This window comes from Cyprinus carpio, chromosome A9 (genome assembly GCF_018340385.1).
Source record: "Cyprinus carpio isolate SPL01 chromosome A9, ASM1834038v1, whole genome shotgun sequence".
Taxonomy (NCBI): Eukaryota; Metazoa; Chordata; class Actinopteri; order Cypriniformes; family Cyprinidae; genus Cyprinus; species Cyprinus carpio.
This window is the reverse complement of record NC_056580.1, coordinates 6,585,962-6,658,050: the sequence shown is the minus strand read 5'-3', so window position 1 is coordinate 6,658,050 and position 72,089 is coordinate 6,585,962. Positions and strand designations below refer to the sequence as shown.

Genomic DNA, 72,089 nt, shown 5'->3' with positions numbered 1-72,089 from the left:
TCAGTAACCCATTTCTCACAAGCATCCATTAAAAATGTAGTATCAACTTGGCACACCCAAGGCTAGACTGAGGTTTCCCAGAGGTAACAGCTCCTTCACAGCTGCACTGCAAAAAAGGTCTCGAATAAGTGAGTATTTATGTTTGTTTGTATTTTTAACAGCTGTTGAACGCCATGGAATCAGTAGATTTGACAAACCACAACTCTGAAGGCCATGAAAAGGTAAGTCAGACTGATTCTGCATTACGCCCAGCATTCATCATGTCACTGGCATTCACCAGTGAGATTAGTCTGCAGTACCAGCACATATCACAAGAGGAGTGTGAACCGCTAACATATCATCATTCCTTCATCTCTCTTCACACCATGAGCTCTCTGGCAGAAGTTAATTTTAGACTACTGATCTGTATGTTCTGTGAGAATATGGTCTCCCTCTGCATAGAATAAAGACTCCCAAATTGAACAGTGCTGTAGAGAATGTCAGAAAACATTTTATTAAGGTGCAATATTTGCAGGGAATTGAATTTACTGTCTGCCTCGGCTTGTAACGTAATTAATGATTAATAGTTTTTATTAATATTGTGAATCAGTCTTTAGCTTTATATTTACTGTTTTAATTGTATTTTTTAAAATATGTCTTTTTATTGTGAATCAGTCTTTAGCTTTATATTTACTGTTTTAATTGTATGTTTTTTATTATTTTTTTTTACTTTTTTATTTTATTTTTTTACTTCATGTAGTTAATATAATTGATGTACTGATGACTGTTGTTTTTTTTTTTTTTTTTTTTTTTTTTATTTAAGTTTTTTTTATTTATCTAGTTAAAGTTTAGAAACAAATAAAACTTAGCAACTGGACAACCTTAATTTTTATTTAAATTTATTATTTTGCTGTAAATTTTTTTGTTTTTTTTTAGATCTTTATTTAATATTTAAATTTAATTTTTATGTTTTAATATTATGTTTTATGATTATATTTTATAATTATAAGTAGAAACATTTACTGTCACTACCACGTACTCCAGAAACCTAATTCACGTATTACGTGAAAAAAAAAAATATAAGGACTATAATCCCGCAAAATCAATTCAGTCTTTCAAAAACATGTTATGTGTGAAGCTTATAGAACCACTCGGATTTGTTGTGGTGTGACTTTTCAAAACATTAGCATGGATTCACCATAAGGCTAAGCTCGCAAAGGCAAAGGGAAATAGGGGAGGAGTCAAGAGTGAATCAGAGGCTGTTCATTTTTTTGTCAGAATGGCAAAACATTCCCCGTAATTTTGCACAAAGGGCTAGAAGAAACATGTTGTATCCAAAGTTTTCTTGCGCGTTAAAATTCCTAAAAACCATATGTCTCGGTTGAGTTCTTTTGTCGAATGGCAAAAGTAATTTTCACAAAGGGCTAAAAATGTTGTAAAATTTTTTATTGATTCTTAATTTTTGATTTTTGTATATTTTGTTGTTTTGGAATCTTTGTCATGGATCTTAATTGTGATTTTTTGTATAAATTGAAAGTTTCAAAAAACCACACCCAAAATCGGTTTTGAATGGGCATTTGGCATTCAGACATATATCAAATATGTGCACAGTTGAGGTATATCTACGAATTGTGTTTTGCATTTGTAATATTTATGAATATTATTCTTATATGAATTGCTTTTGTGAATATATATTTTTTCACACACACGTGAATTTTTTTGTTGTGTACGTGAATTAGTTTTCATAGTGAAATTGTCTACGCATGTGTGAATCTGTGTTTTTGCGTGAATTATAATTTGAGACTATCTGCTTCCATAAAGTAGGCAGATTTCCCCTCGTTTTTTAGTGGGCATGGAACAGGAAACTTTTCCACAGGAATTTTTCATATTTGGCTAAAGACACATACGCACTGCTGCATCCATTTAGATATTTTTTTCACTGAGGGTTTCTGAAAATGCACTGTGCAAGGACTTATAATTTTCATTTAACCTCTATGTGACTTACGGCCTGCCATTTTGAGCAGCATCTTGGAAGAAGAGCCTCTTAAATGTCAATAGGCATTGATTTCTCTGAACACAGTAGAATGCGGTGCATTTTCTGTAAAGATTAGTGGGCATACTCTGCCAGCTCAACAGTTTGCATGATCCATCTCTCTCTTATCTGCTTTGTGAAGGCTATTCTACATCCTGATACCTGTTTTTCCTTTGTATGCATGTGTACAGGGAGTCAATGGCACCGCCGCACTCTACCACCATCGAGAGAAAAAGAACGATGCTGTCATCTGGGGTCCTTTGAGATCAGAGAAAGAGGCTCTCTTGCTCGGTAATTATTCCAACTCCGCTTCATGCCGTTTTGATCTATAAAATATCTTGAGTCGTGTGCTGAGGGGCTTGTACCAGATGGGCTTGGAGGATTGAGTCCTAGCTTAAAAGCGCAGGAGGGCAAGCAGGTGTTTGAACCACTGTGATAACAATGACTTGGAAAGGCGAGGAAAGACAGGCTGCAACACCTCAGCCTTTCTGTCATGTTTTTGAATGATGATCCTTAGGAGGAGCTCAGGGGAGCTGTTCTTCTTTTTGCTAGGCACTTCATTGGCTCTTGCCCATAGAAGACCACACAGCCTTCGCTCTATCTAATGTCTGCACAACACTGCCGCTCACAAAGAGGACACATATACTGCACTGATGGAGTAGGGAGCCTCAGCCAGGCTCGGAGTACCTCAGCCAGAAAGGCAGAAAAGCCAAACTCATTTGAGCAGAACAAAGTGAAGGGACGGACTGAAGAACACAAATCGTTTAAGTCTCCAGGCGCTCCCGTACTAGACTGTTAGCTCTGAAGAGGACTTCTTACGCAGTTATTGGATTAGCTTTCTGTGAAAACATCATTTTGTATAAGCTTCCTCCGTTAGGCCATTCAAATGAGTTTGTTTGGTTAGATTTCTCGTACGAGTATACAAAAACAGATGTTTATCTCAGTAAGCACGATGCGCTGTAGCAGAACAGAGACGTATGGTGTTGGCTCAGCTATTCTGCATTGAATTTTAAAATCAGAACAGACATCTTGGGACTCCCCTTCCCTCCCCAAGTGCGGCTCTGTGATAGTAGGACTTGCTGAGGGAATTGAATGAGGTTCCTTGGTAATTGGCGACGTTACTGCATATAAATCAAGGAAATAAATATTGGCTCAGGCCCTCCAGGCAAGGCACTATATCCCGTGCCTCTGCATCAGTGCTTTACCTTTACAGGACCGCTCCAAAGTAATCAGCTTAAGTGGGGGAAGGATGGTGCTTCTGCTCCAGGCGGCATATTTATGACTGTGCCACTGCATCTCTACTAGTCAGAGGCAACATATGTTCATTAACAAGCCTGCTCTGTTGTCTGTCTCCCACACAGGAATCATATCAACCTTCCTCCACGTCCACCCATTCGGAGCCAACATTGAATATCTGTGGTCTTACATCCAGAGACTTGATACAAAGGTGATTATTTGTTTTAATTAAAATGTTAGTTCACCCAAAAATCAAAATTCTGTCATCATTTACTCACCTTCATGTCCAAACCTTTAAGACTTTGGTTAAACTTCAGACACAAATTAAGATGTATATTTAAACCTGAGAAATTTGTCTCTCCATTGAAAGTCCATCCAACTAAGCCTTTGAAGATCCAAAAAGATCATAAAGGCATCACAAAACTAATCCATATGAATTGGGCAGATTCGTCCAAGGCTTGTGAAGAGACTTCATGTGATGAAAATATTTCAAACTTATTTAGGCTTTAATATACATATAAACACTCATACATAGAGTGCATCACATATGGTAAACAGAAGCATGTTAGAACAAACCTCATTAGTTCTTGTGCATCCGAAAGGAAATGAAGGGTGAGAAAGTGAGTAAATCATTTTCATTTTCAGGTGAACTATCCCTTTAATGGCATTGAGTGCATGCAGGATTAATAAAAGATTAGAAATAATCTCATTTCAGTCAATATGTTATATGTGCCATATGTTTGTTATCACTTTAAAACCCTAAATACTGCATGAAATATCAGAGGGACTGTTTGCGTCCCGGTGTGTGATCCGCAATGGCACAGCACAGCTATTTGTGTCCCAGTAGCCTGGTGGAGCTTGTCCAGTCTACAACAAAATGCAAATTTCATGTGTCAGATGTGGCCTGGAGGGCACCGAACATGCTTTGACATTTTGCATGGTGGCGCTTGTGTGCAGGCGAACATTATTTGATCCAACTACCCTTCCCATTGTTTCCTGTCTACAATCTCACTGTCTTTATATATATATATATATATATATAATAAGAATAACTTCCCATTGATAATAAAAAGACAGAAAGCCCTAAAATATTAAGTTACTGTTATATAAGTATTGTATGTATTATTCTATTGTATAATCTAGTAGCATATACTTAATTTAATAACATATGCATGCAACTAGACAGAGAGCAGTAATATATATATTTTTTTTTTCCATTATGGTTCAATCAGCATCTACCAAAATAAATCATGTTCCACTATAACAGTAATGTCCATTTTCTAAATTTTAAAAACCAGCTGCCTCTGATTACCAATAACAATTAGCAAATCATTGATTCATCATCTTCAATTTTACAAAGTCTCTTTATTTCCTTTTGTAGTCATAAACTGGGGGCAAAGGAAGTGGCTGGAATTCGTTTCTGAAAATGTATTTATTGCTTTTGTTCATGGACGTTTTACCAGCCTGTGAAGTAAATTATATTGTCCATTTAAAAAAATAAAAATAAAAAATAGTCCTAACTTCTTTCAAGAAATGCAGCAAGATTATCTTATTCGACTCTAAATTGTAATTTTCTTAAACTGAGAGTAGAGAAAACAAGCCGTATTATAAACTGAAAAAAAGTTGATATATTTCCTGTCTAAAAAAAAAAAAAAAAAAGAACAACAGCACTACACAGTAACTGTTTGCAGGAAGCAAATGATGAACATACTGACAAACACATTAGTGCCTTTGATTGATTTCTAAGCAAACAGAGGCGAGGATGCAATGGGCAATTTTGTGTCTGTTTATGCACAAAATGTTCAACATAGAGCAACAATACCAATCTAAGTGTCACACTGCTTCGCTCATGTCTCATTCTTCAGATCTCAGCTGGTGAACTTGAAAGACTAATGGTCCGGCTGCCCAACATGTTCCAGCAGGAGTTTAGCGGTGTTGGAGCGACACTGGAGAAACGCTGGAAGTTCTGTGGATTTGAGACTCTTAAGTCGGTGTGACTTGCAGAGCAACATGCACTGACACTGAGGCTGCTGGACCTCTGGAGGACTGATCCAGAGTCAGCGAGAAGAGCCAAAGCCTCATAGACACAAACAACAGGCTCTACGCCCCGTACCGCCTCAGATCCGATGGCTGCTGCTCTCCAGAGGAAGTGAGACTCTACATGCGGCGCCGCATCAGATGTATTTTCTTGAAAAAGCTCTTTCCAGACTTCTGTGCTGATTGCATAAGGTATCTGTCAGTGGCATCGTCCCTGAAGACTGGGAGATATCCAGGAATATCGTGCCTCTCGGTTAAAAATACGGAATGCTGAATATGGGACACTGATGTTTGATAGCGGCCCTCTGCGCCCATCAAAGCCAGAGTGTATGTGAAGACGATTTCTGCTTTGAAAAATTGTTTAATTCATGGCCAAAGTGTTGGAGCTGATAGACAACAGACAGTTTGCTGTGTTTCAGGCCTTCCATGTTGTGTAGATGATGTAACTATGTAACATGTTCTTTGTGTCTTGATGCACTGTTGTTAATGGTCTGCTTATGTAAATTATGATTTTTTAAAAATCAATTAAAAACTTTTTATCCAAAATTTGAAGCATTTAATTGGAGAAATCAATGCATTTACTACAATCTTAAAAATGAAGGTGAGTTTTTTGTAGCTGTGCCATAGAAGAACCGTTTTGGGTTCAAGAACCTTTCAGTAAACAATTCTTAAAAGACCCATTTTATTCTTAGTGTGAAGAAACGTATTCCATTATAAAGAACCTTTTGTGGAATGGAGTGTTAAAGCTTCTTCATTAAAGCAAAGATGCCAAATAAAGAACCTTTATTTTTAAGAGTGCAAACAGCTTTGGGCATAATTTAGCATTGAATGCAGAATTGAAAACAGAACATTCAAGAATTTTGTTGTTGTGTTGGACTACTAAAATTCCATAAATGTCATTCCAGTTCAACAGCCTGTGGGAGTGGCCAATTTGATTCAAATTCACCATTATGAATTAAAAGGCAGCCATTTTTTGCCCAACACTGTTCCCAGCTGCGTCTCTGAATGTGTCAAAGCTGCCTCGTAGTGTTGTGTCTGACATGTTTTTTGATTTATGTCTGGGATAAACAACTGAACTGATCTGCCATGAATGTGGAGCTGAACTTCCTTAATCACCCAGAATATAACAAGCTGTGAATAATGAATGAGATGGGAGGAGAATGCTGCTCTGTGTGTGTTTAATGTGATCTATTTGCTTTTTACATCAGCCACTGAGATGCTGTTAGCAACATGGTAGTGCATTTGAGACCATCTAAGCCATTTTCATTGTTGCTTGTACCAGCACTGGCATTATTTGAGGTTGTTACAGTAAGGATTAAAGATTATAGTGCTGCAAGACCCAGGGCACCTGCACTTTTAAAGTCCCCACTTTTTTTTTTTTTTTTTTTTTTTTTTGCAAATGCAATGTTAAAGGAATGAAGAAATCAATTATGAGTTTATTAAATAAAAACAGAATTGGCACCCCTCTACCAGAGCTAAAATCTCCAACGTGTGCCTTTGCTGGCAGCCATCATGCATCAAATTCTGGGCTATACCCATATGTAAACTTTCCAATAGCATTTTTTGCATGACTGACAAACTGTTAAAGAAAAGCTTTGGCAAAATAAAAGCAGTTGTCAGATGGATTTTGAAAATCAACTGGCCAATGCTTGTTTTTTAAAATGCAATTACAAATGTACAACGTCAAAGTAGCAATGTAAGTAATAAAAAGCCCTCAGCCAGTAAGGACCTACTATTACTATTCTGAACGTAATGATGAAAGCTCAGTGAGCAGAACATCTGCATTTCCTGAACCTTTCTCAGTTTAGAGAATGAAACAGACTAGAAGCTAAAGAAGCGGAGGTCAATTTTCAATTTCTAAGCTGAGGGCTTCTTAATCCCACTCTCAGTGATGACGGCTGGATACCTTACACACAGAACCATACAGACAACAAATAAACAAGAAGAGACAGTAATACCTCCTGGAGTATATTTAGACTTCCTGTATCAGATCAAACTGACATCTCCTTGGAAAATGAATTATGCGTTGTTGAGCTCTCGAGTGGTTTCTCTTATTTTAATCTTATTATCTTATTGTAGTACGTGACTGGTAGTTTGCTGATGGTTTGTTTTTGAGTAGTGTTTGGGATATAATATATATGAGAGAACATTCTGTACTGAAGGTACATTTTATCTCTATCTGTCTATCTATGATCCGTCCATCTGTCCGCTATCTGTCTATCTATCTATCTATCTATCTATCTATCTATCTATCTATCTGTCTGTCTGTCTGTCTGTCTGTCCATTTATCCATCCAAGACACTACATTAAAATATTTTTATATGTAAATATTTAGATTTCAAGTTTTATTAAATGTAATATATTTCAATGTAAAAGTTAGGGTCTGAGTGTGGCTCCAGCTTCTAAAAATATAAAGATTTCAAAAGCATGCATTTATTTCAGCACAATTACAGTGGTCACGGTGGTAATACAGTGGATAATTTAGAATAAATGAATCATAGAGTGTTTAAAGAAATATGTTAAATTAAATCCTTATTATAATCTTAACTGAATTTGATAATTCTCCCGGTTTCACAGACATAGCTTAAGCCTAGTACTAGACTAAAATGCAAATCAAAGCTGTTTCAACTGAAATAAACTTGCACTGACTGATCTTAAAACACGCCAGTGCCTTTTATGTTAAGATGAACACCAGTAGTGCTTTTTCCTCAGGCATTTTTATAAAAATTACTTAAAAGTCCGGATTGAACTATGGCTTAATCCTGGGTTTAGGCTAAGCCCTGTCTATGAAACTGGTCCATAGTCTCTAAACAGCAAAACATAACCAAACACAGAAGGCTTCATTAATGTCCAAAAGTGAATATGTGACCATTTTTGCATTCTGAATAGCCAACCGGTGGACTGCTTACAAAACCCATTCTCCAGAGATTATGTATTTTGTGCTTGTTCAAATATAATAAAAGCAATTGTTGTTGATGTCGACAGCTGCACTGGACAGACATGTATTGTCTGGCCAAGCTATTTTTATTGACTGAGGCAACGAGCAAAAATAGTGCTGCTGCAGTAATGCCGGCCAATGTAATGAGGCCTGCCAAACAGCACATATTACAAACACACTTCCCTATCTGATGGATTGCTTTGTTTTCATTGCTCCGCCATCTAATGAAAATGAACGAGACCCTCTATTTGCGGTTTCACATGACGGTTGCATTAATCGCATGCATATTTTTCCATCTTTCCTTCCCGGGCCATTTTGTTTCTCATCCATGATGTCTGTACAGTGATGAGCATCCTTTAAGTGATGGATGACCAGCGAGACACCAACACACACAGCGGCCTGTTTACACGCTCAGATTGAACGCTTGTCTTTCCCTCCTATTTTGGATTCCTCCCCAAACCATTAGCCAGAGCTTGTTCTATTGTTCCCATCTGTCTGCTACTCACATCGCCGCTGAAGAGACGGAGATGTCGTATTTGTCCTCTGGGTGCCATCAGCATGTCTATTGTCTCCGTATTAATGAAAACCAGGTGATGTGACATAGGCAGCTCTTCACTCTGATTGGTCAAGCCTGAGGCACAGAGATATTGCACTGCATTGCAGGAGCCCAAAACCAGAGTAAATGGCCTGCACAGCTGGTCATTTTCTCGAAAGAGTTTTCCTCGTTTCATAAAAATACTTGCAAAAAAGAAACACGTTCCTATCACCAATGAGCTGCATATTTTTGCATTAAGATAAGCGATTTAGCAGGGAAATGTTTTTAGCCTGAGCAAAGGAAGCACTGAGACTCTGCAAGGGAGCCTGGGAGACAAAGCTGTTTTTGTAGTTGTTTTTTGATTTTTTTTTTTATAGATAAACCTAGTAGGAGGGGTAATACGGCAACATTAGATGTGTGCATTTCTGCTAATGAAGCTGCTCGACAGCTCTAATTAGCATCAGCCTGTATGTGCTTTGTTTATAACGATTAGAAATTCAACATTAAAGTCCTTTACATCTCTCCAAATTTCATGCATTTCACTGCATTGGCGGCAGTGTGAATATAATTTGAGAGCCTGTGATATTATTCATTCGGTATGAAAATCATTTTCATGCTCTAAAACGATCAAATGAAAACATTTGCGCTGGTGGTGGTGCATGGCATCCATCATCATTGTGAAGGTGATTTTATTAAAGCTCCCACTGGAGAACATTGCAGCTTCTCTGGATGATGCTAATGAGGCTCGTCTAGAACTGAGAGCATTGCACACTATATACTGTCCTGCTGTTTATAACAGTACATTGCAGTAAGGTAGAGAAGCAGACAGCAGTTCCCACTCCACTCTAGTTCTCCACAGATCTTTCTTCTAGATGTCAGTCACATCTACATCACTTCTTTCCTGAAATTCAAACAATCTGTGCAAAGCGTCCCACCGAGAAAACCTGGAAGTACAAGTCTGTTTGGCACAGCTTATCTCTCATCCTCCGCAGTGTGATGGAACATGCCATGCTAAACTTTACAGGTGTAGAATGAAAACTAGCACAGAAAAGTGTATATATATATATATACTGCCTGAAAGTTTTGAAGTTTGATGGTTATATGGATCTGGTGAAGAACGAACACATAGACAGACAGATCATTGCTAAGCATATTCTGGATGGTTGCTAAGGTGCTTCCAAGTGGTTTCCAAGGTGTTCTGAGTGGCTGCCAGCCAGTTGCTAGGATGTTATGGGTGGTTTCTATAGGGCGTTGCAATGCATGTAATTAAGCTGACATTAAAAGTGCATTTATTATTTTTTTAGCTAGCGTTAGCATCGCTGTTCTTCGTGTGTAAGTACCCATATCACATTGATGTTAGATGCTGCATTGCAATCTATCGACGTGCTTTCATTCAACTTTTTATTAAACTAATACTGGCTAGTTTCAGGGAGTGATCTACACAATAAGCACAATCTGCCCAAGATTCATCCTGTGAAAACCATTTTGAAATCGGACATTGCGTTACCATGGAAATGGTACTTTAAAATCTTATGGCGGTCTCCTCCCCCTTAGTGGGCAGTGTCAAGTGTCATATTACAAAATGCATTACGGTCTTTTAGAATCAAAACTTTTTATAATTTTGACAACAAACATATCATTGGAAAGGTCTGAGTCTCATAATTCCAGATTTGGTGGTTATTTTGAGTATTGAAGAAACATTGACAGAGAAATCTAAGGAAAAATGCGTAAAAAAAAAAATTCAAAGGAGTTTTGATGGCCCCAGTGGCTGTTTGTGGTATGACGCCCTAAATAAAATCTCACAGGAAACTCAATTTTTTTCATATCAACTTCAAATTTGGAACATATCTTATTTAGACACAAGGCTTTAATTTTATACCAATTTTAGAGTAAAACCTGTTATGTAAAATATTTAATTAATATATTGCATTTTATTTACAGTAAATTTAAACTTCTATAACTTTTTGATACTTTAATTTTTTGAAAAAAAAAAAATCCACTTTTGCTAAAATCTGCTAATTTTCTTCTTTAAAAAGAGACCAACCTTAGGTCTACATTCCAAAGTGTTCATAAAATACAATAATTTAAGTTTGGATAGTGCACTTTAATGCCTATTTTAAAAAATGGGGGGTGACAGTTAAGGGGTTAAAAGCTCTTAGAGCTGCTAATATATATATAAAAAAAGTTTGGGTCTCAAAAGTATGAAAATATGTTTAAATGTGACCCAACATAATTAAGTCATGGTACAGTATGCTTAAAACTTAAAAAAAAAAAAAAAAAAAAAAAAATGTTATCGTATACATCAATTCTGGGCAAGTTATGGAGTGATATATGAAACTATTTTACAAAAGATTTAACTTAAGTGATTTCCAACTTCTTGAATCAAGTAACTTAAAACAAAACAGCTGAAATTATATCCTTTTCTGCAGATGAATGAAAAAAATTCTGATAACAGGAACAGAACCAAAGCATCAAAGAGCCTTTAAAGAATGTGAATGGCAGCTGGTTGGTTGTCATAAAATTTATATGAAACATCACGTGAAGTCTCATTCAAGCAGGCCAATAATGCCTGGAAATAACACTTTTGACATCTTACAACCCTTGAACAATACTGAGAAGAGATTTTTATTTTTTTTTAATGTTGCTGAGTGTGAAAGTTGACACATGGAAATGATAGGCCTTCACGTTTCAAATGTACAAGCTGTTAATATGAGTTTTATGAGGAATTTCGTTTTCGCTTACATCATCGGCTCCTCTGGACAGTGCATTACAAATGGCTGTAAAGACGCCCTCTGTGGATTAGTTGCGTTTTTTTTTTTTTTTTTTTCACTGTTTAATGGAAATCCACCCTGACAGAGGGAAACGTGCGGAGAACAGGCGTGCTCAGGAACTCCATGCTGCTTTCACAGTAAACAGAGGATGAAAATAGCAGCAGTCACATGGGGGTCAGAGCAACACCATCTTACAACAGAGTGGACTGACCGCAATGCAACTTCAGCCGGAATAAGGGCTTTTACTACTGTTATACGTGAAGTCAGGACAATGACAGGTTTAGTGTCACACAGTGTGGGACAGCATTCCCAGTTGTCTGTCCCGGCAAGCAGCACACTAGCTTTTGATCAATTATAACAGGGTCAGGCAAAAAGAAACAGGCTGTGGCAGTAAATAAAGCCAGCTACAGGAGCAAGGCCAGAGCAGGGCAACACTCAAAGTGGCAAGTATTTCATAAGTGTGCCAAACACCTCACTGGGTTTTATTTGTAGGCTCAAGCTTTCACCTACAGAGATCTCATTGCTGCAATAATCAAACAGAACATTTGGAAACTGAACTGAGCCAATCCAGTCTTTCCATGACATACGACTCGCATTCATTCTGCAACGGTCTGGCTTAATATTCATGTTAGTCCATCTGGAACAACCACGATCCAAGATAACGTCCTGTTTTGCAGCGGAAAATCAGTGGCTGGGTCTTGCAAGAAGCAAGTGGAAAACTTCCATATTATACAGACTATCTTTGTGAAGAAAAATAACATTTATTCTTAAATAGAGTATTTATTGTGGAAATAATATAGCTTAAAAGAATATACATAAGTGCGAACTCAATGTAATGTTTTCAAAAACTTAATTGCATGTTGACTGCAAATAAACTACAATGAATTATAGTTTAAATTTATACTTAATGCAATTAATTGGACTTAAGATAGTTCTTTCCAAAATGTGCACTAAAGCATTTACTGATAAACATTTATGGTAAAATAAAACATTTCTATTGAAATATAGTTGTAATCACACATTTGTAATGATAAAGTTGCAATTTAGCATGTTGAAATATATTAACTTCAAATGCAATAAATTACAATTTTAACTGTAGTGTGTTTTTCTATATTACTTTACATGTGCTTTAGTATCATCAAAATAATTGTAGCAGCAACTAAATTTCTTAAGTAGGTGATTATAATTATTATTACTACAGTACATGTAATTTGTAACAAGGATGTATTAAAACAAAGTGGTAGCTTTTTTTGCATTAAATTTAATTAAACATTCATTACAACCATATCTGTTTTCCATTATAATGACTGGATGCCTCTCACATCTAAAATAATGAGATCATATGACAGTAACAAAGCATAAAACTGTCTGATATGTTTATGATGTAATATACCTTCATTTTACAAGCTATTTTTGAAATAGAGTAGGCAGTAGGCACAAGCTAATACTCTATTCTGAATGTAGCTCAACATTGCTCTCAAGGAAATGAAATCTAAAATGCATCCTAGAAGCAATTTCTTTCACTGCTGCTTGCTTTATATTCCTTTTGCAATAACGTGTTACTGGTTTGTGCAGCTTGAGTTGTGGTATTAATCTCAGGCTGACAAACGGCAAATCAGCTGTCAGTGTCCAGAATGTCCCTCTGTTTAATCCCAGCTGCTCCGTTCCCGCGTGGATCCGTCAGATGTGCAGACCAGACAGGCATCTGTACCACAGGCATCAGTCAGAGCACAGCAGGAGGAAAATGGTAGCGTACAAACATATACAAAAATACTCACAATGAGTCATTCCAGATTTGTAAAACAACAACATCTAGATAGAATTAGGGGACAACTCTGGGCTTTTTAAACCACTGGAAATGATATATCCACCAGATTTTTCAGCAGACGTTAAACATTACAGAAGTCACCTCAATAAATAATAAAGATTACTGTGAGATATTTCACATGGACAGCGTGAAGATCCTTAAACGTGAAGCATCAACCTTTGCCGACAGTGGCGGTGAGGAACAGTGACAGATAGAACGGAGCGCAATATACTGAAAGTCGACTGATTTATGGAAGATAAACATGGAGGAGAACAATGACTTGTGGAGGCTCGTGGGTGAGTTGGCGGCACTGAAGTAGATGTAAGTCTCTGTTGGGGTAGCGCGGGCAGCTGGGTCAGCGGCGAGGGCCAGAGTCAAGCAGATCTTTTGCTTCATTGATCTTAGCTGCCAAATACGGGGATCCTCCTGCAAGAGAAGCAGCGGTTTACATCAGCATGTTCAAGAACTGTCTCCACTTTCTCTTTAAAACTGTAAAAGGTGCATTTCTGTAATAACCCTATCCTTAGTATTTATTTTATTTTATAATAGTACTTTCTTAATGCCTTTTATTGTGTATGATTCAATAGCGTACATCATTCCAAATAATAACATAAAAATTGTAACCATTTCAATGTCTTGGTACACTTCCGTTCAAGCAATTGGGCCTGGTAAGATTTTTTTTTTGTTATGAATGTTTTAGAAAGGAGTCTCTTATGCTCACCAAGGCTGCATTAATTTGTTAAAAATATTGTGAAATATAATTACACTTTTAAAGATCTACTTCCTATTTGAATATATTTTCAAATGTATTTTATTCCTGTGATGCAAAGCTGTGATGCAAAGCTGAATTTTCAGCATCATTGCTCCAGTCTTCAGTGTCACATGATCCTTCAGAAATCATTCTAATATGCTGATATGAATACATTTCTGATTATTATAATCAATGTTGAAAACAGTTGTGCTGCTAAATATTTTAGATGAAGCTATGACACTTCTTCTTCAGGATCTTAGATGAATAGAAAGTTCGACAAAATAGCATTTATTTGAAATGTAGACCTTCTGTAACATTATTAATGGTTTTTTTTTTTACTGTCACTTTGTTACTTTTGATCAATTTAATGCCACCCTGCTGAATAAAAGCATTATTTCTTAATACTGTACTGACACCAAAACGTTTGAACAGTAGTGTTACCCCGACTGTCGCAATCCAATCAATTCAGGATGGATAAAATGAAGACCCACCCTACATTTTCATCCTCATTTAATATCCCAGTTCACTCAGAAATGTCATTACAGAAATCAAATGGGTCGCAAACTGTTTCTCACATTGACTTTAAAGTCACTTTGAAATTAAATGGAGCATCATAATTCATTTGCTTCCCCGAGTCCACAGGCTCAATCTTGATTTGTGCTGCCCGCATTACAGCTCTACATGCACAAGCTTTGTAGCAAAGAAATCTCTTTGCCTCCAATCAGTGACTTCCAGCCCCTGTCCATGCCATAAAATGGAAGCGTGTGGCTAGGAGGGGGTAAAAATGTGCTATAGCTGGCAGCGTGTGATGAGGCACACCTGGTGCCTGCTGCGCCTCATCATGCTGCTATAAATTTCCATCACATCTTTGGTTCGGTGAAGCACATTCCACGAGTACATGTGTGAGAGAAGCGCCCTGGAGGTCCAGAACACAGTCACAAAGCCAGAGCAGACTTCCCTTGATGACAGCTAGACCCTCGCATCTGTATCCATCACTACCCCCTCATCTTCACAAGCCCTTCAGCACATTTATGTACCTCACTCTTACTTTGTAACATTTTGTGAACTAAAAATTGCAACCACTGTTTTTTTTTTTTTACTGCCTACAACAGACACTTGAACCTGACCATGTTTTGCTTAAGTGTTATCTGACATTATTAAGATGAATTTGTTCTGACACAGTTTAACTAGGAGTCCTTGTCATGTTTTATTACCATTTCCTAAACTATAGCAAATAAACTGTGATAATGCATGAAATGTTGAAGGTGTCTGATTACATTTTTGGTTTGACTGTATATATATATATATATATATATATATATATATATATATATATATATATATATATATATATATAATTTTTATTTTATTTATTTGTATATTTTTAAATTATAATTTTATATATTTGTTTATATATGTTTATATATATATTTATATATATATATATATATATATAATTTTTATTTTATTTTATTTATTTGTGTGTGTGTGTGTATATATATATATATATATATATATATATATATATATATATATATATATATATACATACATCGCCATAATTGTAAACAATCCAGATTTGCTGTAGTTTAGCTTATTTGAAAGTTATATAAAATGTCGTTTTATAAGAATACTGATAAATTCTTGACATTTGGTCAATTTTGAAAGCTTAAAGTGCTAATTGACTGTTGTACAGTGGTTTTTGAAGCCAAGGTCACATGATGTCAGCCATGAATCGGAGAGTTAATGCTGAATGACTGATAGCCATTAATAATAACACATAATAAGACACTGGCCTGTCTAAACATGACAGACTGATGTTCTTGAATCTGAAAATATCAGTGACCCCTGATGTACTGGTTTTATCCGTTTTAAAGCTCTCTTGTTAAGCTGTGTGAGGAAAAATGGTGAGTAGAGAAAGAATACGAAAAAGAAATGATGATGTATTTCCCACGAGACCATCAGCCAGAGGAAGGTCAGTGTCATCACAATGCTGTTCTCTGAATTGCACCAAAACATGCCCAGATCACATGAGCCCAGTAAATAAAAAATAAACAAGAAAAAAGGAAAAAAATAAATAAATAAATTCAGAGGGGAAAACACAAATTAATAACTTAAAAATACATAAATTAGACAAAAATTATTATATTACTTTTATACTTTAATGAAATTGTAAAGCATGTCTATGTCATAGTTGTATTTCAAAATATAAAAATATATTTGTCTAAAATGTAAATGTCTAAAAAACATAAATATAAATGTCTAAAATTACAAAGGTAAATATTATAAATGTGTAAAATTCCAAAATAAAATAGGTAAATATTTTAAATTTGTAAATAAAATAACATGAAATAAACAAAAATAATAATAATAAAAATAATTAATATTAATTTATTTATTGTTGACTTTGGGGACACTGGGTCCATGTGACCTGGACATGTTTTTGTGAGATTCAAGAAACAGGACTGTGGCAGTGATGACCTTGCTATGGCTGAAGGACTTACACAAGGATTTACACAAAGCTGCCCCTCTCCAGGATCCTGAAAGCATCCATTGTGCTCTCTCATGCTCTCTCTCTCCCTCTCTCTCTCTCTCACTCTCACACACACACACACACACACACACACACACACACACACACACACACACACACACTCTGCCTTGCCCGCTTGCACAAGACTATCATGATAAGCAACAATAATAAATGGGAAAACACACAGGAGAGTGAACAGGTAGCAGGGAGCAGGGCCTGAGCAGGCTGTTAATCTGTCTGTGTGTCAGAGAGGAAGTGGAGCCTGCAGTGATGCACTTAATTACACATTAGTTTTTCTGCCAATATAATTTTGCCCAGGATATTTCCTATAGACACTGTCAATATACTTATTTCACACGAGAGAAATCATGCAATTCTTCTTAGTGACTTAGCAAAAGTTTGATTGATTTCAATTAATCAAATCAGTGTCTATTTCTAATCAATTAATTGAATCATCAAAACTATGATTCAACAGTTTGTTTGCACCATAACTAAGGGGTTTTTTTGTTAGTTTTTTTTTTTTTTTACAGTGATTTTTCCACAGTTGTCCTGGCATTTATTTTTCCATATTAAAATGTTTTTTTTTGAGTGATTTGTCCACAGTTGTCCTGGCTATATATATTACATATGATTTACTTTTTTACTCAAATTGGTAGTAAATAATTACAAAGGAATTGCAAGTTACACACTGAATTAAACATAATTCTGAAGTAGAAAGACTGAAACAGTGTTATCTTGTGAAACATACTTCAATAATCTTTATTTACAACTTCAAAAAAAATCTGTTTTACAGTGTCCAAATATTTGTAAGTAAACATTGCTGTTTATTACAGTTGTTAAAATGTGAAAAAAAAAAAAATGTTGTATTGGTGCTTTAATTCTTCATTGTTTTTTGTGTGTGTTTTATTTTTTTTTTTTTTTGTTTTTTATTTTTTGGATTGCATTTTTGATTCTTTTTTTTTTGTTTTTTTTTTGTCATTACTTGTTTGTGTATATATGTGTGTGACTTTACAAAGGTTAATTAGTTAACATTAGTTAACTACTTTAGTTAACATGAACTAAGCATGAACAAGACTTCTACAGCATTTATTAATCTAAGCTAATGTTACTATATGTGTGTGTAGATATAGGTAACACTTTACAATAAGGTTTATTTGTTATGATGTAGCATGTTATGCAATTTCATTTTATTTTTAGTTCTGCTTTTATTCAGTTTCTGGTAGATGAGTTAAGGCATGTATGACGGTTCCTCAATGCCCCCATTTGCTCAAAGCGAGCAAACTAATGAAAGACGATTCAACAATCATTCCATACCATTACTCTCACCACTCAAAGTTAATCATCTCATTACGGCCAAAAGAGCAGATACCAGAGCGAATAACGTCGATCTTCATATAAATGTGAAACCTTGCCGTAGGGGCTTAAACTCACAGAGGCCTGCATGCAAGATGAACACAGAAATATAGAAAAACCAATCAATCTCATCTGGGTCACAGAGTCTTTTCTGACTTGAATTGTGTGTGATGTCAAGGTGAGACGTTAGGAGGCATGTGTATGTAAAGGGCCCATATTGATACCTCACCAGTCATTGGCTGCATCCAAAATCACATACTTCCCTACTATATACTGTAGCAGGCAAACAACAGTATGTGAAAAGAGTCACAATATAAGATATGAAGAGACACAGAGGAGACTGTCGACAAAGGAATTGTCAAATAAAGTCGTTATTTTTGTTTTCTTCGCTTACAAAAAGTGTTCCCATCGCTTCATATAACCCAGATTGCATGTCTGATAGCAGATGGAGTATTCTGACGATGACTTTCATACCTTTTGTGGACCTTGACACTGTTATTTACTTGGCAGTCTATGGGACAGTCACAGGGCTCCTGGCTTTCATCCAAAATATCTTAAATTGTGTTGCGAAGACGAACGGAGCTTTTACGGGTTTGGAACGACATGGGGGTAAGTGATTAATGACTAAATTTTCATTTTGGGGTGGAGTATCCCTTTAAGCCTGTTGACCATGTAAAAAAAGGATGAATCTTTCAGTATATCCTATCCCAATCTGTTTCAATAGGAAATACATCAGGGAAGCAAAAGGGAAGCAAACTGCATTCATCAAGCCATTTCATGGGGTCTTTCATACATCAGCCCCTCCACTAGTGTAACAAATGGGATGGGCGCTTGCACACCGTTATTAACGGCACTGTAATAAAGGATTTCTCAGCAGAGCTGGAGGATGGGACAAATCTGGCACACACTCTCTACAGGACGTCCTCCCTGCAGTCACAGCCTTATCGCTCCACTACAGATAGAATCACAGAGACCATCGCTTATTTCACTGAGAGTATTAGTGGTCGAGAGGAGCAAACAAGGCCAGACACACACACACACACACACTCACACAGATATATCTATAAACAGCACCTATGTTTCTCCTCTCTGTGAGAAATGCACCTGAAGGAGGGTAAACCGCAGAAAGGCAAGGTAAGGCCATTAACCTTCAACAGAAAAACAGGACGAATACAGTGACCAAGGAAGAATAAGACTCCTGCTCACAGTGATCACATTAACCTTCAACAGAAAAACAGTGTGTCGTACAGATCAGAGTGAACAAATCCTTATCAGATCTAAATACATTTGTACCTGGTGCATTATCTCCAGCTTGGGAAGATTTTATTTTATTTTTTAAATAAGTCTCTTAGGCTCTGCAGTTATTCAATCAAAAAATGCAGTAAAACAGTAATATTTTGAAATATTCTTGCAATTTCAAATAACTTTTTTTTTATTTGTATATATAATATATTTTAAAATCTAATTTATTCCTGTGATGCAAAGCTGAATTTTTTTTTAATATAAAAAAAACTGTTCTGAACTGTTGCTCAAGAAACATTTATTTTTATTAAAAAAAGATTTGCTGCTTAATATGTTGTTGGAGTTATTTTTTTTGTTGTGTGATTTTTTTTGTTGTTTATGTGTTTTTTTTGGTTTTATTTTTATAATATATATATATATATATATATATATATATAAGACCCCCCACATTGGAACAGTAGTATACAGATATTGCACTGATCACTTCTTGTATTCCTCATTTTAAGTCACTTTGGATAAAAGCAACGGTTAAATAAAAAAAAAAAATTAATAAATAAAAAATATTTTTTATTTATTTAAACGTTAGTTTTACTTTCTCACTTCATGACTTGCATTAAGATGTATTAATAGTGTCTCAAAAATTATATTAGTGTTGTTGATAAGAGTAATTTATTACCATGAATAATTTAAAACTATTAGCTGAACACATTTAAAAATGGTATTGAATCGATACAAATTTAATGATTAATATAGTCAGAATCCTGGCAGCAGCGTTCTGGATAGCATTTTTTAAATGTTGTATTCAAATATTTGTAGATAAATGTTGCTGTTTATATGATGTACTGTTATAATTGGTGAATATGCAAATAATTCAAGATCATTCTTCCTTTAGTGAACAAAATTTTTGAAAACATGCCTTATTCAAAGCATATTTTGACCTTTTTTTAATTCTTACATTAAGCATCTTGAATCTAATATTACTAGTTGAAGTGATGGTTCATTTGATTATGTCCTGCTTTGTGTGGTTCTCATTTATGGCTTATATTACAGCACGTCAGCATTTCAGGGATGTGAGCCCTCTTTAAAGAGTGTGTTATGACAAATGACAAATGCTGTCCAAATCAATAATGTAATCAACACCCGTCTCTGCCACCGTCTGCTCAGAAAATACACTGAGCTACGTCTGCATGTAGAGAGCCGAGAAGTATTGATCAACACACAGCCATCCAACATGACAGCCTGAACTACTGACCTTTATCTGGATGATTTAGTACCATGATCCTTCTGTGGGCTTCCCGTACCTTTGCCTTAGTGCTGGTCGGACTGCACAAATCAAAAACAAAAAGAACATTTAGAAAAGAAGCACACTACCATCTAGTGGACACAGTGTGACCTGCTGTATGGATCTAATTACAGGCCTCCAGACTGATTTTTTTGCACTAGTCATCAACATGTGTGGTCTGTCTCCATCACTGCACACATCAACTGGAAATACTCAATCTGTACATCCCCTGAAAATCCCCAATTTAGTGGGAAAACATGCAACAGAACTGAAAAAAATAAGGTATTCGGACGTTTGTTTACTCATCTGACAAATGGACACAGAAAAGAATTAGACAAAACAACAAAAAAGCAAATGGACAAAGAAAAGCAAATGGAAAATGCTATTTAAAATATACATCTTTAAATCTTGTATTAATTTAAATAATAAATAAGAAATATTTAAAATAATTTCTTTTTTAATATAATTTATTTTTTTTATTATTTATTATATTTTTTTAAAATTTTTTTAAAATGATTCACTTAATGTTTAAACATTTTAAAGATATTATACATTTATTTATGTCGTTTTAATTTATCAGTTTGAATTTCATTTTATTTCTAAGCGTCTCTCCTAGTGACAGACATGTATTATAAATATTGACAAATCAAGTATATATTTCAATGATTTAATAAACTGAGACTACAGGATGGTTTTTATCTCCATCCATTGAAAGATTTTGTTTTTCTGGTGGTGCTGGATACTAAAAGTATCTATTCATTAAGTATTGCTTAAAATGAGAGAAATTATCTAAAAAATCCCCAAACACCTTCACAATTTGTTTGACATATATAAGCATAATTACTTTTAAAAATACACTATGACCTACCTCTTCCTTTAGTCAGGATATAGTAATGTTTCCTTTAATGATGCACATTCAAATTCATGCTGTATTGATTCATTTTGGTCTGAGGACAGGTGGTTTAGACCACTTGGCTTCACAATGCATCCTTCCCGAAAAGATAAATAAATTTCTTTCCAGCCTACAGCTGTCAGGGTTTAGATCTGAGTCATAGCTGAATAGCCAGAAGTGATGATTAAAACATACATTAATGCTTGCACACAAGTGTTCAGTCCTACAAACCCTCCTCTAAAGTCTCAAATCATATTCGGAGAGGGGCCAGAGAAACGAATTAAAACACTGTGCGGCGCGGATGATTCAGATGACGAATCCGTCAGACTAAACTGCTTTTGTCAGAAGAGTCAGCAGATACGTGTGGCATTCAGAAGACTAAACTGTGTGCTCAAATGCATTTTAAATCAGCAATGAATATAAGGATGATCAAAGAAAACACAAACATTCTGTTGTAACAGTATAAATGTGTTTACTTAGTAGTCACTTTTGATCAATTAATTGCACCCCTGCTCACTAAATGTATTAATTTCTCTAAAAAATGATAAAAAAGGTCATTTTTAGATGAATTATCCTTTACAGAGCACAAATAACTGCACAAATCAGCTGAGTGTAGAGAGACCGAAGTATATCAAAGCAAACAGGAACATTACTGAGGCCAGTTATTTCAGCTGTGAGTGACAGACACCAAGGGAAAGCTAAAGACAGATGAGAAGAGAGTAATAAAAACGATCAACCCGAATCGGTACCGCTTTATGAGCGTGAATGCGGTTGACCGAGGTCATACTGATCGCATCCAAGAAATATTGGTTACAGTCTGGTACAGTTTTATGAAAACATTAGTCCAGTTTGATTGACAACACAAAGAATTGAGGCACAGGGCAATGACGCAAGCGTGTGGTGCCTGCATGGTGTGAGTCACACCTGGCCTGGGACCCTGTGAACTTCTGTTGAAGTAAGGGAAATTTTTAGAGAAATATAGCCTCCTAGGAGGAGGAGGGTGGTCCACCAAAAAGCAGATTACAAAGTTAGAGACACAGCTGAGACTTTTTCCCATTAGACGAAAGGATCAAAGCCGTGACGACAGGAGATGACGACCGACTTTAAACCAAAAGAATTGCCCCCAGACTTAACCGCAAGCTCTTCTGGGAAGTGCAGTGATGCAGTGTGTGTATATTCTGTAAAACACCTTTGTTTTCTTCCATGACAACTCATAATGAGAGAATTCAGTAAGAGGAATTGCAGTGATTTACAGCTTTGTTTAGCCCACAATTACCTGATCCCGAGAATAAGGCTGGCTTCCCGTCTGGTCATCTTCTGCTCAAATCCTCCTTTGTAATATGCAGAAAATGACTAGGAAAGAAGAGAAAATGTTGAAAGCAATGATCCAAATTCAAAGTTAAGCTCTATCAACAGCATATCTGTTGCCAGGAATAAAAATGGCGCCTTTCTCAGTTTTAATCGGTTAGAATGGAAACACACAGGGTCAGGCAGTAAACGTTAACATACACACATAACCCCAACCCTGGTCATGAAACACACGATGACAAAATGATGTACAGTAAGTATCTGTAGAGCCCAGACATTACGCTGCTAATCTGTAATCAGAAGTTCATTTACCCAGAAAAGTGATTGCAGCTGAAAACAATTTCACCGACTATACAGCTCAAATTATAAACAGGGTTTAACTGAATAACTCCTCTAAGTGCTGTAATACAAAATATAAGCTTCACATTTCTAACATTTTTGGTTTTATTTAATTTTTTACATTTTTTTAAATTAAGACTTTAAGGCTTTTTAAGACCTGCAAGAACCCTGATTTTTTTTTTTTTTTTTTTTCAAAGTCAAAGTCAAAATTATTTTCTGTAGTAATAAACATTATGCCTTAAATGCTGATTAGTATTGTACTGAACCCATAATATTCCTTTAATCAGATGACGACTGATGTGCACAACAATCTGTATACTCTGAATATTGATGGCAACCAAGCTGCTCTGGATCAGATAAAAGCCTCAAGAACAGCACTTTCACCTCATTATGTGAAAATAGAGACTTTAGGGATTTCAGATGATTGACCCAATAATTATCCCAATTCCAATTCCCAAACTAAACGTGTTCATGCTGGAATTACCATAATTATGAGACTGTCTGACTTGTAAAAAACGTTCATGTCCTCGTCGAACTTGCAATTCCAATTTGCAAACTGTGAATTCTTATTTTTATTATTATTAATAATATTTGCATTATTTGCTATATTTTTGTCTATTCATTACTCAAATTACATGGATTCCTTTTGCTGGCAATAGTGTTGTCACAGAAGCACACAATTCCAAGTCTGAAGACATGAACAGAACGGAGTACAAACATCCCAGACTGTAATCTAGTAATTACTGTAATTACAACACGGTGTGAATGCACCATAAATCAAAGGACCCAAGACTGAGATTTAAGAAGGTCATGAAGTCCAAGTTTCATATAATGTTTTGTGGAAATTTAGCAAACCATTTTTTGCTGTTTTTTTTTTTTTTTTTTACAATACAGACCTCACGAGTGCTGTATTTCCAATTGCTTCAAAAATTTTCCACTTAGGGATTTTCCAAGTTCACACATTCAGTATTTTCAGCACATATCTAAAATTTAAAGAAACTGTTCACCCAAAAAAATTTAATTCTTCATTTTAATTCTTTAATACATTATTTATCTGCTATCTAATGCTTTTTACAAAGACTTTCTGAAGAACCTTCACACAGCTGAAGGCCTGGGCAATATAGCTAAAAAAAAATCAATGATATAATGTTTCATATTATTCAGTATCAATAATTATTGACATTTTTTATAACCTTTTTTTTAAAAACAAAACGCAATGGAAAAAATTTTTGAATTTAACAACTGTATTTTTAATTTACCCAATTTATTGAGACAAATAGCATTTTGTTGTTGTTTTTGTTGTTGTTGTTGTTGTTTTAACAGTCAAACACAAAATAAAATTTAAACATATCTCCTTTCTTATGTGTTGTATGCAGATTAAATGCATCTTATGGAAACGTGTGGCTTGTCTCCCAAGGCCACAGGAGGGCACAATGAGCAAAACAATGCAGTGTATTAAATTGTCAATGCAATGAAATAACTGTCCATAAAAAATGTGCATAAAGCTAGACTAGACTAACAAAACATTAAATATGCAACTGATGACGCTCCCTGATGCACACCTAATATTCGACTGCACCATTTTTGCATTCAAATGCATTTTTTCTATTTTAAATTCGACTAATATTATTTTTCACAATTCACAATCTCCTCATCACAGGCAGGCACAGCACTCATGTTTTTTTGTGGGACATTGAACATTTTTTCTATCGTTATCGATGAAGAAGTACCGTCGATAAATCTCGATACCGTTTTATTGCCCAACAGGGACTCAAAATTATCTCATTAGCCAATATGACTTGATTACATGTATTCTTAATGCATAAAATAGGTTTATATGAGGAACAGTTCAAAAAAATCTGTAACATGGAATATGGCGCACGATCAGTATAGACTTCTTTTATGATAATTTTAGGATGCTTTTATGATTTCTTTTTAATTTTGACCATTTTTCAGACATTCTAGATGACTATAAACTGTGGTTGTATAGGCAACAGATTCATAACAATCCTTCAGAAATTTCAACTTTTGTGTTCCACAACCACACACAGGTCTGGTGAGGGCTAATAAACAATAACAGAATTTTCAGGGGTTTTTTTGCTGCATTATCCCTTTAATTAAAATTTCATAACAGAATAACATCGGCCTGTGGCTCCTTCATCCACTTCGCGATTAAGTAAAAACATGTGTATATTCAGAGAGTGAGAGAGGCCAGAATGTTCAGTCCAATCTCAGCCCACAACACGACACTTAATCACACTCATCCATTATGTGATTCACAGAATGATGAAATCACTGGATTAATAACTCTAATAATGATCTATTACAAGAGTGCTCCGTCGCGAACCGGGTTTAGGAGAAAGCCGCTGAGATCTGAGAAGTTTAATAGTGTACACAGGTGGACAGGTTGAGTCAAAGCGCTGGGAACCAGCCCCGACCACACAACTCTGGAGATTAAGAAGAACCTGGACAAAACAGCATTACAAACGCCATAAAAAACCAGAAGCACAGCGTGAACTACAGCGACGGCCAGTAAGATGTGATGAATCAGTCCATCGCCCTACAGCAGGTGGTTTAACATGCCAACACTGCACGCAAACAAGTGCCTCGAGAGGTGGAGATGAACATGGAAAAATCCAAATTTCATTCCCACAAATTATTGCTTTCTGAAACACAATCTGTTTAAAAAAAACTAAAGTTATGCCGGAACTTTTCTCAATGGGAATACTTATTCATAGGGTGTTAGAGAGCAATCCCAGAGGGGGAAAAAAATATATTGCTCAGACTTTGCTCTTCCTAAGCTCAGGAGACTTACTTGTGGTTCTCATATATCTCTAATTTTTCTAACAACAGCATTTCAGATGTTTCTCCTAAAATTCCTTATGAGAAATAGAAGTAGACACAAATGAGACATGAGAAAATTCTGAGAGAAAGGCGGTGGTCTCCTCTAAAGTTTCAAACAGGATCTCAATAAACATCACACACCGTGCTTGAATATTTCTCCTAAACTAAAGACTCTGGATCTCTCACATTTGTCTCTTTTAAGCTTTAGAAGAGATCTCCACAACATCACACACTGTGCTCAGACTTTTCTCCTACACTAAAGACTCGGGAGCTCTCACTTTTGTCTCCTATAAATTTCAGAAGTGACCTCAACAACTTTACAAACTGTGCACAAAGTCAAAGGTTTCAATAATAGCTCAAACATTTCCACCACATTTTATGTATTATTATTCAAATTAGTCTAGTATTGAGTCATAGGCCATTTAATGTGCCTTTCAGCAAAGAAAGCTCCAGGATTATTGTTCCTGTAGTAAGAATTTATTAAAAGCCAGTTTTAATAAAGGCATTGAGTTCATTACTATTTCCAAAAACAAATGATATGCCCTATGCCCACAAACTGTACGGCTCTATTCTCTTATTACGTGTCAACAATTAAGAGTAACATTATCCTTATTTCTGCATAATTTCACTCTTAATATAGCCTTTAACTCTGAATTTATGGATTTTGTTTTAACTTTTTTTAGTGCCTTTCAAGTATTCAAGTAGTTTTGAAATCACTTCTAAAGCTTTAAAGGAGGCAAATATGTGACCCCCAAATCTGTAGTTTAGGAGAAAAATCTGAGCACAGTGTGTGATGTAGCCGAGATCGCTTCTAATGTTTTAAAGGAGACCACTGTGAAAGTGTTAAGAGTTTTTGTCTCAGGAGACAAGTTTAAGAAGCAGGAGACTTGAGCAAAAATCTCCATTTGAAGTTAAGGTAAACTCATTTCTGTCTAGGAGAAATATTTGAGGTTTTAAAAAAAACTTTAGATTTTTCTTTCCTCTGGGATCACACAACATTGCCTTACAGTATGTATGGTCTCGGAAAATTTTTTTACAAAACTGTCACTACGGCGGTACCCATTTAAAAGGTACTAAGATGTACACTTTAGGTACTAATTTGTAATTATAGGCCTGGTTTGACAGTCAGGGCTTACACTAAGCCAGGTTTAGGCCATAGTTCAATTAGGACATTTAAGTATCTTTTATAAATGTTCCTTAGAAAAAAAAGAAATAAATAATTGTACCTTTTTTTTCAGGGTGCATGTTAAAAATGGTTTGTATGTTTCTGACACTTACCGCAGTGGGTAACTTCTTAGTAGCTTCTGTAATAACCTGACTCAAAGGCCTCCATAAGTGGAATGCATATCGACCTAAAAAGGTTTTATTATTGGTTTGTTTTTTTATGACATGACTCAAAGGCCTCCATGCAGACCATTTACAGAGTTAATTTCCAGGATTAACAAAGTTGGTTTAAGGGTGAAACCAAGGACAAAACCACATTTTAGTCTTATTTAGTATGTGTAAAAGGTGAGGTCGCCTTTCAACTTCCCTTAGTATTTATTTGGTCAGGGTGCTGGTGAACTGCCTGTGGTTGTGGTTCGACTGTGAAGCAACACACTGCAAGTCAGCAGCACTCAACTAAATGAACATATAATGCCTTCAAACATCCAGCATTCAACAAAGAAGCTGTGAAAGGCCGTTGAGCGGCTCATTGAACCCAACCAAACTGTAGGTGAAGAACACATAAAATCATTAAAATAATTCATTTTGGGAACATTTTGGGATTTTCATTTCATCAAACTCTGAGAAGTATATTGTTGAGAGGAAAACGTTATTTTGCTTTTCAGCAAAAAAGCACTTGAGGCTCCCTCCGCTGTAATCCAAAGCCCTGCCTCTGAGCGGAGCAGACCACACACCACCTCAGCTTTTGGCAGGAGCGCTGCCCCCTCGATGTACTGAAATGGGAATTAGCCCCCTTCCTCAAAGCGACCACAAGTTCTATTCCATCCTGACCTCACACAGCTATGGGTGGAAGACTTGGCAACCAACAATGATTAACTACCACGCAACAGTAGGGAGGACGGGAGAGACACCTGCCAGAAGAGAATCAAACATAAACAGGCCGATGAAAAAGTCACTTAAATTATTTGGCCACATGCAGCCGTTTAAAGTCGCTTTGATTCCTTTTAATGCTAGAGGCCACGTTGACCTCATTAACCTGGCTGAGCTTCATCTGGGGGCTTGAACAAACACTCACAGTAAGAGTGGCTTAACCATCACCTTGGTGGCTGTAGATGTTATTTTGAGTGGTTTTTTTAGAATCACATCATAAATATCTGTGGGCGGCTTTGACATACGGAAAGTTTAGCTAAATATTTTAAAAAGACAAAGGAGGAAAAACTTTTATTACATTATACAATGGCTACCCTATCCCACTGTGAACCGCAACATGAGAGGTTTTAGTTCACAAACATCCTGGCTTGAAACTAGTCTGAGCCAGAACGCAAACACGAACGCTTCGCCAACACGGCGTTCCAAGCGTGCTGATATCTAGTTCAACAGAACTGAGATTTTTCAAAGTTGATAGCACTTTACTTGTCTGTGTTTGTGCTTTCTAGACAGACTGTCAGTCTGTGTATTAGTGGAAGAGAGATGTCACTGATTCATTCACCCATTCGGGATCAAAACAAGTGATTGTCTTTACGAGTGAGTATTTGAATCATTCCCTCAACTGATTCGTTCAAGCTAGGGCGTCATTTTATTAATAAGTTAATCTAAATAATTAGTTATGGAGAAAATAACACATTAAAATTTTTAACCCAATTAGTGCACCCACCCTACGTACGTCATCTTGCATTTCATGAGGTGTGTTTGGTTTCAAGCAGCACTGTACTCACTGCAGATCGATCAGGAGACCAGAGGTCATTGTGTGATTGGCTGAGGTGCCTCATGTGATCCAATTAAGACGTTACAGTTTTTCAAGTGGTAAGCAATACAGACACTCACATCTCCCAATAGTAAGACAATCTCTGCCTATGCAGATGATTGGCGGTGAGGATGATGCCGGAAACAACTGTGATGTAGCCTATAGAATGCAGTTATATGCCTCTAAAATTTAAGAGATTGGAGGAAAACGACCCTGGATGAGATTTTGTTTAATATTTATATGGTATGGCATAGTTGAGCAATGTCACACGAGCAAAGAATGCAATATCACACCAGTGTTGTTTCTGTCCCAAATAGCACGAGTGCAAATGTGATATTGATTTTATACAGCAGTTCATTAAATAAGAATTTAATATTCCCTGATAGCACATGTACATCACGGAGACGTCAGTTTTACTGTTTAGTTACTCCTAATGTCAGCTCGCTAGGTGTATAAAAGACACCTGTTCACACAATCTGTGTCTTCCATTCCAACCTCTCCAAGCACCATGGGCAAGACTAAACAGCTGTCAAAGGATGTCAGAGACAAGATTGTAGATCTGTACAAGGCTGGAATGGGCTACAAGACCATCAGCAAGAAGCTTGGCGAGGAGACAACTGTTGGTGCGATTATTTGGAAGTGGAAGAAATACAAAATAACCATCAATTGGTCTCGGTCTGGAGCTCCGTGCATGTACAGGCCCATTTAAAGTATGCCAAAGAACATCTAAATGATTCAGAGAAGGCATGGGAGAAAGTGCTGTGGTCAGATAAGACCAAAATTGAGCTCTTTGGCAGTAACTCGACTCGCCGTGATTGGAGGGAGAGAAATGCTGACTATAGCCCTATTCGGACGATAATTGTTTCTCAGGGGGACGTAAGTGATTTTCACCATTTACAAGGGGTAGTCAGTGATTTAATTGCCGTCCGAATCCAGGGTGTCTGTGTTTTTTCTCTCACCATCCCCGTAAAAATCCCCGGCCAAATCACCTACTGTTTTTTTGACAAACACCGAGGTCGTGTGGTAATTTAATTGCCGGTCGAATCCACATCTCTGAGTTTACAAGAAGAAATCGATTCAAAATTCAGTGCCGAACACCGTTGTTAACTGTTGTACTTCGGTGTAATTTGCATACATATTTATTTCTGAAATGCTGGAAAGTATTTAAAAGAACAATACTTCATAACTGCTCACAGCGACTGGGAGCAGAAAGAGAAGAAAAGCATGCAAACATTCGAAATGGGTCTTTATTATGGCAGCAGCAGGTATGCAATACAGTTTAAAATGTGTATTATAAACGGATATATAGGCTACATAACTATATTGTGTATATTTAGATACAACTATAGCACGTCTTTTTAAACAGGAAATTTAAATAATCAAATAATAAATAGGATTCTATATTATAAAATATGATTGGAATAATAAGAATAGGCCTACATTTTACATAATAATAAGTATTTTTAAATGCATTTTACACAAATTCATTTTATAGACGTTCACATGAGAAACAATTACCGTCCGAATCGGGCTTATGACCCCAAGAACACCATCCCTCCAGTCAAGCATGGAGGTGGAAACATTATGTTTTGGTGCTCTTTTTCTGCTAAGGGTACTGGAAGACTTCACATTGAGGGGCAAATGAATGGGGCCATGATCTGTAAAATCTTGGATGAGAACCTCCTTCCCTCAGCCAGAACACTGAAGATGGGTCATGGATGGGTCTTCCAGCATGACAACAAAGGAGTGGCTCAAGAAGAAGCACATTAAGGTCAAGGAGCAGCCTAGCCAGCCTCCAGACCTCATATAATGTCAAGGGGGGGGTTGGTCAGGATGAAGAACATTAAGGTCAAGGAGCGGCCTAGACATTATGGATTTAGAGAGGATCTGTAAAGAGGAATGGATCAAGATCCCTCCTGAGATGTGTGCAAACCAACTACAAAAAACGTTTTACCTCGGTGCTTGCCAACAAGGGTTTCTGCACCAAGTACCAAGTCATGTTTTGCTTGGGGATCAAATACTTATTTCACTCACTGAAATGTAAATCAATTTCTAACCTTTATATAATGTGTTTTTCTGGATTTTTTGGTTTTGGTTGATATTCTGTCCCTATCCGTTAAAATAAACCTACCATAAAAATTACAGACCCTCCATTTACTTGTAAGCGAACAAATTTACAAAATCAACAGGGGATCAAATAAATATTTTCCCACTGTACTTCATTCCTAAATTAATCAGCCATTTGAACGAATGGAATGAATGAATGTCTTACTCATTAAGAAATTTACTGGCAGTTTTTATTATTTAGAGTATCATTTCATTAAAAAAAAAAAAAAAAAAAATCATATTTACATGTTAATAATAAAATCCTGGAAAAAAAAAAAAAAAAATTATTAAAAAAAAACTACTTAAAGTCTAATTTCTATAGCCAAGTTCAAAAAAAAAGAAGTTAGTATAGAAAAGCTGTGTTATTAGCCAGAGCCGCACAGTTAGGTGTGGCTAATGATGTATGTCTGTAGTGCTGTGTCTGTGCATATAATATATATATAGCATTTATTTATTTATTTTTGTCTTGCGTTTTTTTTATAATATATATTTATATTTCTCATGATGCTATTTATGAGTGTGTCTATATATATTTACTAAACTATATATATATACACTGCTTATATATGCCTATCGTTCATTGTGTGTTTTTTTATGATTGTTTGTTTGAATAATTTGATAATATGATTTGTTGGGGCTCGTTGAATATAATAGTTTATTGGGCTGGTTTGTTCATGAGTGCTTTTAGAGTACTCAACATGAGCGACCTTTTGAGGAGTGTGTCATTCATAGCCTTTAATTACTTTAGCTAAACTGATTTGTCTCTAAACACACTGCAATGCCAAAGAGCACTGGGGCAAGTTCACTCATAAATTTGTCCAGATTTTATGCACAGACCAAGACTACAGACATCTCATTAGCCAGCCCTAACCCTAACTGTGCAGCTCTGGCTTAATAACTTATGCACAGACCAACCTTTTCTAGGGCTGGACAATAATCGAACGATATGATCATGTGCACTCAACATAAAGCCGGTTCCATGTGTCTGCGGTAAATCCCCATCCTGCTTTTAATGGAGCTGCAGTTAATACATAGAGCCGTAGTTTCTGACAAGCAAACGCTATTACGAGTTCTTTAAAGGCGATGCATCTTGCCAAAGAACACGATGATAGCGTAGATTCTCAAACAACTACGGCTCTTGTATTAACTGCAGCCCATTTGAAAGCATCTCATGGGATTTACCCTAATCCTAACCGGCTTTACTGACGAGTGGCGCATGGCATAATCGTTCGATATATTTCCTTAGCATGATCATATCGTTCGATATATTGTCCAGCCCTACTCTTTACTATACACGATTACATACTGTGGACACATTTCATCTTAACAATTATGAGGCCACTCAGTAATACATTATTTTGTTTTCTATGTGTGGTTTCAGTCCTTCCTACACTTTTTTATTTTTGGTGTAAATTTAGAATACATTTAAGCATGAAAGTTACAAGTGAATGACTTTTTGGTGAAACCTTTGAATGCAGATTTCACACACCAATTTGTGCCTAACGTGGTTAGTGAATGAGATCTGAAGCTTTTATGAATGAGTCACTGAATCTTTGCCTCCACTTATTCATTCAAACAAGATTAATTCAGGACACAAACAAGTGACTGTCTTTGTGAGTGAGTAACTGAATCATTTACTCAACTGATTTGTTTAAACACACTGATTCATTCAGGAATAACACAACACTAATGTGTTTTTCTCAGACACGCAACAGTTAGTTCTACTTCGAATTCATTTGGAAATATTTTCATTGGCAAAGCAAAAAATAGACAACGTAACAAAAATGCATCTAAAATGTATGTTGCTCAATACTAACTTCTTGTTTATTGAACTGCTGCATAAAAGCAATATCAAACTCACAATTCTAACATGACAATATTGCGTAAACCAACTTAAATGCCTTATTTGTCACATGGCTAATGCTATCAGCAGCTTGAAATTACTTATAACAGGCAACTCATGCAAGAAAATACAAGCAATCCAGTCTCCTCTGGAGTAATCTGAGGTTGAGCACTACCTCAAAAGCACAATGGTGATCAATCATCAGTTTGAGCCGGTAACCACTGGTTCTCAGCCCAGAGCTTTAACCACTAAGCCATACCACACGTATTATATGAATGCATGTAGCTCTGCATGTGACTGCAACGTGTGGTTTAATGACACACAAATCTCCAAACAGATGCATACACAGGGGATCAAAGCAGATGTGCTCACCTGCAAACCCTGCCGCTGCAACTCCCAGCCCCACTGCCATCAGACAGCCACCCTGAAACACACACAGACATCACATCACTAAGATAATCATTAATAAGAGAAGGATTTCTTAGAGAAGGATTTTAAGCATCAGACATAAGGTTTCCCCATACCAGATCATTAAAAATGTAAAAACTAAACTAGACTTCCACTGGAAATGTAAGATTCTTCATTTCCAAAAAAAAAAAAAAATCCACAAATCCCACAGATTTCCACTGACTGAATGTTCAGAGTCTGACGAATGAATCATGACATCTATCTATCTATATCTATATCTATCTATCTGTCTATCTATATCTATCTATCTATCTATCTATCTATCTATCTATCTATCTATCTATCTATCTATCTGTTTTTTTTTTTTTTTTATCTATATCTATCTATCTATCTATATCTATATCTATCTCTATCTATCTATCTATCTATCTATATCTATATCTATATCTATCTATCTATCTATCTGTCTGTCTGTCTATCTATCTATATCTATATCTATCTATCTGTCTATCTATATCTATATCTATCTGTCTGTCTATCTATCTATCTATATCTATATCTATCTATCTGTCTATCTATATCTATCTATCTATCTATCTATCTATATCTATATCTATCTATCTATCTATCTATCTATATCTATATCTATCTATCTATCTATCTGTCTGTCTATCTATCTATATCTGTCTATCTATATCTATCTATCTATCTATCTATCTATATCTGTCTATCTATATCTATCTATCTATCTATCTATATCTGTCTATCTATATCTATCTATCTATCTATCTATATCTGTCTTCTCAGAAACTTCCCCGAAACTAATAAAAACACCCAGAATGCCCCAGCTACTACCTTAAAATACATAGCAAAGACCCAGAATGCCATAGAAACCATCAAGAACAACTTAGAAACCAATTTGTATCATAAGGTGCACATAATCTTTAAACATATATGTTTTTAAAGCTATTTTAATCTTTCTTTTACAAACAAGATTGGCTTGACAAACTTAAGTTTTAGTTAAGGACCTTATTTTACGACTATACTTATTAAATCAGCTTGTACTTATAGCTTTTTGTGGGCCAGACGCTTATATATACAGACGCTTCAAAAATCTCTTACTGGATTATTATTTTGAGCCTAACGTGGTTAGTGAATGAGATCTGAAGTTTTTATGAATGAGTCACTGAATCTTTGCCTCCACTTATTCATTCAAGCAAGATTAATTCAGGACACAAACAAGTGACTGTCTTTGTGAGTGAGTAACTGAATCATTTACTCAACTGATTTGTTTAAACACACTGATTCATTCAGGAATAACACACAACACTGGATTATTACAATGAATGGCAAAAGGAGTGTTTGGAAATGTAAACCGATATTTCCTACTGACACACTACAGCAAAAGATAGATTTTTTAGGGTGACAATACTAATAGCCTAAGACTTCTGCAGTACTGTATATATATAATATATATATATATATATATATATATATATATATATATATATATATAGTAACAAAGGCTAATGTATAAAAACTGTGAGAATGAACTGTAAGCTTCACAATAATTAATAAGCCCTTCATATCATTTCCCTTGCCACAACACATATTCAACCATTGGGCAATTTTTGTTAATGCATCAGTTTACAGTAGGTGTTTGGCAATAATGTTCTCTGATAAAATACAGGTAAAAGTCTTCAGGTGACTGCTTGAGTCTGAGATGTGAGCAGCAAGGTCAATACTATGGATGCGCGCACAGACGGATCTCTCGTGACACAAGCTCAGCTCATGTAGGCCTACTCACAAGGCGTTTGTCAATATCTGTCTCATTCTGCCCGCTGGATTTCGGTGTATATTCTGCATGTCTCATGAAGTCCCCGTCCCGCACTACGCCACCGGAGCTCGCCATGTTGCTGCTGCTGATGACAGAAACAGCTACGGAAGCACCAGAGGGACAAACTTCGAGCGGCTGCGGGGTCTCGCGATTCCAAAACAGAGCAATGCGTTTCGCGGACCCCACAGTTTCATGTGCCCTAAACTTCCAAAACAAACTGTAACTGCCAAGCATTATATTTATTTATCTTGTGTTTAAAAGGCACTAAGCATATAAATACTGCTGTTAAGCGGGAAATCCCACATAGAGAGACTTGCCATAAATGCATAACCAACTCGCTGCCAGTGCCAGTGATCAGCTGCTCTCATGCGTGGAAAGATCAGGAGTCACACGACAGAACACACTATAGCATGGATCGATCTACGCATCTAAATCATAATTCCGAAGGAAGCGGGGCATATAGAGGACATCCAGTGAATCAAAGGATGACGGACAGCGAGCAAACAGATGAATATTCTTGTGAGAATAACTCACCTAGTACTTCTAACCCCCAGAATCAGCCAACACAGTAAGTACAACACTACAATATCACGAATTTGACTCTCATGCAGGGTGTTTATGTTTGCTATAGCCTAATATTATATATATTTATAAAATAATAGGATATGATATAAATAAATATTTTACATTTAAATGTATAAACATGTTTTTTCTTTATTTTTTTTACGTTTTAACATTATTGAGATCTAGCCAATCGTTATTTCGATGTGTTTGAGCTAACGATCGGTCATTTTGGTAATGAAATCGTGCATTTAATTCCGTAGTTCCTTCTCGGTTTTTAAACTAGCAGATACTTTAGTTTCACTTTCGTTTCTGTCAAAGCATTCTGGAGAAACGAAACTTCCAAAGCGAATATTTACCATAGCAACCGATTCCGAAATTACTGTCACGCGGACATTTTCCAATCTCTCTCGCTCTCTTCGAATCATTACATAGGGATAGTAAATAACAACATTAAAACATATTTAAAAAAACACAACCCGATAAATAAATTGCAAAATATCATTAAAAACAAAATAAATGAATAAATTCAACAGTCCTCTGGTGGACAGTACATATATTGGTAGTTGAAAGTATAGGTTTTATAAAATAAAAACTGGTAGCTTTTTTTTTTTTATGTATTTGTTTTGATTGAATTTGCGTGTTCATATTATACCAGCTATATTTATAGCCTATAATATAACACTTGTTTAAATGTATTGTATATTAACTTAAGTACATCTATAATTTCTTAAGTTCTATCTAAATATTTACCTTTATTTACATTGTGTACATTGTTGAATATCTTGTATTAACCAACTTGTCATTTTTAGTTAAGGAGTAAACATGTGCTGCTATCACATGACAAAACTTTATTAAAAATTAATCAGACAATGCAGCCATAATTGTTCAAATAGTATAGTCCTTTGTTATAATGCAAAGTCATTGTAAATTAATACAGTATGTGATCTTTTTCAATGAGGTGAGAAGCTTTTTGTCATTTAAACTTCTTGTTTATCAAAGTTTTCTTGTAGTAACAATAATTACTCATGATTGCAAATAGTTACTGTCATAATATGATATTTTTGCTGGAATGGTTGCATGGCGAGTTTTTTTAAGGGGAATTCCAATTATTTGTGTCCATGTCATTGGTTTGTTTATTCAGTTATCACCAATGTTTTTTTTTTTTTTTTGTTGTTTTTTTTCTAGTGTAAAGTACTGAACTGTTGCCTGAACCGAAGTACTCTTGCTATTTCTATTTGTGTTGCTTATTTATTTACTTAGCAATAATCATGCCTGATTCTAATCTTTTTGATTTCTACCTCATGATTTTTATGTGTCATCATCAGGCAGCACATTTGGGGTCATATGTGATGTCAGGGGATCGGCTATGATACTAATGTGTTTTTAATGGCTTTTGACAGCTGCATTACTTGGGGCTTGTGTATTGTGTCACCATCAAATATGTTTGGGATGGAGGGAAGTTCCCCAGAGTTGTTTGTGAAAAATTCTGACTTTACGTAAGAAAATGTACCTAATGCATGCCATTTGCCCACAGTGCTGATGGATACACCAAGATACCACCAAATGAATCAAGATGGAGCAAACTGCAGAGGAGTAAGTCATGACACGACTGTTGTTGTATTTTCCATCTTCATGTGATCCAGATGTTTCTATAATTGTTACCATCAAGTGCAATTCCAGTATGTTAACTTGTGTCTGCAAGAGAAGACAGATTTGTTTTGTTGTTATTGTTAATGTAGTTCATTATTATCTTAAGGCCTGTATACACTGAACGGATTTTAAAATCTGAACAGATTTTAAAACACTAGACATCATGATAACTTTGTAAATACGGAGAAAACTCAGCATAATAGACTATAAAGGACTGAGTTGTTCTAAAGACAGCAAACTCACACAGAAACACATGTATCACGTGCAAGGGGAAGCGTGATGAATGAAAACAAAACGTGATCTAAAATTAGCTTAAAAAATATCAAACATGTTTGATCTCCTAATCACAGTGTAAAGCTTAAAAATCATGGTCTGTGCCCATCATACACACACTCTTATAAATTTGCAATAAATATGTGATGCAATAGAAGAACCGTTTTGGGTTCCCTTAAGAACCTTTCAGTCAACAGTTCTTAAAAGATTCATGTTTCTCTTATTGTGTGAAGAAGGTTTAAAAAATCAAAACAAACTTTTTATTATAAACCTTTTTTTTTTTTTGCAATGGAAATTGATAGATAGATAGATAGATAGATAGATAGATAGATAGATAGATAGATAGATAGATAGATAGATAGATAGATAGATAGATAGATAGATAGACTGGATTTGTTGAATCCAGTGGGGACATAATTACTGATTATAATGACTTATACTGTCTTTGTGTGCATTGCGTTGCATATCGCGCCGCGTAAACATAAAACCATGTCCACATTTGTGATCGGAGAAATGACAAACAACAAGTCTACTCTACACTGCTCAAAACTTGCGTTTGAATCATGAGGAGACAATTTTTTTAAGTTTAAAAAAATGTACTTACAGGCTGTGAGTCAGAAGCACCAGACTGTCCTTGCAAAGTTTGAACTGCCTCACTTTATAGAACAGCCTTTGATCACAGACGCATTGTAGGCTAGTCTGCAGGTTCAGGAAACAGTCCTCCATAAAATGCATCACACAGCATCACACACTGTGGGCTTGAGTAAGGAACAGCCAGTGGACTTGAGAACGGCGAGGCAACAACAGTACTACAGCGAGAATAAAAGTTACACCTTCTTTCTTTGCTTGAACATTTGGGCGTTGTTATGCAAATCTTCCCACACGTCCCACACTGTGACGTAGAGATGTGGGGTGGGGGGGGGGGTTAAACAAGGCATTTTTGGAGAGCGTGGACAAGTCTTAATTTTATAAAGAATTTCTCTTTGGATTTGAGACTTTAGTCTTTGCAACTTTACAGATCTTCTTTATGCACCAAGAGCTTGTAACACTCCAAAGAGAAGGAAAAATTGAAATTGCATCATATAACACTTTAACATTTACTCTCAGGCCATCCAAGATGTAGATGAGTTTGTTTCTTCATAGGAACAGATTTAGAGAAATTTAGCTTTACATCACTTGCTCAACAATAAATCCTCTGCAGTGAATGGGTGCCGTCAGAATGAGAGTCCAAACAGCTGAACATCACAATAATCCACAAGTAATGTACACGACTCTGGCCCATCAGTTAACGTCTTGATTTTGCAAAAGCTGCTTTTTTGAAATAAACAAGTTCATCATTAAGAGGTTTATAAATTTAAACTGTTGCTTCAAGCTAAAACATGAGTCCTCTATCCATAATATTTACTCCAGTGAGAAAGTAATTTAGTCTAAATCGGGGAAGAGAAAAACACACATATCAAGCACCGTTAACAACGTTAAACAGTCCAAAACAGTTCTAAGCAAATATGTTGGTGGATTTTGATTTGAGAGGACAACAGGGATGGACTTTTTCACTGGAGGAAGCGTTATTATGGATTATAAGGGACTCATATTTTGGCTAGAAGCAACGATTTCAACCTTAAACCTTTTAATGATGTGTTTGTTTATTACAAACAAATAGCTTTCCACTTCACACGACATTAATTGATGGACTGGAGTGCTGTGGATTACGTGTGGATTATTGTGATTTTTTTATCAGCTGTTTGGACTCTCATTCTGACGGCACCCATTCACTGAAGAGGATCCACTGGTGAGCAAGTGATGTAATGCTACATTTCACCAAATCTGTTCTGATGAAGAAACAAACTCTACATCTTGGATTACCTGCAAATTTTCTTTTTGCTTGAACTATTCCTTTAATCCAGTAGTGCGCGATCCTGTTCCTGAAGATCTAAAGTACCTTCCTACAAAGTTCAGCTCCAACCCTGATCAAACACAATTTAACAGCTAATAAAGGCTAAGTTCACACTACAGCAGGACATTAAACGTCTGCAAATCGCTGTGCTGTTCAGACTACATGACTTGATTGTCTGTCTTGAAGTCGTAATGTGTTCAGACTATGCGATACTATGTAAATGATCTGCAACAGGGCATCACACACTACAACAACTCTGTCACCCAACAACTCTACACAATCCCCAAACCATGTTTTGTCATGAAAGCACACGCAAGAAGTTGAACGAGAATGACGCGAAACAACAAGTGAAACAGGAGTTGTTTATTTGAAAATGGACATCGGGAAGAAATTAGTGCTGGAAGCTGTTTGCGTGATGATCTGTTCTGAAAAAAAGGTGAGTTGTTTTTTTGTGTATGGATGTTTCTTAAAGCCATGGTGCTGCTGCTGTTTTATTTCGGTTGACCTCAACCCATGCCTTGCTCTCTCACTGGCTGTAGCTTGTCGAGACACCTGACCCCACATGATGTTGATCACCCACTGATTTTCCCCCGATCACAGCCCGACCTGTCAGTGAGCTCATTAACTTGCAAACTGGGCTTAAATTGGGCTTAAAATCCTTTAGTGTGAACTTAGCCTAAGATGTTCAGGAGCACTTGATAATTACAGACAGGTGTGTTTGATCAGGGTTGGAACTGAACTCTGCTGGTATGTAGATCTCCAGGAACAGTATTGAGCTCCCCTGCTTAAATCATGCACTCCGTGAAATCTGTTAACTCCGAATTCCCAAAATCTGCAGACTAACTCAGACTTTTGGGGGGGAAATCTGTGAGGAAAAAAACAGTGCAAAAGCTGTGTAGTGCATTCCAGCCTTTAATTTATGTCTGTCTTAAAAAACTGTATGTATTAAGTAATTTATTAGTGTGCACTTTGCAAGCCCTGAGCTTCAAACTATCCCATTTGTGTGTAGAAATGAAACACATGTATCTCTCTCTCTGCAGTTGCAAAGGAAGAAGAGGAGAATCTGAGGAGATGGAAAGAGGAGAATCGCCCGGGTCCCATTCAGCTGACTCCAGAGAGACTAGGTAATGTGGAGATTTCAGTCCTGATCTGAAAAAAAAGACAAAAGCAAATGAACGAAACATCTAAACCCGCTAATGTATTTACTCTCACAGGTGGTGCGGTATCACTGGCAGAATTAAGAAAGAGTCTGAAGGATGTATTGTGTTTGTTATAGCTGAGGGTGAAAGGTTTAGGAGTAGCTGTTTGATTTTTATGTTTTGATTTCTTTAATAATTGTTTTTTGTTTGTTGCTTTAATTGCATTTGATTTATGTATATATCTTCAGATTAAGAGGGAGTGGATGGATAGAAGGGAGAGACAGGCAAGGAGGAGAATGAGAAGATGAAGGGATTTCAGGGGGTTTATGTAATGAAATTGAAATATGTTTTTTTATAGAGTTTATGATGGACATTGTGTTACTCTCATGCATCTACCAAACTTCATTTGGTCATCTGGCTTGTGTTTAGATTCAGTGCTTTTTATGATGCCTTTGTAATTCAGACTTTATAACTCCAGATGTCACTGCAGGCAACGTCCACGTTATCATATTCTTTGCAATTAAATACTTTATTAGACTTTAGCCTTCAATGTTGCTGCTGCATGAGTTTAATTATTTGAGCAACCACAGTTCATTTTCTAAAACACACTCTGGTCATTGTTTGGACGTTCTCATAGTATAATAATGGTTAATCTCGGGATTGTAGATAAGTTTGGAATACTGTAATACTGGAAATGAAAATCAGTTGAAGAAAAAGTTTTTAATTAGATTAGATTTAACTTTATTATTATTATTGTGGAGAGTACAAATACAGAGCCAGTGAAATGCAGTCAGTATCTAACAAAGTGCAATCTGGGAATGACAAAAGAATGACAGCACTATGAAAAAATGTGGTTCAAAAATGGAAAAGTAAAAAAAATAAAATTACAATTAAATTAAAACATATCCGCTAAAAATGTTGGGATGTAATATAAAAATATAAAATTAAATTAAATAAAGTAAATATTTAAATATTTAAAAAAGTAATTACAGTTTTTAAATTCTGCACTATTTAAAGGGTTTATTAATCAAACTATTTAATCAGATTAATGAAAAATGTTGTATTAAATAAAAAATGCTAAATTTTCACTAGTGGTCTCAGATGGACAACACTGTATTTATATATTTCCGTTATATGCATAGTTACACTTTATTTTTAGGACAAAATTCTAGTTCCTAACTACTAACTATTTAAACTAATTATTAATATTTAGTACAGTAGTTGTTATGTTTAGAGATTGGGTAGGATTAAGGGATGTCAAATATGTGCTTTATAAGTGTAGCGAATCAGCTCAAAGGGGAAATATGAATAATCAATCATAACTAGTTATGAGTAATTATAAATATTTAGATCCGCTGTAAGTATTTACTTGATCTCTCAGTGTCAACTGTCTGTCAATTCTAAGAAAATTCTGTCAATTCTGGTTAAGGAAAATAACTTTCTTACTGTACAATACTACTCAGAGCATGTAGCAAAAATCTGCATGATTAGGGACTTCACTTATGAGCAAACAATGAACAACCTCAAGTGTGATACAAGTAAGACTTTATTAACTACATAAACACTTAAACTAGTCTAACATACGCACACGCATACAGTGGGTATAGGAATAAGGGTTAAAGCTTAAGCAAGTAAAGAGAAGAGAAATAAAATACATGAAGCCATCATACAATTTGATATTCAGCAGATCTACAGCCTGAAGGAAACATCAGTTTCTTAGTTCAAACACACCTTTGTTTGTGGTGCATATGATACTTAATGTACCAATTAATAAGACTAAGTTTGATACTTGCACGTCTCGCCTGTTTGAAAAAGAGTCCTGATGCACTTTGGGGCTCCAGTTGGTCTCTGCTGAAGTGAGTTGATGAGAAAGACCAGTTCGAATCAGAGGATCTTGATGAATGGACAGTCAAGGCCGAAGCCTGGCACAAGCTAAGCATGGTTTTTAAGGCTCTTAGCTCAGCATCTTCTCCTGGAATTCCTGAATCTAAAAGAAAACGCTCTGATCTGGTGATCAGTGATCTAAATAGGGTGACGATGTCACATCCTCAGGATTTGAGTGAGCCAATGAGGAATGGTGCCTTTTGGAGGGAAGTTTTACACCTCTTTGTCTCTAGTATGGTGTCTTGCATATGAAATTAGATTGGGGGGTTCAAGAGAAGAATCTTTAGGATTCTTATAAAACTAATGTGTTGCATAGGCATCAACATATAATATACACTCTCATTTAGATCATGAAAATATGAACTCATAGATACCAAACATCATATAGATGAGGTTATATTAACTAGTGATCTATCATAACTATGCATAAAACATACACAATACACAAAAGACAATATACAAGAACAGTAACAGCATACACAATGCCCTGAAGTTTATGTGTGTTCATTCAAAGAAAGGTTTTTCTATGAATTAGAGAAGAGCCCCTTTTAATGGGCATTATGGGTCTGTTTTTGAGAGACTTGAGTTAAGAGTTGCTTTGCCACATTCCTGGGAGCCAAAAAAATAGTGTTATTAGATAGTGTGCCTTTGGTTGTTATGGAACCAGAGGCCTGTTCTGCCGTTTTTGAGGTGATAGATGCATTCCGGGAGAAGGGTCTATAGACCCTTTGGTTAGATGAGGGGGTGTTAGATATTTTTTTGTTAAATATAACAAATAGTTGTGTGTCTGATTGGTCCAAATGCTACATAAGCATTAATCAACAGCCTATATGCTAGTAATACACATGTTAATATGCAACTAGTTAATAGAGATATTTGGTCCCTAAAGTGTCCGAATGACATTGAATGTAAAGAGAAAATGTGTAGTTTAGTTACAGTGGGCTATAAATGCCAAATGATAATAACACTGCAAATGACATGGTGCTTCAGGGGTGGCATTAGCTGAAGAATGAGAAAATGGCAGGAATAATTGTAATAGATGTAGAATAATAATAATGAAATTCTCTTCCTGGTAATAGAAAATGCATGCATGTGTTTGGAAAGCTCAATAAAATCAGTGAATATGGAAACATCAAAATGTGTGTAAATTACTCACTGATTGTATTCAAACAGGTTTCCAACTGTCTACCACTGATCAGTCAGAACTAAAAGTTCTGCCATAAACTCATTGGATGAGCCAATCTTGCTACTCAATGTCTAGCTGGTCAGACTGCTTAAACAGACTGAGTAATGTTGTTTTAGTGTCACAGAGCCACAGTTTTTACACTTTTTGGAGAACTCATTGTAAATGGCTTACTTATACTGTAGTTCATTTGCATATTAAGCTGAAAGAAAATAAAGTATTTTAACATCTAAAGTGCACATAAAATGTTTAATGCATTGCAGGCCGATAAACTAGAGATGATGAAAAAGCAAGACGAAGAACAGAGACAGAATCTGTACCAACACGACAAGCAAAGGTATGTAAGCATTTTTCCAAGACCTCACCAGATTTAAGGTGTGCTTTGTTCAAAGGAGGAAGTAGGATGATAAGCTGCACTACTGGCCATTATCCAAAAACAATAAACCTGAATACACCGGTTTATCCTTGGCCCAAGTTGAAAACTATGCCTTTTGTTTAGAGCCTGTGAAGAAATTATTCAAAACAATTGCAAGGAATCCTACAAGATGCTGCTGGGAAACTTCTGTCATCATTTACCATTGTATCATCACAAACCCATATAGCTTTATTTCTTCCACCACAGTAACATTCAAAAAATAAATTTGATTCTCACGCTGTTCTTTATAATACAGTGAAGCAAATGGTGACTAGAGATTAAGTTCCAATTTGGCAAAAAGTAAGTAAATAAATAAATACATACATAAATAATCATAAAAGCATCATAACTGTATTCAATAAAAAATTCTGCATTACATTCTAAGTTTTCTAAAGTTAAACAACCACTAAGTTTTTATTCATTAAAATTGTTACCTTTTTAAATCCAAATCATACAAATTTAAATATGTGCATATTCATTTTAGGAAATTGTGATTGGTTACAAATCACAGAAGAGCCATATTTGAGTTCTAGAGCTGTTTATTCACATTATAAAAGATGTTATTAAACATAGTCATAATATATATATATATATATATATATATATATATATATATATATATATATATATATATATATATATTATTCAATTACCATTCTATTATCTATAAAATACATATATATTACTAAAAAAAAACTAATCACACAACTTTCTGTAAATAATCATGATTAATTACACATAACATTACAATTTTATATAAGAAATATACACTCACTGGCCACTTTATTAGGTACACCTATTCCAGTGCTTGGTAACACAAATTGCTAATCAGCCAATCACATGGCAGCAACTCAATGCATTTATGCATCTAGAAGTGGTGAAGATGACTTCCTGAAGTTCAAACCGAGCATCAGAATGGGGAAGAAAAGGGATTTAAGTGACTTTGAACGTGGAATGGTTGTGGTCCCAGACGGGCTGGTCTGAGTATTTCAAAAACTGCTGATCTACTGGGATTTTCACGCACAACCATCTCTAGGGTTTACAGAGAATGGTCTGAAAATATCCAGTGAGCAGCAGTTGTGTGGACCATAATGCCTTGTTTATGTCAGAGGTCAGAGGAGGATGGGCAGACTGGTTAGAGAGGATAGAAAGGCAACAGTAACTCAAAAAACCACTCGTTACAACCAAGATATGCAGAATATCATTTCTGAATGAACAACACGTCAACCCTGAAGCAGATGGGCTACAGGCTGAAGGCAGCAGAAGAACAGGGAGGGGGTCGTTTCTGTTAGGTAATGGATGCGGAGGCTACAGTTCGCACAGGCTCACCAAGATTGGACAATAGAAGATTGGAAAAACGTTGCCTGGTCTGATGAGTCTTGATTTCTGCTGCAACATTCAGATGGTAGAGACGTTGCCTTGGCGTAAAGAACATGAAAGCATGGATCCATCCTGCCTTGTCTAAATGGTTCAGGCTGCTGGTGGTGGTGTAATGGTGTGGGGGATATTTTTCTTGGCGGTCTTTGGTGCTGTTAGTACCAATTGAGCATCGTTTAAACGCCACAGACTACCTGAGTATTGTTGCTGGCATGTCCATCCCTTTACGACTACAGTGTACCCATCTTCTGATGAATACTTCCAGCAGGATAATGCACCATGTCACAAAGCTCAAATCATCTCGGACTGGTTTCTTGAACATCACAATGAGTTCACTTTACTCAAATGGGCTCCACAGTCACCAGATCTCAATCCAGTAGAGCAGCTTTGGTATGTGGTGGAACGGGAGATTCGCATCATGGATGTGCAGCCGACAAATCTGCAGCAACTGCGTGATGCTATCATCTCAATATGGACCAAAATCTCTGAGGAATATTTCCAACACCTTGTTGAATTTATGCAACGAAGAATTAAGGCAGTTCTGAAGGCAAAAGGGGGTCCAACCCGGTACTAGTAAGGTGTACCTAATAAAGTGGCCAGTGAGTGTATGTTCACACTGAATATTCTAATTAATGTGGAAAACATGGAAACAGCATTATTTTAAATATAAGATATTTTAAATATTTGTTAACTGAATCTATGAATAAAGGTCAGTATAACATACTGATACTGATGCCTGTATAAAATAATTTTTTTTATTCATTTCATTGTTTTAACACATGAATGAGATTTGAGAGTAGCCAAGATATTCAATAAAAAGCAACTTAAATTTCAGTCTTTTCCTCAGATGACTTACACACAGTTCGCTGGAAGGTTTTTTTTTTTTTTTTTTTTGGGACAAAGAAAATCATATGGGTTTGGAACAACATAAGGATGAGTAAATGATGACAGACTTTTCTTTTTTTGGATGAACTATCCCTGTAATCACAATTATGTCCCTTCCTCCTGCAGGAAAAGAGAGGAGTTTCTTCAAAGAATTGAGAGGTCCAGCACAACCGTTTCTATGGCAGCAGGCAATTCCATACCAGCATCATCTTGGGTAAGACAGAGGCCAAAAATGCACTCCGTGCTCCATAGGCCTGAGTTCAAGCCTCTTGTGCATAGCTGTGGCACTGATGTTACAGCCCAAGGCACTGGAATAATTCACACCAATTGATCTGTCTTTGATACATGTTTTCAAAGCAAACAGTCCTCACTCGGGAGCTTTCATTGACATGGCATGTTGGACTACAGCAATGAGTCCAGCAATCCAATTATATCCTCATTAGCCTCACACCGGAGATCGCTGACTGAGTTTATCATAGAGCTTCCTCAGTTGTAAACATGCAGACTTCCGTTTTTATGGTCAGCCAGCACACAGACGCAAGTGTTGCTTCTGAATGGTGAGGCAAGCAGAGTTCAGGGGACTTCCCAGAGTTCACAGCGAAACCGCCTCACAAAAGGCAGAAAGGGGTCTGTGAGAATGCAACAAAAAAGAGAGACTGGGGTGGAATAACCTGTATGGTTTGAGTGAAAGTACCTGGAAAGGAGCCAGAGTCTGAACCTGTACATAAGCAGGCTGACAGGATGCATTTAGAGGCGCTAATTACAGCTAAGCCACATGATTTCACTAGAATTTTAAGCAGGTTAGATATGCTTCAGAATGCTCCTGTGGTCACCAAACAGTGAGATATAGATCATGCTGTGCCTGTATTTTTTTTGGCAGACCTGTTCTAAAACAAACTGCTGGAAGAATCATTAAAAGTATGAAGATCTCAACTATGCTGCAGGCAGCAGAATGTCATGGCGCTATTATATGAACTCCAATCAAAAGCAAATTAGCAAAATAATTGAAAAACATTCAGGACATCATAACAAGATTTTGAATGCTTTTGAAAGAAGTCTCATATCCTCACCAAGGCTGCTTTTAGTAATATTGTGAAATAGTTAAAATAACAGTTTTGCATGTTATTATATTTTAACATGTGATATATTTCTGTGGTGCAAAGCTGAATTTTCAGCATCATTACTCCAGACTTCAGTGTCACATGATCCTTCAGAAATCATTCTAATATGCTGATTTGCTGCTTAAGAAACATTTCTTACTATTATCAAAGTTGAAAACAGTGTTGAAAACTGCTGCTGAATATTTTGAGGAAACAAAGCAAGTTTTTTTAGGATTCTTTTAATTAAAAGTTCAAAAGAACAGCATTTATTTGCAAAAGGAATCTTTTGTAACATAACTATATTTACTGTTACTTTTGGTCAAGTACTAAGGCTTCCTTAGTATATCATTAACCCTCTGGAGTCTAAGGGGGTTTTGGTGGCCTGGGGAAGTGTTGACATGCCCTGACCTTTGTGCTTTTTTTCAATTGCTTATCAACATATACATGGCTAAAGTCTGAAAACACTGTATTCAGTACAAACTGGGCTACAATAATAATGTGTAAATAGCATGTATGTACACAATTGTATTTTTGAGAAAACAACATTTATGCGTGTTTAGAGAAAAACTACAATTTTGAAGTCACTGAAATAAGGTCATGAAACACACACAGAACATTTGTTCACAAGACTGTCAAACATGGACCTTGTAGCCTAGAATTTTTGCTTCAAAATGATGTGAAAATCATCTTGTTTACTCACTCACAGAAAACAATAAATTGATTTAAATTTTCTAAGACACTTTTTGTTTTGAAAGGGCATATGTGAGTAGGTGTGATTGACCGTGAATATTTGTGTGATTCACACCTGAGAAGACAAAGGCCCGCATAATGAGCTGCATAATGTGCCATTCAGCCAGGCGTGTGACTGAAAGGGAAGAGTTACAATAAAGAATGTGAGGACAAAATAAATGTTTATATTTTTAGGTTTGTAGTTTTAGAATATATTTAATTATCCCACAAAATAACTTGAGATTCACTCACAAGTGCACAGTTTATTAGGAACAATCAAAGCTGACTTTCAAAGCTGAGTTTTTAGTCACACGATCCTTCAGAAATCATTCTAATATCAGTCAATATTATTGATACATTTGATCAGTCAATCTGACTTCCGCAGCTCGTGTTGGAGGCAGGGTGGTTGTTGCTGTTTTTTCCACAAAATTGAGCTGCTTTTAAACTGTTGCCATCGGTTGATTTTCCCCAGTGGGTTAAAGGTTTGAAATATTGCATACATTACATTTGGTTGAAATGCTTGCACTGAAACATTTTGCATTCTACCTGTAATAAAACTGTGCTAAATGTTTTGGGCCACACTAGTAGGAAGCATTTGAGCTGTGTTAATGATAAATGTGCATAACAGTGAGTGTAAAATATGTATTTTAGGGAAGAAAATGAGATTTTTATATTTGGGACATGGTAATTGCACTACTTTGGAGGTTTTGTGTGCCTTACCATAACTTCTAGGTGTGATTGATTGATTGTTTTTTTTTTGTTTTTTTTGGTACTGGCATGGGCTTGGGATGCACAATTAAAATGATGTAATAGTTGTGATCATTATTTTACCTTCCATGATTATTCACACTTGATTAGGTGCAGTAATGACACTATCAAATCAAGCACTCCATAATCACAGGTAAACTGTCTGATAACTCAGATGTTTGTCATGAGAAGAGCTCCACAAAACAGCTATGGTTTGCAGAGAGTTATAAGAGTTGATGTTACAAATACATCTTTTGAATATACTGTGTGAACTCATTGTCCTGTTAGCACGGAGAGCTTCATTTTCCCTCCTCAATAAGTTTTGTCAGCTGTTCTGTTTATTGGTCTAAGTCTTGTTTCTTGGGTTGCATTGGTTAGTCACTCAGTTAATTATCTTGGGCTTCGTTCCCACCCTTCTGAATTATGTTGTATTGATAAGGAGTTATTGCAAAGTAGGTCTGTTTAGTTGTGCTATCTTACAATCAATATATAGTAAATGTAAGTTAAACTTGGAGTGGTGATGAGGTCTTAAAATGTATGGAAAGAGTCTTAAAAAAATCTTAAAAGGTATTAAATTTAACTCCATGATTCCTGTATATACCCTGCAAATGCAACTTTATGTATTTTGGATCAAATAAATGCAGGCTTGGTGAGCAGAAGTTGAATTCTTTACTAAACATGAACAATCTTACTGTTCAAAAGCTTTTGACTGGTATTGTGTCATGTTGAAATATATATATATATATAATACTAGTGTTAATTTATAGAAAAAATAACACAATTACCACATAGCACACATATTATCAGTGATATTTACAGCTTACTTGATACATATACACCCCAGAGGATAACACATTCAGTGTATAACACATTCAAAATATTTACACCAGAGCAGATATTCATGAACAGAAGCTTAGTTACATTCATAAACACAACCATGCTTTGTATGTAGGCCTATACAATATATATAGTTATAAACATATTTGGCTATATTTGTGAACAGAGAATAGACTAGCACAGTAAAGTTTTGTCTAATCATTCTTACTGACATTAGGCTAGTAACATTATATATATTATATTTAGATGCTGTGAATGAAACTTTATAATGTTTCACTTGATTATACATTTAGTCAGGAATTATAGTTTGGAAAAAGTCTAACTAGTAACGTGTACAAGTTATGTGAAAACTAATACAAGTAGGTTAATAAAAAAAAATACTCATGTTTATGATCTCTGCTGGATCAATCCGCTGCATCAGTAATCCAAAGGTAATCCAAAGCTTCTTGAGGTGAATTTTGTATTATTTGTCACAGCGAGTCTTTTCTGAGGGGAATTCTGTCTTATTCCTCTCAGCGCGAAGCGAAAAGTAAAATTTAATACACTCGCTGCTTTGTTTGCTTTGATGTGGGCGGTTACCCCCCGCAAGCTTCACGTGGATGATTGTAATATCAATAGTGCGCGTAGCACGTGGGCATGGTCGCATTAGATATATTGAAGGGAGACGTGAAAGACTGGACATCGCGTTGGTTTCATATGGATTACTTTATCACATAATATTTGTTTTCGATAAGACTTGCTTAGTTTAAAAGTAGATGTCAAACTTTCTATAGATATATCTCTCATGTCTCTGTGTTGAGTATTTGCTGAGTTACAGTTCATTTTAATGATGTGTTTCTAAATGAAGATCACTGCAGACCGCGCACCCTGTTTGTTTTCTTTATTTTATAAATGCACAAAGTTTTGTTGTTATTATGTGTGGATACAAATAAAAGTAGACCCTTTACAGATTCGACTGATGTATTGCTCTTATCTGTACAATCACAACTTAAGTTATTAAGTAATTTAAGTTATTTTCGGTGTTATCAGGAGAAGATGCCACAAAACTTGTATCCGCGTTAGTTGACCCCTGAGGGTTAATTCATATTGCATATATACATCATCTGCAGCATGCCAGCCTATTAGCATACAATGACTTTGAGATATCATTTTCCTGCTTCCTCCCCAGCTCCACCTGTCTAGATCTGGTACAGGTATAAATATACTGTTTGTCATGGCAAGCATATTCATTATTCAAATGTCAAGCAATGTCATATATTACAACACATTTATTGTTTTGTAGTGACAAAAGTGACTACAGTTTCTAAAGACATCACTGACAGAGGCCTAGAATTTCACGTAATGAAATAAATAAAATGTTAGGTAACAGGTCAATAAGAGGAGTTTGCTGCAGGGTTTTTTGACACATTTAGTGGAAATTTGCCCAGAGCCCTGGTTAATTTCTGAACATGACTGGTGGGGAGGTTTGAGGGCTGCCTCGTTTGTTGTACAAACCACTAAAAGTGGCATCTGACAGCACTGTTAAAAATCGGAATTGTCTTGTGTCAAGCAAAGAATGTTTTGTTGTGCGGCTTTCAAAACTGGTCTGCAATTGTTCCCTGTTTGAGACTTTTGAGGACTTCCCTCTGGATGACTAAGGGGGAAAATCCCTCTAATAGACAGATAGTGTATTAGGACTGTAGGGCCATGCTACACAACACATGCAACAGCGTTTTGAACAGGCACTGGCTCTCTTGGCTTACCGGGAGCAGAGGCCCTTCGACTGTGCTTTCTTTTGCTGTATTGACTTAAGTGGCTGGACAACCTCCAGGCCAAGTAATGAAACGCTCCAACCTAAATGTCGTAAGCCCACCGATCAAAGTGTTTGTGGAAAGACGGGTTCTTGATGTGGTTTTGTGGCCACTGAGAATTGTTATGCTTTCAGTGATGCTTCCACAAGACAGATTAATCTCCTCCATATCCTCTGTTTGTGCAAAAGATCCTTTGTATTGGCTTCCCAGGATGCCAGGCCCAGGTCGTCCCACCTATTCCCCTTACTCTCTGGCCATTTCAAACAGAGCAGCCCCTGCCTGCTGTCTTTCTGAACAGGGCCATGAGAATCTTAGAGAAACATCACAGCTGACACTCAGTTTTGTGCTAGAATATATGATAGGCTCACCCTCAGAGGTTGTACTATATGGACAAAGGCTGGGATCCAGTGTGGATTTGTCTAGGGATGGTTCACAATGACTTAATTGGTGTGCTCTGTTTAGTTGTTAGACAGGTAAACCCTGTAAGAGAAATTTCATCTTTAAAGCACTACTGTACACCCTATTTTTAAAAAAATTAAACAAATCAGAGAATAAATATATTATTATTGCAATAATACTATTATACTGTAAAATAAATAAATGTGTTATTATTATTATTATTATTATTATTATTATTATTATTATTAATGATAATAAACCATCAAACTTTTATTTTGGTGGAACGCTGCGGGGAGACTTTAAAGCTTCTTTTTTGTTGACAACTCACTGAACCTGTATGTAGAGCAGCACTGAGCATGAGACACTGAAAACAGCAGATCGTGAGCTGCTCACGTGTAACTGAACGTGTAACAGTGGCATGCTAAGCAGCCAATTATTGTCTAATTATCAGTGGGTGTCGGTTTGCTGTTTTTTCGTAGAATTTGGTGCACCGATTCATGAAATACATGTATTTTCAATGTATTTGAAAATGCAGTGTTTTTCCCCTCAGATTTAAACAATTCACATAGGTCAAACTTTATGTCATAAAAAAGGAAATTCGTACTAATATGAAATAACCACATCCCTGATAGTATTAAGTTGTTGTATAAATATAATATAAAATATAAATATAAATCTTAAAGTTCTGGATGTTGATAGCTACTGTAGTTTACTTGCTTATAACTGCCTCTGATGTCTTTAACCTTGCAAATTTTGGCAAATCCATTGATTGGTTCTTCTTCAAGTTTACCACTCTTTGTTTTAAATTCAGTACCTTCTTAATATTTTCCCCTGGACTCCCCTGTATCCTTGCTCTTAAAAGGTTTGTAAAGCCAACCAGTCAGATTAGAGACATTTTTATGTGTAGTAGATCACCAGTGATCAGACTGGAATCATTCCACACACATGCAAATGAGCATATTTGGCCATGCTTCAAGGTATTTAAAAGTGTCTTGCACCATGAGAATTGCATTTTTAATGCAGAGTATCAAGTTCAAAATGGCTAAAGTTTTAAAAATGCACCTTGAGATGCAAGCCTTCTATTCTCTTATGTTTTTGAATACAAAAATGCATCGTTTGTGAATGGCGAATAAAGGTGAGGCCACATTAGTGAAATTGCAGTGAAATTTCGTGAGCAAAAAAGGTCCACTGTCTCTTTGAAATAGTGTAGAGATTTATGAAGCAGAGCCCTGCACGGGTCCATTTTTGGAGACCCGCCCCCGCCCGTACCGGCAAAGTTCAGCACCAGATCCGACCCGTCACCCATGATAATATCAAAATTAAATCCGCACCCGGCCAGACCCGTTAATATTTGGCCCGTTCCCTGATCCGTGCCCGCGATAAATCACACAGGCTAAAATCATTCCAATTAAAGAGCTTTATTTTTTACCTCACACTTCTCTCAACATCACAACAGCGTCATGAATGAGCTAATGAAACAGGCTAAAGTGCGCTTTGTTTTACGCCATTCTAGTAGCCTACCATCTGCACCTAAATAGGCTATGGAACCTGATAACTATACGCAAATAGACCTATTAATGAAAAAAAAAAAAAAAAAGAAAAAATACAACCTGAGCCTGTCGCTCACAAACAATAGCCTTACTAGGTTACAAGAAGCATCAACAAAAGTCGCACTGTCGCAGTGGTGGTGACGTGATGGGTCAAATGTCATATCGGTGTTGCGTATGTGTAATGGTAATTTAGACATACAAATATTGCACATATTTTTCATCCGCGCTACTACCCGCCCGCAAGGAGTTAATTATTTACATTTACATTTACATTTAGCAGATGCTTTTATCCAAAGCGACTTACAAATGAGAACAGTAGAAACAATCTGATCAACAAGAGAACAACAACGGTATACAAGTGCTATTACAAGTCTCAGTTGGTCTAGTACAGAACAAGTAGCCAGGGTTTTTTTTTTTTTTTTTTTTTTTAAATGAATATGATAGAAAAGAAAAAGAAAAGGTAAGTAGGCCTACTAGTATTAGTTGGTTAAGTGCAGGCGAAAAAGATGAGTCTTTAGATGTTTTTTGAAAATGAGTAAAGACTCAGCTGTTCGAATTGAGATCGGGAGGTCATTCCACCAGCTGGGCGCAGTCCAGGAAAAAGTCCATGAGAGTGATTTTGAACCTCTTTGGGATGGCACCACAAGGCGTCGTTCACTTGCAGAGCGCAAACTTCTGGAGGGCGCATAAGATTGAACTAATGAGCTTAGGTATATTGGCGCTGTGCCAGTGGTCGTCCTGTAGGCAAGCATCAGTACCTTGAATTTAATGCGAGCGGCTACAGGTAGCCAGTGTAACCTGATGAGGAGAGGAGTAACGTGAGCTGTTTTTGGCTCATTGAAGACAACCCATGCTGCTTCATTCTGGATCAGCTGTAGAGGCTTGATAGTACATGCAGGAAGGCCCGCCAGGAAAGCATTACAATAGTCCAATCTGGAGAGAACAAGAGCTTGGACAAGAAGTTGGGTGGCTTGCTCTGACTGGAATGGTCTAATCTTCCTAATGTTGTATAAGGTAAATCTGCAGGACTGGGTCGTTGTAGCAATATGGTCGGTGAAGCTTAACTGATTATCCATCACAACTCCTAGGTTTCTGGCTGTCCTGGAAGGAGTTATGGTTGACGAACCCAGCTGTACAGAGAAGTTGTGTTGAAACGATGGGTTAGCTGGAACCACCAGCAGTTCAGACTTAGTAAGGTTAAGCTGAAGGTGATGGTCATTCATCCAGCTAGAAATGTCACTCAGACAGACTGAAATGCGAGCAACTACCGTCGGGTCATCTGGTTGGAATGAGAAGTAGAGTTGAGTGTCATCAGCGTAGCAGTGATAGGAAAAGCCATGCTTCTGAATGACAGATCCTTATGACGTCATGTATATGGAGAAGAGAAGTGGTCCAAGTACTGAGCCTTGAGGAACCCCAGTAGCAAGTTGTTGTGACTTAGAAACTTCACCCCTCCAAGACACCATGAAGGATCTATCAGAAAGGTAGGAGTTAAGCCACTGGAGTGCAGTTCCAGAGATGGCCATCTTTCGGAGGGTGTATAGGAGAATCTGGTGATTAACGGTGTCAAAAGCAGCAGACAGGTCCTGCAAAATGAGTACTGAGGATTTTGAAGCTGCTCTTGCCAGTCGCAGGGCTTCAGTAACCGAGAGCAGGGCAGTCTCAGTTGAGTGGCCACTTTTGAAGCCAGATTGGTTGCTGTCCAGGAGGTTGTTCTGTACAAGAAAACATAGAGAGCTGGTTGAACACAGCTCGTTCAAGTGTCTTTGCAATGAATGGAAGAAGGGATACCGGTCTGTAGTTTGTCTAGAAGTGCTGGATTTAGAGATGGTTTCTTCAGCAGTGGGCTTACCAGATCCTGCTTAAATGCTGAGGGAAATGTTCCAGAGTTTAGAGAGGAGTTGATAATGTGAGTAAGTGAAGGTATAACTGAAGAAGAAATCGCTTGAAGGAGGTGAGTGGGGATTGGATCAAGTGGGCAAGTAGTAGGATGACTGGACAGGATAAGTTTGGAAACGTCCGTCTCTGAGAGTGGAGAGAAGGAAGAGAGAGAGTGTGCATTAGTCGTTGTGAAGTTATCCTCAGTCTGCGGTGCCGAGAATTGGTCGCTGATGGTTCTTGTCTTATTTGTGAAGAAAACTGCAAAGTCGTCAGCTGTAAGAGTCAATGAAGGAGGAGGAGGAGGCGGATTAAGAAGAGAAGAGAAGGTTTTGAAGAGTGTCCAAGCATCACAACAGTTGTCAATTTTGTCGTGGTAGTACGATGTTTTAGCAGTGAAGACGTTTGCAGAGAAGGAAGAGAGGAGAGACTGATACACACTGAGGTCGGTAGAGTTTCTTGATTTATGCCATTTCCTCTCTGCAGCCCTGAGTTTAGAGCGATGTTCACAGAGAACATCGGACAGCCAGGGGGCAGATGGGGTGGAGCTGGCTGGTCTAGACGGCAGTGGGCAAAAGTTGTCCAAGCAAGAGGTTAGAGTGGAGCAAAAAGTGTCCGTAGCACTGTTCGAGTCCAGAGCTGAAAACTGTGAGAGTGAAGGAAGTGAGGATGAAACCACAGAGGATAGGCGAGATGGAGAGATTGAGAGTAGGTTCCGTCGAAAGGTGACCTGCGCTGGAGCGTGTGCCGCTTCAGGAGTAAGTGCTAGGTTAGGAGTAATGAGGAAGTGGTCAGAGGTGTGCAGTGGAGCAACTAAAGAGTTGTCCACTGAGCAACAGCGCGTGTAGGAAAGGTCCAGTTGGTTGCCTGATTTGTGAGTCACTGTAGTAGACACTCGCTTGAGATCAAATGAGGCGAGCAGAGTGTTGAAGTCAGCAGCCTGGGGTTTATCTAGGTGGATGTTGAAGTCACCAAGCAGTACCAGAGGAGTACCATCTTCAGGATAGTTTGATAGCCAGCACGTCCAACTCCTCCAAGAAGTTTCCCAATTGACCTGGGGGACGATAAATGACCACAAAGTGGACTTTAACAGGGTGGTTTACAGTAACAGCATGTGATTCAAATGAACCGTTACCTGTAGGTGGTGGTTGAAGATTAAATTTCCAATCTTTTGATATAAGGAGACCAGTACCTCCACCCCTCCCAGTCGTACAAGGGGTGTAGGAACAAGTGAAATGAGTGGAGAGGGCTGCGGAAGTGGCAGTGTCTTCAGGTTTGATCCAAGTCTCAGTCAGTGCCATGAGGTTGAGACCGGAATGAGTAGCAATAGAAGAAATAGTCTGCTTTGTTAACAGCAGACTGGCAGTTCCAGAGACCAACTGGAATAGAGAGCGTAGTAGTAGAGGTCAGAGGGACAGGCCTTAGACTTGTCGGGCAGGCCTTCCTTCGACGTACATAGCGTGCTCTCCGAGTGTTCGTAGTAATAGTAGAGATCTGAAAGCACATAGTGACTACAAGTGACCAAAATAAGTATTTGAGGACAAGCTGTACAATAAATGAAGGGGAGAAAAGCAATACTCAAGTGCCCTGTCGGTGTCCTTGCTCGGTGGAGTCGCGCAGGTAGAGTCGATGGTCTTTACACTCGTCGGTCTTCACACGAGGGCTGCCGCGACCGCTGCCGCGGTGACACTTACCAATTATATATTTGCCTGATTATCTGTGATTGAAGTCAGCTGGTCACGCCTCCCCTATTCAGCAGACCGAAACTGTCCAGTCCCGCGATAGGCAAACGCAAAACCAAACGCCACTTCACACGTATTTACCAGGGTAAGACACACACTAATTAAAGCAAAGTTTTTCTAGCAACGACGATCACGCAGTAGTCTAATGACAAAATGAGGCAAAACACTTACAAACTGCTGTCCTTATCTGTCGCTCGACTGTTTCTTCTGACAAGCACTTACAAAACAGCTCTTTAAGTAGTGCTTACTGGCTATGGTCACGCCTCCCCTATTTAGCAGACCAAAACTGTCCAGTCCCGCGATAGGCAAATGCAAAACCAAACGCCACTTCACACGTATTTACCAGGGTAAGACACACACTAATTATAGCAAAGTTTTCCTAGCAACGACGATCACGCAGTAGTCTAATGACAAAACGAGGCAAAACACTTACAAACTGCTGTCCTTATCTATCGCTCGACTGTTTCATTTATCCGCCCGCATCCCCGCCAATGAATTTTAGGAATGTCACAATCCACCCTTTCTAGACATTTTTATGCGGGTACCCGCGGATACCCGCAGGGACCCCGACCCGTTGCACGACTCTAATAAGAAGCACCACTTACACAGAAGTCACTTCCAAACCAAGCAGGTTTTTGTTACTCAATCTGGCAAATTAATATGACCAACTTGAAAAGGAGTGAAACTTGTGGAAGTTTTTTGCTTTCATGTGCAACACCCAATTGTGTGACAGAACTGGATTTCGCACACAAAATTTTGCAATGGCAAATGTGTCCACACCTTAAGAAACATGTTTAATCATGTATAATTCAGGCCATTCAGGAAACCCAGCATAGTCAAAAAAAAAAAAAAAAAAAAAAAAAAACCATTGCACATTACTAGATTTCATTATGTGCCCATATTTCTTGACAGGCTAAATGTCATGAGCACAGGGAAGCCAGAAGAGAAGAGGAGAATGCTGACCTGCTTAAGAAGAAAGAGGAGCAGAGGAGAAAGGTAAAGAACAGGAAGTGAAACAGATGGACTGAACTTACAAACATCACCTCCACTTTTGCTTCGCAGGAACACCACAGCTAAATGTCAGGGCTTTGCCAAGAAAAAGAACTAACTCTGCCTAGCATATGCTATTGATTAGCATGTTCTCAGTTATAGAAAGTAGTCATGGATGGAGTACCGTAGGTGTTTTCCAGCTGGCTGTATAGTGGTATTTCTGTGGCTTTGAATGCCTCTATGTCGGTCAAACATGAACTTAATTTACTGATATGCATCGAAGACAAAAGGTCAGCCTGACCTATCATGTCGATATTGTTGTTTATTCACGCAAAAGTGCAATTAAATTATTATAGCTACAGACCTTGAATGCCTTTACATAAGTAGAGGAAACATTTATGTTGGAGATGAAATTTTCATTAACTTAATATTTCCAGGCAGAAATTTTGGAGGAACAACAAAAACAACAGGAGGAGGACAGGAAGAGACGGACTGGAGCTGACCATCGGCGGTATGGGCGCCTAATCATGACAGACCACTAAAAAAGCCATGACTGTCAGAATTAATAAAGGAGTCTGTGACCACTAGTAAAAATGCTTATTTTATGCATTTTTCTAATTTGATGCCATTTTTTTTTTCATTACAAATTATATTGTCAACATTGCAATTTGAATAAAAGTTCAATTGGAAAAACAGCATGCATTTCGGAATCCCTTAGTATTTTGGTTGCTTTATGACTCCACAATGACTGTGTGAACTCCACAAGTTTGTGTAAAACCTGATAATCAGGTTCTCCGGCATGATTTGAGATGATTCATTGAGAGCATTGTGTGTTAAAATGATACCAAAAAATGAAACACCAAAGGAGATGTTTAGTAGAATGTCTGAGCTTTACAATGGAAGTGGATGGGAATCAGAAAGTACAGGTTTCGTAACACATTTCGAACTTGTATATACCCTTGTGAAAAAGAATGACACTTTATTGAAAAAATACTTATTGCAGAAAATAGATTACTTTAATAAAAAAATATACTTGTGTAATTAATTGTTATTTGCATGAAAAAGTATTATAGTTTAATTGGCTAACTGTTTAAGAGCTTTTGACCACATGTTTATATATAATTTCATAATTCTATTTGAAATATGGTTAAAGTGTACTGCTGAATGTACTGACAAGAAATTAACTAAATATACTACAGTGTAATTTCTGTTAACCTTGTGTCATGTATTTATAAAAATGTATTTGTAATGTAATGATTTACATTTAGAATGTTGTCTTTAAATGTAACATATTTAATAACACACACCAAATTTATTATTACTTTACATGTGTTTAATATGTTACTCAACATATCAAAATAAGTGTACTTTAAAGCATTACAAAAGATTATTAAAACACAATGAGGTCAAATTTATTTTTTTAATATACTTTAAGATGTTAAGCACACTTCAAGTGCACATTCAATATATTTAAACATTTCTTTTTCACAAGGTTAGAACCCTAGAAACAGTGCAAAACAGTTCTTTATTTTAAACGTGTCAGAATTCTTAAATGTGTTGTACAGTTCTAAATTAGAAAGATTTGGAATTTCAACGTGGTCTCAGACATCTCTGTACTAATCAAGTAGGTGTACTTCATTGCTCTGAACAAGTTGTGAACCGTTCTGATCATGTATTGCTCTCTTCAGGTTGAACATGGCCTTCCTAGACCGTCTAGAGGCGAGTAGTTCAAGTAGGGTGCCTAAACCTGTGAACCAAACCACTGAAAGCAGTAATGTCTGTCTGGATGATGACAAACCACAGGATTCAGCCCTATCCACAGTACCCAACCCATCACAGGTCCACACAGACAGTGCAGAGGAGGATGGTGAGTCTTAAACAAGATTTATATGAATCCCCCATGGCACTGTGTGTGTTTAGGTCTGTTTTATTTCACAGCACCGCTGGAAACGTCTCCATTGCGTCGACTTCTCAAGTCTCAAAGCCGCCGATTGTGTGCGATATTAAACAGATCTCATACCCCCGGTGCTGGACGGCACAGCACATTGTGTAAATCAAAATGTCCCGGCACTCCAGACACGTGATGCTTTTAGATCCCACAGTAATATACAAACTGCCTGCATGAGAGGTTAATGTCAATGAGTCAATAAGTGATGAATTCATTAGCGGCTAGCTGCATGGTTGATGTTTTTTTACTCTAGATTGTTTTGAGGTCCAAATTGCCTGCTGTAAAGTAAACTCATTTAGCCTGAGAAAAGCTTGAATTATTTGCATGCCTGTCTGACAACAGATTCATCAATTGTATGTATGAAGCAACTGCTGCAAAAACATCGGTTAGCTCATCGAGATCCAGTATGGCTGCATTGTCATAAGTTGGAAATGTGCCATTCTGTCTTCAGACTTGCCCTGCTGTAGTTTGGGTTAAAGAAATAGTCCATCCAGAAATGAAAATCAGTCAGTATTTACTTGCCCTCATGTCGCTGTAAACCTGTGTGCTATTATTTTTTCTCCAGAACACAAAGGGAGAATCATAATAAAAGACAGCATTCACACAGGATGTCTGTCACACTCTAAAAAAGACTAATGTCCTTTAGCATCAGTGAAAGCACCATTAAAGGTATGGTATGTATTAATACTGTAAGGTACTAACATGCATATTTTAGAGGTAAATAATATACAAAGTTACCCCTTCAGTGGTAATGCCCCAGTGACAAGCTGTTGTATCCCCTTTTTGCAATTTTTTTCCTAACAGTGTATTATGGTACAAGTTGGACTTCAATAGCATCATAAAAACGTCATTGGTTCTCACAAAACCATATGATTTCATTTGAGAGAGATTATAGTGCTTTTGTAGTGTCCTCTTTTGAGTGTTAAATGAAAAAGAGCTGCATGAGGATTCAAAACTTCTTCATCTGTGTTACAATGAAAAAAATAATAGCATTACCGCTTCAGAACAACATCACAGTGAGTATTTTAAAACCAAAAATTAAAAAAATAAACAATCTTATACTGAATTTACTTCCTATCCGGGAATGAACTATTGCTTATTCTGTTCTGACAAACAGGCACGGAACTGTATGATTCACACATATTGCTTTAGCCTCCTTTCTGGGATTTGCAAATGACTTATGGTCCGATTCAGCCTGAATCTAGCTGCATATGTGGAGATCTTCACCTTTTTTTTGCCAAGAGGTGTGGCTGTTACGGCCAGATTTCCCATCTGTGTAATGGTGTGGGACTAATCTGCCATTCATGTTGAAACAGTCTGCATATCTTATCAGATGCCTGATGACACATTATGTTTGTGTGTTCAGCATCACTTACATCTGAATCACCGCAAGGACCAAAGGTTGTCTCCTCAGCTGAGGTTTGGGGTCAGCCAGGTCCTCCGATTCTCAAACTCACACCTCTGTCTCTGATTACCAGAAACATTAGATGTGTTTGTCTCCGAACCAAGAGAGTCTCAGAATGACCTCTCGTCTGGCTGCGGTTCGGCTTACTCACAGTAGTGATGGACCTGCCCTGACTTATGATGCTTCAGAACATGAACACCATGAATACAGTTAACAGGCTGTAGGATGAGTTATTAGATGCTTTCTATGTTAAACGCAAGACACTATAGGTGAATGGGGTTTAAATAAAAAAGATATCACCATATCTTCACATCACAGTAAATTAAGACAATTGTTTTCTGTTACAAGTGAAATGCACTGTTAGTTTGATATGCAATTATTTGCATATATTGTCATAACGGAAATTTGAATAATGGATAAAGCCTGTTTAAAATCATTGTTTCATTGTGTTGACATATTAAAGCCAAAGGTGTTAACAAAGGGAATTTTGGATACCTCTTTTTATTACTCCATAAATCAGAAAATACTATCAACAGTCAGAAAAAAAATACATTTTCACCATGTTTTTAGACATTAAATGTCAAATATATATCATGCAAATTAAATCTGAACAAACCCCTCTACAAAAACCTTCAGAATAAGTTGGAAATAAAAATGGAAAGTGCTACTGAAGTGGAGATTTCGGGCTAGAATTTTATTTTAGTTATTTATTTTTTTGGAGAAAACTTTAAAGATATGTATTGTAATTGGAATCCACAGTTGTAAATGGATCAAGTCTGATCATTAATGATCAAATGTGTATTTTGGATGTTTTCTTTCTATTAGCCTGTAGGAATTCAAGTTATCAAAGCAAAATCCCAAAATCTCAAAACTGACCACTGCCTCTAATGTAAATTCAAATTGTACATTCTTAAAGGTGAAGTGAGTAATTTCTGCCTCACTAATATCACTGAATGTAACCGCTAAAATAATGACTTATATTTTCCGAACAGCTCCACCCAAAAATCAACCTACCTGTGGATTACTTACACTTGGTGCTACATATTAAACTATGATAAAAAATACCCACTTCACCTTCAATTATGTTCCTGTAGCTCAACTCCTAAAGCATAGCACTAGCAATGTCAAGGTTGTTGGTTCGAGGCCCTAGAAATACATATAGCTTACCAATAAAATGCACACCTTGAATTTCAATTACTGTCATGAGCATTCTGCTCCTTTCTCCACTTGCCTAATTTAATTTAGTTTCTGTTGGCTTTTATGTCCAATGACCTTGGCCTTCCCATCTATCCGGCATTCCTGGGATCTGTGTGTATGGGACATCTGTCTGCCATAGTGCTAGTTTTGTCCATTAGGGTGTGGTTTGTGTGGGATCAAGATGCCGTTGTTTGCGGAACAGGCTGGCAGAAGCACTGCGGTGGAGCCGAGTTCTCCCACCCTGTCTGTCCTGCTCCATGAACCAGATGAACCAGCAGGGAGGTCAATCTTGCGCTGCATAGCTGCACATTATTAGAAGGATGTGTGTGAGCGATTCAGCATCTGAAGTCTCTAGGAACAAGTGACCATGTTGCTCATAATTTTTTGGCAGCCTCGCGCTCGCATTTTGTGCATGGAAATGCTAACGTAGAGTGATTCAGCTATGGAGATATTAGTTTACATTAACTATTTGTTTGTGTTTTTCTTGTAGATCATGACCATATGTGGACCCTGATCAAACTCCAGAATAGGTTTCCATACTATGAGCGCGATATGCTGGAGGAGATCGTCAAACAGTGCAATGGCAATTACCAGCAAGCATATGAGCTGCTTGATGTGTAAACACTTTGTCATTTTGTTCCTGAGTGATAGATTGATCCCAATGTTGTTTTGTGAGCAAATAAAGAGTTTTGGGTGAACTGTCCCTTTAATTAAAGAAGGTGGTGAGCTCTAACTAGTGTCCTTTGAACTGAAACAAAAACTTCTTTTTTAGTTTGTGCAGTTATTTTTGCTTTGACACGAAATGCACTGACACTTAGTCACAGAGAAAAGAAATCAAAACAATAAACCAAGATTTGAGTCTGCTGTGGGAACATTTATGGATCCCATGAGTACAATTCAAAGGCTAAATGATGTGTGTTCACAAAATCCAGAGTCTAATTTATAATGAGGTACAGGACTAGAGGAATTCTGAACTCATCCATCATGAGATGGACAGTGAAAAACCCAACCATCATACAGATCATTAGCTTCCTGAATGTTTTGTATAGGTTTCTGCTAAATCTGCATGTATTTAAAAAGGCTGCCTCTATGTATGTGAAATAGAGTGCAACAGTTGGGTTCCTGAAGTAAAAATCCCATCCGTTTTCTCCATAGGGAATTGATTTTTATATTTTAACAAGAATTTATAAACTGTTAATGACAGACCTACTTTGAGCTACGAGGTTGTTAATCAGTGGCATATGCTTTTGTTAAAGCCATCAGTTTGCATTTCAACTTTTTTAAAAATTTGTATGGGGAAAATGAGTGGGACAAATCGGCAGGCACAGTTGCACTCTATTCAGCAGATTTAAATTTTAAGTAATGGAAGAGACATTTCATGAAATGGGTGTGTTGTGCTGGACAGAAAAAAAAAATCCTGTTAGATAATATAAATAATATGCTTAATTGTTAATAAATTTTATTTGTGTCATCTTTTTGTTTATTATCTTTAATTTTAATGTTTTAGAATTGATTTATTAATAAAAGAATATGAATTTTACTAATGTTGGGATTGGATCAGAAAGGTAACAGGGATGACAGTTTCATTTCACAACAAAATTGTAGTTTCTATGTATTTTGTTTTCATCAAAATATACATATTTTCTACAATACAGTTGCAAGAAGAGTGGGCACAGATTCAAATGTGTCTACATCAAGAAAGAGAAAGAGAAAAAAAAAATAGAAAATTAAGTTCCTGTATTTGTGCTGATGTTTAGAAAATTGCCTACACTAACACAAAGTAAAATTGGCACCCATGTTGTAAATGATGGTGTTTTTGACTCAGTCATGGAGTTCAGGTTCAAGTGTGGCCAAAACATCAACTTCTATATCCCTTTTGAAAGGTCTACCCTGCTTTTTAAAAAATTGGTTGATTTTGTGTGAATTGCAATACGGTAGCTACCTTGTGTTTTTGTTGAACCATGATCAATCATGTTCCTACACAGGAAAAGTTTCTTATGTAAATGTGTTTGCTGCATTAAACATGCTGTTTCCTGTGACAGCTTCCCGGTCTTTTGATGAGCATATTTTTTGCGAGTGTGTTTTCCTGTGTGCGGTGTGGAGAGGTGGTCATGGAAAGAGCGGTTCCCAAGGTAACCCAAACTCAAAGGAAACTTTTTTTTTTTTTTTTTTCTGACATATAATATAAAGCAACATTTCTGAAACTAAGAGGGATCACACTGGAACGTCATATCGCACAACTCTGATGACCCACAAATCAGAACTGTTGGTAGGTCTTCGAGACCCCGATTACCTCAACAGCATTCAGGGGGATTTCCTGTGGGTGGTTCCCCATCTGAATTAGGTCACAGCATTACCCATATCACCCAAGAATTCTGGGGGAAAAATAATAAAATCTACAGACGGCAATAAACCACAGCATACACCCAGCAGATCTGGGGTGCATTATCCATCGGTGTCGAAAAGACAAATATATTGATTCTCTATGAAATTACCCCTTTCGTTTTTCCCTTTGACCGTTTTCCAAGCATTGTGAGGTTTCGGTTGAAGACTCATGTGAGTTGCCCTTTCACGCTTTTATTATTCCAAGGTCTTGTCTGATTGAATGAGTCATGAAATGCAGCTTTGCTCTATAGAAAAATAAAACCGGCGAGATCGCACAAGCTCTTGCGTCTACGAAAGATAGACTTTTATCGCTAGGGGCCGCATCAGTTTTCCAACAAGACCGTACATACAGGGTGTAACGTTTGCTTGTGCGCTGACTGAAATATTAGCCATCTCATCTGTTGGACTGGGGAGATTAGGATACTTCAGGTCAGAAGAGGACCTCAAAGTGAACTAGGACAACATGCCACTCGCAGGGCTGTAACATGTAGAGATCTCCACAGTCAACCACAACTGAGTCACAGTGCTTCCTGGGGAAAATGGGCTCCACGAGACAGGCTATTGAGGCACGCCTTGGCTGCTGGCTAACAGAGCCGACAATCCTCGTTCGCTCTCACACGCGCAGACACAAACAAATAAATAAACTAGCTCCAGCACAACAATATTTATGTATGTTACAGCTCCACTGGGAATTGGGTGCCTTTGAAATATTTGCTCTAACTGTTAACTATGCATTGGGAAATCATGCCAAAGGATGATTCACTTTATTCTATTGATGGAAGATACGTTTGTAATACAAAGCACTACATAGATGACCACGGATAGACAGCCTGCTATTATACTGAAAAGATATATCATAGAAATACGAATCATATATGGAACTGTTTTCCCCCTAAAAAATCATTTATCTGAAGCAGGAACACTCCCTAAACAAACAGCTTAAACTAGTTTTAAGGTAAAAGGGTTGACAGTTTCATGGTCTAAACTGACATTGTAATCAAGGTCATGAAACTATATGAGGAATTCATCTTCTTTTCAGTTATCAGTGGTTTAATAAATTAAATCTTTGTAACAGGGTTAACATTTTATATAGACTGTTTCCTGTTGAGTTAAACACTGTATGAAAATTTGTCTCGTCTAATAGTTATTTGTTGAAAGGACATAAATTGTATAAGCAACTGTTTGTGGTTTAGCTCTTTTCCCACCAAAAGTCATAAATCTGAAACAGCAATACTCCCTAAAAAAGTCTGAAAGGTAACAGGGTTGACAGTTTCATGGTTTCACTTACCATTATATGCAGGGTTATTATGGTATGAGGAACACTAAATGCCCCGTGGAAATGTCTTTTCTAAGTATTGTTCAAACACAAGTTGTATACTGGAAATGTGTTTTTGGTTTAGACCACTTTTTTTAACAAAGGTCTTTTTATTGAGAAAGCAAGAAAGATGAAAGTATGTGGGTTAATATATTTTAACCCCAGAAGTCGTCCATGGGACGTGGTAAGACTCCTTAAATGATAACAGGTTAAAAGGTAACAGGATTGACAGGTTTAACCTGACATGATGTGCCTTTTGCTGAAGAACATGATACTTGAAGGAAATTCTCACTTTTTAGTTATCAGTGGTTTACTATATAAAATCATGGTAACGGTTGATATTTTATAGAGAGAGCCTGCTGTTCTGTTTAACGCTGTGTGGAAATTTGTCTTGTCTAGTTATTTGTTAAAAGGACATAAATTGTATATTTAAGTGTTTGTGGTTCAGATATTCTTCCCTTCAAGAGTAATCCATCTAAATATACTTCCTGCTGGAAAATGTTTCACAAGTGCCCAACCTGAATGCTCTTGTACTGCACTTTGTCAACAGTTATTTCCATTGTGTTTTTTTTTACTCATGCAAAAGTAGTTTAGGAGACCGTTCAGAGACAATATGTCACATTTAAATAAGATATGACTTAGAACTGCACAAAGTCTCCTGAGCTATGAAAGAGCAACCTCTGAGCAATAAAACTGACAAAGTAGTTGACGATGAAAACTCAGGGAAACAGCATCAACAATGATGATATGACAGATTATATCCCACATGTTTAAGCCGTCGTGAGGGTGCGAAGCCAAAATACGGTGTACTGGTTGGAAATCTGTCACCACCATGTTAGCTGAACAGCTTGAGGAAAGACTGAGTAGTGATGAGTGCACTTTACTACACTATGATGTACTTCTGTCCTGACGGGACCTTAAGAGAGGGGTATAGACTAGGGCACTGACGCCACTCAAAGTCCTCACAGCCCATGTGATTTAACACTCTAATTATGGCAAATATTATGTTTTGCTGGTGTGTTTTTTATCTTGACCGTTTCCCCGCTGAGGCTTGGCCCTTTTCCAACATGAAGTCACTCTACATGGAACCTGCACAGCTGCAAGACTAGCAAAATATTTGCTTTCTCTGGTCTGGCACTGGCACAAAACCCAAGACTATAGCAAAAGCAATGGCTCTGCCTGCTTACAAACTCTCTGCTAATATCCACAGATTGGCGTTCAGACAGCCCACTCTGGAAAAAAACATCCTCCTCTGACTCTCTCTCTGGCTTCTCACGGGTAACACAAGATTTGAGCTACACCATGCCCTGATGAACTTCCTCTGCCCTAGGCCTGCATGTCACTTGAACTTGTCTGACCTCCTCTGCCAGTAGATTTGAGGCGACACTCACTCCTCCCACCCACGAAGAAGCACCCCATGCTGAAAACCACCAACACGCTGTTCTGCGGCAACTCCGTTGGGGGCAGAACAAACTGCATGCCGCTTAATTAAAGGCCACAACAAAGCTGGATATGAAGCAACAATAGAAGAGTAGTGCTTTCAGTTGCCAGCTGTGATTTTGGTGGATGATGTGTTAGAGAATATTTGTATTGTTTGGGAAAATAACATCCAGGTCATGGAAGAACGTCAGGGGACATTCATTCAAAAGGAATGAGACATGATTATAAATTTGCTGAGGACATTTCTCCACTCAATACAGCAATTCAGCTTTAACAAATGTATACCGCTTTGTGATACTCTCTTTGCTATACTAATTTGGTCAGTGTAATAATTTTGCACCCAAACTGGACCATTTTCTTCTTTTATGTAATAAATGTGCCTGCTAAGGCTTTCAGAACCATTTGTGCTACAGGGACATAATTCAAGGTCTGTGGGATTTTTTAACTAAGTCTCTTTTTTTAACAGGACTTCATTTATTTGATAAAAAAAAAAAACATAAAAAAATCATATTTTAGCATATATTAAAATTTAATTTATTCCTGTGATGCAAAGCTGAATTTTCAGCATCATTAATCCAATCTTCAGCGTCACACACACACACACACACACAAAAAAACCTTTCTCATTATTAGCAATATTAAAGAAAACAATGTGCTGCTTAATATTTCTGTAGAAACCATGATACTTTTTTTCAGGATTTTTCTATTCTTCTGATGAATATAAAGTTAAAAAGAACAGCAAATCTTCAGCTATCAATGCATTTACTGTTACTTTTGATCAATTTAACATAACAATGCTGGATAAAAGTATTGATTTCTTTCATAAAAATATTACAGACCCCAGAATTTGAACAGTATTGTAACACTTTCATTCTGAAACATATTGCTCTCTGTTGTGACATTACAAAATGGGTGTAGATTATCATAAATAAATACTGTTCCAAAACATGTAGGTTGCTACGACTGTTGTAGCCGAGATGAAAATAATACACATACTAGCCTAAACCCAAAAACAGAGGTCTCTACGGTTTTTCCGAAAACAATCCACTAAGTAAACTCAGTGACTTAATTTAGAAGTTACACAGGACAAAATCCTGACCATGCTGTGGTCTTCTGTCTCAGTAAAATCCTCAATGATGCATCTAAAATCCCAACAGTATCCCAGTTTATTTATAGTGTAATCAGTTCAGGGGCCAAGCGGAGGCCTTTGTCCAGCAGACAGTCAGGACTCTTTCACAATACAGAGTCCAGTGTTGCTAGCGATTGCGTAAAAACCGATTTCAAGCAAATGTGGTATTCTACCAGAGAAAGTCTCTAAAGAACGAAATGCTCCAGCTCTACTGTACAAAGAAAACAATATTTTTCCACTGAACAGCCACCATTAATATAATATAGTATAGCACAATAATGGCCATATATGTCTATCAGCAGTGCAACACAAATGAACTATACTGTCTGCAAGCCTTATCTCAAAGTACATACAGTAATACAAACAAAAAGTTTAATAAACTTGAAATGAAAAGATACTTTTTTCCTAGAAAGATTTCAACTAGTTTCAGGGAGATGGGTGCCCAAAATCAGTCAAACCTAAACAAATTGAACTATTTTATGTGTCATTCGGCACACCCACACAAGCACTCACTAGGGGTCAAACTGGCAAGTCAAATGTTTAATTTTCATGTGGAGATCAAATAGCTCTGATCTGGTTTAAAGTGCACTACACCGGCAAAAAAAAAAAAAAAGACATTAATTGGGTGGAGACTTTGGTGGTATATAAACAGATTTAGTTTCCAATGAAACATATTCTGATGTTTAGAGATTAATCATGGTTTTGTTTGTTAGGTTGGTCGAAAATGAAAATCAACTATCAGCTGTTGTCAGGGTGAACTTTTGTGTATTTAAATGTGGAAACAGCATTAAAATAAACAGTTTTTAGGCAGTACCAAGCAAGACCTGATTATATGTATCAAGTTACCTTTAAAGCATACCAGTGGTTTCTGTATATGATTTAATGGCTGACGCAAATGTAATTTTTTTTTTTTGGTAAGATCCATTAAGTTCTTTAAAAAAAATGTTTTAAATCCAACTCATGCAACAAATCAACAGAACATACCTTTTCAATAATATTTTCAATTCCTAAATTAAAAATCATTTTAGTATTTTTGTGGGGGTTAAGTAAAAATGTCTAGGTGGTGTAACTAGATAATAATTAAAAGGCTGATATTTATTTGAATGTATACAGTTTATTTATTTAAAAATAAGCAGTGAAACAGTTTTCAAGTATTATTAATATCTGTGAAACTTTCAAATCAAAGTCAGTGTGGTGTGATAGTAACTAGCATGTTATATAATGTGATGTGACAAGAAAGCCATAAAACAGGAAGTTACATCACAGGAGGACCTCTGTAGACCCTCATAACTATTTGTTAAGGTCAATAAGATTAACCCAGATTTATCAGATGGAATAACTTCATGATGAAGTAAAATGGTACAAACCCGATTCCAAAAAAGTTGGGACACTGTACAAATTGTGAATAAAAACAGAATGCAATGATGTGGAAGTTTCAAAGTTCAATATTTTATTCAGAATACAACATAGATGACATATCAAATGTTTAAACTGAGAAAATGTATCATTTTAAGGGAAAAATAAGTTGGTTTTAAATTTCATGGCATCAACACATCTCAAAAAAGTTGGGACAAGGCCATGTTTACCACTGTGTGGCATCCCCTCTTCTTTTTATAACAGTCTGCAAACATCTGGGGACTGAGGAGACAAGTTGGTCAAGTTTAGGAATAGGAATGTTGTCCCATTCTTGTCTAATTCAGGCTTCTAGTTGCTCAACTGTCTTAGGTCTTCTTTGTCGCATCTTCCTCTTTATGATGCGCCAAATGTTTTCTATGGGTGAAAGATCTGGACTGCAGGCTGGCCATTTCAGTACCCGGATCCTTCTACACAGCCATGATGTTGTAATTGATGCAGTATGTGGTCTGGCATTGTCATGTTGGAAAATGCAAGGTCTTCCCTGAAAGAGACGACGTCTGGATGGGAGCATATGTTGTTCTAGAACTTGGATATATCTTTCAGCATTGATGGTGCCTTTCCAGATGTGTAAGCTGCCCATGCCACATGCACTTTTCCAAAAAGAACTTCAAATTTTGATTCGTCTGACCACAGAACAGTTTTCCACTTTGCCACAGTCCTATTAAATGAGCCTTGGCCCAGAGAAAACGCCTGCGCTTCTGGATCATGTTTAGATATGGCTTTTTTTTTGACCTATAGAGTTTTAGCTGGCAACGGCGAATGGCACGGTGGATTGTGTTCACCGACAGCTGTTCCTTATATGTACATTTAACTTTTCCGGCCTCTTATTGCTACCTGTCCCAATTTTTTAGAATGTGTAGCTCTCATGAAATCCAAAATGAGCCAATATTTGGGCATGACATTTCAAAATGTCTCACTTTTAACATTTGATATGTTATCTATATTCTATTGTGAATAAAATATAAGTTTATTTGATTTGTAAATTATTCCAATCCTTTTTTACTCACAATTTGTACAGTGTCCCAACTTTTTTGGAATCTGGTTTGTAAAAAAAAATCATGAATTCAGCAACCAGCTCCTGCCTTTTTACCCATTTTCGATTATCCAGGAAAGATGTGCGGTGACGCGCTGCCAAGATGGCGACGGCCCGCTCCGCCCACTTTGCGCTTCAAAAACACTCTTCAGGAATCTATGGGTGATGTCACGGACACGGTCCATGTTTTTATACAGTTTATGGTCAGCAGCGGCAATCAACCTGTCACTCAAGGGGCCACACCCTTAATTATGCAGAACTTTAAGGCTTAATATAATTTAAACGGATTAGTTATAAAAAGAAAATCACCCCCCTCACAGTTGTTTTGAAGGGCAAAATTAGCTATATAGACCAAAATAATTTCTTGAACCAGGCTGAAACATTTTTTTTTTTTTTTTTTTTTCTGCAGTAATGTTGGGCATTTTAACATGGGGAGTCTATGGGATTGACTGCCTTTTGGAGCAGCCTCAAGCGGCCAGTCGATGAATTGCAGTTTTAGTCACTACCTTGGCTTCACAAGAGAGAGCGGGAGGTTGCCGCTTGGTCATACCACACAACAGTCTCGTAACAGCTCAGTCATTTCATAAGAGGAGTCATATAATCCACTGAAGCCTTGCTACACCCTCATGGTTTGGACTGATGGAGGGAAATATCATCTTTTTTTGTTTACCCTCCGTCTGCTGATTTCTGATATAATAATGTGACCTTTGAGATTAATATATAATGATCTTCTAGCGTCTACAGCTTCTGCTTAACAGTCACATGACCACACAGTCAACTACAGTACAATTGTATGAATGACACATCTTTCAGC

The 72,089-nt window shown here is 36.8% G+C and overlaps 3 protein-coding genes across 5 annotated transcripts in view; 2 read left to right on the top strand and 1 right to left on the bottom strand.

Moving 5' to 3' along the window:
* LOC109055252 (ecto-NOX disulfide-thiol exchanger 1) overlaps nt 1–5,830 on the top strand; it is an 85,251-nt gene extending 79,421 nt beyond the window's left edge. For 2 of the 3 annotated variants that reach the window (XM_042763299.1, XM_042763300.1), the window contains exons 12-15: nt 162–221; nt 2,203–2,302; nt 3,373–3,458; nt 5,113–5,830. In XM_042763299.1, the coding sequence (XP_042619233.1) occupies nt 162–221; nt 2,203–2,302; nt 3,373–3,458; nt 5,113–5,244 (378 nt within the window). In that variant the 3' untranslated portion in view covers nt 5,245–5,830. Of the gene's footprint in view, nt 1–161; nt 222–2,202; nt 2,303–2,563; nt 3,323–3,372; nt 3,459–5,112 lie in introns of those variants that run through there. The other variant, XM_042763301.1, reaches the window with a different exon arrangement.
* A 6,939-nt stretch (nt 5,831–12,769) lies between these two features.
* Nucleotides 12,770–35,215, bottom strand: LOC109055223 (dnaJ homolog subfamily C member 15-like). The gene is made up of 6 exons (XM_042763298.1): nt 34,952–35,215; nt 33,109–33,160; nt 27,158–27,231; nt 22,665–22,741; nt 20,467–20,537; nt 12,770–13,761 (listed from the first exon to the last, which is right to left on the bottom strand). Exons 1-6 carry the CDS (start codon nt 35,213–35,215, stop codon nt 13,691–13,693), a joined length of 609 nt encoding a protein of 202 aa, XP_042619232.1. The 3' UTR covers nt 12,770–13,690.
* A 134-nt stretch (nt 35,216–35,349) lies between these two features.
* Nucleotides 35,350–64,621, top strand: LOC109105973 (epithelial-stromal interaction protein 1-like). The gene is made up of 10 exons (XM_042763074.1): nt 35,350–35,549; nt 37,080–37,138; nt 40,403–40,486; nt 40,577–40,620; nt 43,802–43,905; nt 46,372–46,459; nt 57,930–58,013; nt 58,445–58,518; nt 59,696–59,874; nt 63,048–64,621. Exons 1-10 carry the CDS (start codon nt 35,392–35,394, stop codon nt 63,176–63,178), a joined length of 1,005 nt encoding a protein of 334 aa, XP_042619008.1. The 5' UTR covers nt 35,350–35,391; the 3' UTR covers nt 63,179–64,621.
* The last annotated feature ends 7,468 nt before the right edge of the window (nt 64,622–72,089 follow it).

What these genes read in the sequence shown, in the direction of transcription:
- LOC109055223 (XM_042763298.1), bottom strand. Translation starts at nt 35,215, where the DNA reads ATGCTTGGCAGTTACAGTTTGTTTTGGAAGTTTAGGGCACATGAAACT. An exon ending in AGCCTTATTCTCGGGATCAG is followed by an intron (nt 20,538 to 22,664) that starts GTAATTGTGGGC and finishes TGATTTGTGCAG; the next exon opens with TCCGACCAGCACTAAGGCAA. An exon ending in ACTAAATCATCCAGATAAAG is followed by an intron (nt 13,762 to 20,466) that starts GTCAGTAGTTCA and finishes CTTCTCTTGCAG; the next exon opens with GAGGATCCCCGTATTTGGCA.
- LOC109105973 (XM_042763074.1), top strand. Translation starts at nt 35,392, where the DNA reads ATGGATCGATCTACGCATCTAAATCATAATTCCGAAGGAAGCGGGGCA. An exon ending in TAAGAAAGAGTCTGAAGGAT is followed by an intron (nt 40,621 to 43,801) that starts GTATTGTGTTTG and finishes TTTAACATCTAA; the next exon opens with AGTGCACATAAAATGTTTAA. An exon ending in AAGAGGAGCAGAGGAGAAAG is followed by an intron (nt 58,014 to 58,444) that starts GTAAAGAACAGG and finishes TAATATTTCCAG; the next exon opens with GCAGAAATTTTGGAGGAACA.